The sequence below is a fragment of the Malania oleifera genome, chromosome 2, assembly GCF_029873635.1.
Source record: "Malania oleifera isolate guangnan ecotype guangnan chromosome 2, ASM2987363v1, whole genome shotgun sequence".
NCBI lineage: Eukaryota > Viridiplantae > Streptophyta > Magnoliopsida > Santalales > Ximeniaceae > Malania > Malania oleifera.
Window position 1 is genome coordinate 75,647,804 of NC_080418.1, and position 72,089 is coordinate 75,719,892.

Here is a 72,089-nt window from a genome sequence, read left to right on the forward strand (position 1 = left end):
CAAATTTACAGACAGCACGTTGCCGAAATTTCGTTAAAATTTTCCTAAAAAAAAAAACCATGTACAACGATAATTATGACAAAATGACTGTTAAAATATTTTTGAAAGGATGAGTGAAAGTTAGGAATTATAATAAATGGGGCAATGTAGGCTTAGTTCATTTAAAGAAGCATTCATGTAACACCCAAAATTTTTTTTTTTTAAAAATAATAATAATAATAAATTAATTAAAGAAACTTTTTTAAAAAAATTAATTAATTAATTATTTAATTAAGTATTAATAAACTAAATTAATTAAATTAATAATCTAATAAGACATATGTATATATATACATAGATATATATATATAAGGTTAAAAGAATATGTGTATATATATATATATATATATCATATAATAAAGTAAGTTATAAAATATATGTATGTAGACTGTTAGAATCTTCCTGAAGGAGATTGGATATCTCCTACGCCTTCAGACTTCCAGTTCTCTGCATTCACTTTCAGTGTCTGTCATGTCTCCGTCTCTCTGCGTCTTCTCTCTCCCACTCTCCTCCACCACGTCTCCGATATTTGGCTGATCAAAAATCCGAAAATACCGTTGGACTCTGCTCGCCACCACCGACATTTCTACTGGAGCGGATATGTTGTTGGAGCGGCGTAGGCATATCTACTGGGGTAGGGCCAAATTTCAAACGTATCTCAATTTCTCTTAAACTATAAGTCCCATTAACGAACGAAAATTACCAGGAGACTCACGGGAAGATTCTCTACAATCTAGCCAGAGCGAGTTTTCGAATTGGAGCTCTGGGGTACTAATCCTAAATCAGGGGTAAGTTTGGTAATTTAGGATTTTATTGGGCTATTTAGGGTATTTAGAACTTAGGGAAATTTTAGGGAAAGTTGTTATAGGAATTATGACGGATAATAAGGTGAAATTTAAATTTCAGGATTTCAGGGGTTTTTGAATGCCTAGGGCGTAGGTTGGGGTGTTAGCGGACTTTTTGCTGGAATCAGGTAAGGGGATTAAGTTAAGTCAGCAATTTTATGAAATTTGAATCAATTAAAATGTTATGCTTATATAAATATATCTGTTTATTTATTTATTTATTCTTTCGAGAATTTAAAGGCTATTTTGAAAACCAACCGTTCAAAATGGATTTTACAAACCTAGGATATACGGTATGATATTTTTTAATAAAATGAATGGTGGAAGGCTTGTTTATTTATATAGATATGTTAGAATGTTAAAAAATTGTGTGACATATGATTTAATTTGTATGGATTATTGTATATCTGGATTTGGGATTTTGAAATATTGGAATTGTTGTGAAAAATACTGGAAATTCTTGTGAAAATACTAGAACTGCTTATGAAAAGCAGGGGTTTGAACTAATGGCCAGTGGCCGGCTATTGTTTGATTGGCCAAGGTCCAGGATTATTATTTGATAGCCGAGAGCCAAGTTTTAATTGATGGTTATATGTCGGATTGTATTTTTGGCCAGGGCCGGGTTTTTGGAATAGCAGGAAATATATATGAATTAATGTTTTAAATGATATTTTCTATTATTTAAATTACATGATATGCTTTAGGAACCCTAGGGACCAGTGTAGTGTGAGCACGGTACCATTGCTAGAGATTTGTTATGTGACCATGTACGTCCACACCTGTGCTGAGAGATGTAGGGTGGTCTTGTCCGATTTACCTACGTGAGGAGAATACACCCTGGGGTGTGGGAAATAGGACCAGCAGTTGGAGTTGCGTGTGCCTGTGGAGTATGTTAGCAGAGAGTATAGATGACTATTGTCTGGGTGGATCCCCCAGGACATTAGTCCAGCCTTCGAGCTGCACAACCCGTGCCATGGGGATGTAAATGGCGTGTTTGTCACAGGGAGTGTCTTATATGCATATCTGTTAATTTATGTGAATATGGTTAATTAATAAGATAACTTCGAAGGCTTACTAAGAAAGGTGAGTACCCTGGTAGCAGTAATGCTATTAGAGCAGAGGGAAGCTACTTGTATGGGCGGGTAATCTTCCCTATCCTCGGCTAATCGTGTGTGTGAGTGTGAAATAAGAATATTTTCATAAATGTGTTTAGCCGCTTAGTGAACTGGTTATTTTCTATACACTAAATGCATGTTGGCCACACACTGACATTAACTTAGTTTTTCCCTTATTGAGCTATGCCTCACCCCTACTTTACAAACTGTCTTTTCAGGGAATCCTAGAGATCGGGTCTAGCGAGCTAGAGGAGCGGGGCTAGTGGTGTAAATTTATGTAGGTAGTGTGTAGATAGAGATTTTAATTTTGTTTAGTTTTATAGGATGTTGTTATATGAAAATGGATACTTTTATGTATAAAGATAGTTAGAACTCTAGTAATGTAATTTGAGGATTTTATATTTTATTTCCGCAACGTATGTGTGTTTTATATTTGATGAATAAGGTATCAGGTACACTGACGTCATTAAAGTAGCACTCCGGACCCACGTGGCTGGTCAGGGTCGTTACAGGTGGTATCAGAGCCTAGGTTTGTTAGGTTCTACAGACTTTGAGGATTGATAATTACCAGAGTATAGGTTGAGATAAGATATGGATAGGATTGAGTAGGTTAAGATGGGTTTTGGTCTAGAAGCTTGGAGGTAGAAATCTATTGACGCACTTCTGTGATTTTCTGAATCAATCGCGAGTTTCAGAAAACCATGGTAAATCAATCGATGGTTTTGTTTCTAGGTTGGGGGACTTGAACTCAGGAAATTTAGGTTGGAATGTTAGGATGAGTGGGTATGTGTGTGAAGTTAATGTTAGGATGGAGATTTTTACCTCAATGGTTGGTGATAGAATTGGAATATGAATATTATTAAGTTAGAACTGTATATTATATTAATTCCATTATTTCATAGTTGCATTAATTATGTTAAATACAAAATTTCTAAGTCGGGTTATATCCTATTTACAGGATGGATTCCAGGGGAAAACACGTTGTGATTGGAGGAGACACCTCTAGCGAGGATGATGTTGATGCTTCAGCAGTGCTGTGAAATATAGCGCGGCAGGCTAGAAAGGAAAACAAGAGGGACTCTAGAGAGCAGGATCAGCCAGTGGCTGATAGAGGTTGCACATTTCAGCAGTTCACCCAGGCAAACCCACTGGCGCTTGCAGGTGGACCGAACCCGATCGTAGCTGAAGATTGGATTCAGGAAATAGAGGAGCTGCTGGGGGTGTTGGAGTGTACTGAGGAGCAAAAGGTGAAGTATGCTGCTTACAAACTAGTGGGAGAAGCAAAGAGATGGTGGCGATCAGTGAAACTAGTGGAGGAGCAGCGCCTAGAGCCGGCGGCTATCACTTGGAGCCAGTTCAGGGAGGTCTTCTTCAATAAGTATTTCCCTACTGTCACCCGCACAGCTAAGGTAGAGGAATTCCTGTAGCTGACAATTCTTGTAGCTGACTCAGGGGCCCATAACTGTGCAGCGGTATGCGGCCAAGTTTGTGGAGTTGTCCCGTTTTGTTCCACACATGGTTCTGAATGAGTCACTGAAGGCATGGATGTTTGAGAGGGGACTGATATAGAGCATACGCGCACAAGTGGTGGCATTGTTGACTCAAAGCTTTTCTGAGTTGGTGGATTGGGCCATGGCAGTTGAGGTCAGCATTCAGAAGGGGGAGGGAGTGGTGAACTAGAAGAAGAGGCCCTTGCCTCAGGAGTTTCAGACCAGTACTAGCCAGGGCTCATGGAAGCAGCCTGGCAGTTTCTCGGACTAGCGATAGGATATGGGGTACCAAGGTCATCAGGGGGGTCCCCAGCATCCTATCTATTCCAGATGCCATCAAAGGCATTGGGGTGAGTGCAGGGGAGGATCAGTTGTCTACTACCAGTGTGGAGAGGTGGGACATCGGATGCGAGATTGTCGTGCGGTATTGAACTACGCGCCACCACAGCCACAGTATCGAGAAGGTAACTAGGCACCTCGAGGTGGTCACCAGTGGGGTGCAACTCAGGCGCGAGTATACTCTCTTACGCCGGGTGATGCGGAGAACGCAAGCGATGTGGTGACAAGTACTATTTCCATATTGTCAAATAGTTTCATTGTATTATTTGATTTAGGTCCAACCCACTCATTTGTGTCTCGGGGATTTGTTAAACTATGTGGGTTTAAGGTTCAATTGTTAGAGACAGAGTTAGTGGTGGGCACACCGACAGGGTCAATGCTAGTATGTAGCAAGGTGATCAGGGATTATCCAGTTGTGATTCAGGGTAGAGTGTTACCTGCTATTTTGATAGTCCTTGATATGCATGGTTTTGATATTATTCTGGGCATGGACTGGCTAGCATCTAGCTACGCGAGCATTGACTATCGCAGGAAGGAGGTGGTATTCAAACCTCCTGGGGAGCAGGAGTTTGTATTTGTTGGGTCATGTGTGCATTCGGCACCACGGATCCTTTCGGCTATCCAAGTGAAGAGGTTACTGTTGGGGGGATGCCAGGGTTACCTTGCAATGGTGAAGGAAGTGCCAAAGGAGGAACTCAAGTTGGAAGAGATCCCAATGATAAGGGAATTTTCTTATGTTTTTCCAGAGGATTTACCGGGATTGCCTCCTGATCAGGAGGTGGAATTTGCAATTGATCTAATCCCAGGTATAGTACCAATCTCCAAAGCCCCATACAGAATGGCTCCAGCTGAATTAAAGGAGTTAAAGGAGCAACTACAGGAGCTTCTAGACAGAGGGTTTATCAAACCGAGTGTATCACCCTCGGGTGCACCGGTGTTGTTTGTGAAGAAGAAGGATGGGTTGATGAGGATGTGCATCAACTACTGAGAGAATAATAAGGTAACAGTGAAGAACAAGTATTCATTACCCTGAATTGATGACCTGTTTGATTAGCTTCGGGGTACGCAGATTTTCTCTAAAATCGATCTGCAATCATCAGGTGAAGGTTAGATCAGATGATGTATCGAAGACTACTTTTCGGACTCGGTACGGCCATTATGAGTTTTTGAATATGCCGTTCGGGTTGACGAATGCTCCAGCGGTATTTATGGATTTGATGAACAGGGTATTCCATGAGTACTTAGATGGTTTGTTATTGTGTTTATAGATGATATTTTGGTTTACTCGAGAAGACTTGAGGAGCATGAAGCTCATTTGAGACTAGTTCTTCAAGTGCTCAGGGAAAAGAAGTTATTTGCTAAACTTAAGAAATGTGAATTCTGGCTAGAAGAGGTTGCATTTCTGGGTCACGTGGTATCCAAGGAAGGGGTTTCAGTGGATCCGAGCAAAGTGGAGGCTGTAGTTGACTGGACAAGGCCGAAGAACGTGTAGGAAGTAAGAAATTTTCTAGGTCTTGCCGGATACTACCACCAATTTGTCGAGGGGTTCTCCAGATTATCAGGGTCTTTGACACGACTCACAAGAAAGAATGTGAAGTTTGACTGGACCGACGAATGTGAGCAGAGCTTCCAGGAATTGAAGCAGCGTCTAGTCACTGCCCCAGTGTTGACCCTTCCATTAGGTGAGGGTGGGTTTGTAATTTACAGTGACGCAACACAAAAGGGACTTGGTTGTGTTCTAATGCAGTAGGAGAAAGTCATTGCATATGCGTCTCATCAGCTGAAAGAGTACGAAAAGAACTACCGTACGCACGACTTGGAGCTGACAGCAGTTGTGTTTGCATTGAAGATCCGGCAACACTATCTTTATAGTGTAAGGTGCGAGATTTTTACTAACCATAAGAGTCTCAAGTACTTCTTCACCCATAAGGAGTTGAATATGAAGCAGCGCAGATGGCTCGAGTTGATAAAGGATTACGACTACACTATTAGCTATCACCCAAGAAAGGCGAACGTGGTAGCCGATGCATTGAGCTGAAAATCTGGGGGTACGTTAGCCTCAGCAGTGATGGCTTCTCATCATTTGTGATGGACCTAGAGAGGTTGGGTGTAGAATTGGTAGAAGGGAATCAACAGACGCTCATTTCTAGTTTGGTGGTTCAACTAACTTTACGGGAAAGAATCAGAGCAGCTCAGTTGAAAGATACAGAGTTGATGGAGATTGTAGAGAAGATACAGGATGAGCAGCACACAGACTTTAATGTTGCTGAGGATGGAGTTCTTAGATTTCACACTCGATTATGTGTGCCAGATGACGCAGAGATAAAGAGAACAATTCAAAGGGAAGCTTACCGTTCACTCTATACTGTTCACCCAGGTAGCACGAAGATGTATAGAGACTTGCGTGAAACATTCTGGTGGAGTAACATGAAGAGGGAAATTGCTAAATTTCTAGGTTAGTGCTTGACATGTCAACAGGTGAAGGCAGAATACTAGAGGCCAGCAGGACCACTGGACATCGCTATGTGGAAGTGGGAGTATATCTCGATGGACTTTGTATCGGGATTCCCTTCAGCGTTGCATGGGCAAAATGCCATATGGGTAGTGGTTGACAGATTGACGAAGACTGCCCATTTCATTCTGATTAGAACCAATTTTTCTATGGATAAGCTGGAAGAACTTTATGTTCAGGAGATAGTCAGAATACATGGTGTGGCCGTGTCCATCATTTTAGATCGGGATCCGTGGTTCACTTCCCGTTTTTGGAAGAGTTTGTAGGGAGCGTTGGGTTCTCAACTCACTTTTAGTATTGCATTTCACCCTCAGACGGATGGGCAATCCAAACAAACCATTCAGATTCTTGAGGATATGCTATGGGCATGTGTATTAGATTTTGGGGGCAGTTGGATCCGATATCTGTCGTTGGTTGAGTTTGCATACAATAACAGTCACCAGGCCAACATTGGAATGGCACCATATGAGGCTTTGTATGGTTGCCGGTGCAGATCTCCGTTGTACTGGGATGAAGTAGGCGAGTGACATATTTTGGGACCAGAACTTATTCAGCAGGCCTCTACAAAGGTTGAGCTTATCAGGGAAAGGATCAGGGCAGCCTAGAGTCGACAAAAGAGTTATGCAGATACTCGCCAACGAGAGCTAGAATTCGAAGAAGGTGATATGATATTCTTGAGGATTGCGCCGATGAAGGGGGTGATGAGGTATGGAAAGAAGAGCAAGCTGAGTCCTAGACACATTGGGCCGTTCGAGATTCTGGAGAGGATTGGTTCGGTGGTGTACAGGATAGCACTACCCCCAATGCTGTCCAGGATACACGACGTGTTCCATGTGTCTATGTTGAGGAGATATGTTCCAGACCCCTCACATGTGATCAGTTATGAGTCGTTGGAGATCAGGGATACTCTAGCATATGAGGAGGTACCAGTTCAAATTTTGGATCAAAAAATACAGGAACTGCGTACTAAGGATATTCCGTTAGTGAAGGTGTTGTGGCGAAATCATGAAATGGAGGAAGCTTCTTGGGAGTTGGAAATGGAAATACGCCAGAAGTACCTGCAGCTATTCAACGAGGACTAGTGCCAGATGGGTAAGGGTATGGTTGTATAAAGAGGAATTAGAGTAGGTTGTGTGGTTAGTTTTATATAGTTTTAATTATTAATAGTCTTTGGCAAATTTTGTTATGGTTATTGTAATTTCTCAAAGGCAGCATTGTAACCACGGTATTCCTCTGCCTTAAGTGAGGGTAGTTAATAAACTTGGGATGAAGCCACTATGTTTGTGGCTATCGACTCTTCTATAGACAGGGATTATGAATTAAGGAGATAATTGATAATAGTTAACAAATTTCAAGGACGAAATTTTTATAAGGAGGGGAGAATGTAACACCAAAAAAAAATAATAATAATAACAATAATAAATTAATTAAAGAAAAAAAATTTTTTAAAAATTAATTAAGTATTAATTAACTAAATTAATTAAATGAATAATCTAATAAGGTATATGTATGTATATACATAGATATATATATAAGGTTAAAAGAATATGTGTGTATATATATATATATAATATAATAAAGTAAGTTATAAAATATATGTATGTAAATTGTTAGAATCTTCGTGAAGGAGATTGGATATCTCCTGCGCCTTCAGACTTCCAATTCTGTGCATTCACTTTCAGTGTCTGTCACGTCTCCGTCTCTCCGCGTCTTCTCTCTTCCACTCTCCTCCACCACATCTCCGATATTTGGCTGATCAAAAATCCAAAAATACCGTTGGACTCTGCTCGCTGCCACCGACATTTCTACTGGAGCGGATATGTTGTAGAAGCGGCGTAGGCATATCTCCTGGGGTAAGGCCAAATTTCAAACTTATCTCAATTTCTCTTAAACTATAAGCCTCATTAACGAATGAAAATTACCAGGAGACTCGCGGGAAGATTCTCTACAATCTAGCCAGAGCGAGTTTTCGAATTGGAGCTCTGGGGTACTAATCCTAAATCGGGGGTAAGTTTGGTAATTTAGGATTTTATTGGGCTATTTAGGGTATTCAGAACTTAGGGAAATTTTAGGGAAAGTTGTTCTAGGAATTATGATGGATAATATGGTGAAATTTAAATTTCGGGATTTCAGGGGTTTTTAAACGCCTAGGGCATAGGCTGGGGTATTAGCGGACTTTTTGCTGGAATCAGGTAAGGGGATTAAGTTAAGTCAGCAATTTACAGATGACATGCTGCTGAAATTTCGTTAAAATTTTCCTAAAAAAAAAAAAAAAGAACCATGTACAATGATAATTATGATAAAATGAATGTTAAAGTAATAACGATTGGATTGACATCTACATCAGTCCTACTAAAAATATTACGCAGATAAGGTCAAATTCTAAGTTAGATTCTTCTAACAAGTGGATAGGTAAATGTAATTTGCATATATTTCAATGATTTTATTTGTATTTGTTTAGTTTTACTTTTTAATTGAGAGGAAAAAGTCTAGTGTCAAGGCAAGAGAGTGGTTGAAGCTGGTGGGGTGCACTCTACTTCCTATATATATACTCTTCTCCTACCATGTGTGCCAATGATGGTTACAACCTGTGCATTATAACCTTACTCTTGTTTATATGCATGTTACAAAAATTGGAGTCATTCTTAGCATTTTCTTTGCAACAAAATTACTAGAAAACTTTATATGTATGTTATTTTGTATGTATAGATAAAAATATGTGTGTGTGAATTATCATTTTCTCCTAAATTATGAGTAACTTATTCTTTCATTTCCTTTCATTTTTCTCAATTTCCTTCAAAACTTTTCAAAATGCATCTATCTAAAAGGAGGAGCATGTAATGATACATGACTCATATTTTAAGTCATATGCATATTTTCCCTTCTATTCAACTTATCAAATTTCTCCAAAAACTGTTTTATTTTTTAGGATGAGATTAAGAAGAATACAAATTAAATAATTAATTAATGAAATTTTTAAAGACGTAATTAAAACTTGCTCGTAAACACCTAAGCTTATCAAAGAGGCAACATAGGACTCAAATATTATACATAAATTTATTTAATTGCAGATTATGGTAGAAGGACAGACTAACCTCATGTCCTAAAAAAGTAATCAACTATTTGAAAGGTCTTAAACACCATCATATAAAAAAACTATAAAAAAATTTTCATGACTAAACCTGATTAGCAAAGACTTTAAACACTATCACAAAAAAAAAATAAAAGGAAAGATAAAACAACCTCCATAACTAAAGGTGTCTCAATCTTAAGATAATAATTACACATATGGTTAATGAACTTTATCAAATTCTCGGTTGCTGATTTAGCTGCTTTGGCATTTTCTATTATTGGTGTTCTCTTTAGTTTTTCTGTTGATTTGTTGTCTGCTCACTGTTTTTATTGCCTTGTTGGTTTCCTTTTTTGGGTCTTCCTGCACTTTTGTATCCTCAGGCCTCTGACTTGAGCTTTGTTTATTAGTGAATTCACTCGGTTTTACCTTTCAAAAAATTAAAAGGTAATTACACATAATATATATATAAGTAGTTTCAAGTATAGTTGTGTGTATATCTTCTCATGGTTATTCAAAGACCCTTTATAGGCTACCTTTCAAGTGTGCAACTTAATAAAAATATGTGAACTCAGTGTTTAGCTTTAAATACTGACACTATTTTTTATCATTATTGATATTACTACCGTACAAATTGTGTAATATGCATGATTATGAAATCTTTGCGAATTTTTTATATCATAAAATTATTTTTCCTGATTATACTGAGCGCCATCTCTCCTCCATTTGTATACTAATATTTTTCTATTGACTCTTAATTTGTAGGATTCTCAGCTATCATAACATCAGCACGATGCCATGCATGCATGCACTACAAAGGGAGATAGCAAAAGATAACACATTAAAAACCTCCCAAAGAACAACACCAACATCCAGCCAAAAACCGGGTTACAAGTCCAAAAAATATCTTCTCATGGTTATTTAAAGACCCTTTCATCCTTTCGACTTTATAGGCTACCTTTCAAGTGTGCAACTCAATGGAAATATGTGAACTTAGTGTTTTGCTTTAAATATTGACATTATTTTTTTCATTATTGATATTACTACCGTACAAATTGTGTAATATGCATGATTATGAAATCTTTGCGAATTTGTTATATCATATAATTATTTTTCCTGATTATGCTGAGTACTAGCTCTCCTCCATTTGTATACTAATTTTTTTTAATGACTCTTAATTTGTAAGATTCTTGGCTGTCATAACATTAGCACGATGTCATGCATGCATGCACTACAGTCGTTAGATGCAACTTTTTTTATTTGAACAAATGGAATTTTTGTATTTTAATTTGAATTTGTACTGGTATTTGTATTTTAATTTTGAATATTTTGAAATAATTTTTATTATTTGAACATATGTTATTTCATTATTTTAATTAAATTTGTATTTAAATTCAAAATTTTGAATGATTTACGAATTTTGTAGTAATTATGGTTTCAGTTTATGTATCGAAAATGTAATTACATATTTTTATATAAGAATTGATGATTAAAAAAAATTAGTATTAACGATTTTTTAATTTTTTTAATTATTAGTGAATGATTCAAATTCGTCACTAATATCCAACTATTAGTGAAGAATTTATAATTTGTCACTAATACTCTACTATTAGTGATGAATTTGAATCCTTCACTAATGCCAGAGTATTAGTGACGAATTTGTAATTCATCACTAGTACCCAACTATTAGTGACGAATTTAAATCCTTCACAAATACCTTATTATTAGTTGACGAATTTAAATCCTTCACTAATACCCTAGTATTAGTTGACAAATTTGTAATTCGTCACTAATACCCTAGTATTAGTGACAGATTTGTAATTTGTCACTAATACCCTACTATTAGTGACAAATTTGAATTGAAGCGTTCTAGAATTTATAGTGACGGTATTAAGGTTTTAGTGATGGTTATGATCTGTCACTAATACTCTATTATTAGTGATGAAATATTTAATTCGTCACTAAAAGTTAGTAGTAACGGTACATATAGCAACTATTTTACTATTAGTGACGAATTTATGACTATTAGTGACAGATTTGATCTTTCATAAATACCCTAATTTTTTGTAGTGACCCCTGCTCTCATAGTTATAGATTTATGTTATGGGGGATTTATCATGAGGTGCTTGGGGACCAAGAGTCGATCTATGATCTAAGCTTTTAAATTGAGCCCGAAAATCTCGTGTCGGTCGACCGAAGGTGATCCCTAAGGTCAATTTATGGTTTTAAGCATATAATCCTGTCATGCATGATGTAGTTATTACAAACCATAATAAATTACAAACCACAATGATTTGAATGCAATTATAAGAAAAAGTTGTCTTCATTCCTTTTGCTTCTTCAAAAGCCATATAAAGCTTGAGCTTTATGGTCTGTATGACTTCCTTGTGTTTCTACCCTTAGTGCATGCAAAGGATGATCCTATTCAAACAACTTAGTGCATAGGTAAGATACTTTGTATTTTTCATAATCAAAACAAGATAGGACTCAAAAAGTCAACACTTGAATTGTCCATTATGTGGGCAATTTAGGAATTTGTATTTATATTGTTGGGATTGTTCACGCTTTGTTCATTCTCATTACATATTTTTGAGAACGTCTCTACTTATGTTTTCCATATACATAGTGGGGTGTTATGACAATTTGTTAGTGATGAAAAACTAGCAACATGTTCACTTCCTCCATCTCATGTACTTGGAGAACCATGGGGAGATACTACTGAAATTTATAATAAGTATGATCAAGGAATTTGAGTAATTGACTATAATGTAAATGCATCCTTGAATGGGATAGGATCCATACCCTTTAAATAAAAGGTGATTGACTTTAGGATTCACAATGCGTGCCTCATAAACATTATAAGAATAAAGTGAACATCATTAACTTGAACATGCAATATGCTAATTAATAAACATGGATAAGAGTTAGATGAAAGTTTGGGGTAGGTTTTTTCTAGAATACGTCAAAGGGGTACAAGATTTCATAGATTTCGCGTGTCCTTGTGCTGACAAATCTAGTAGAATAAGGTGTCCTTGCAAGAAATTCCAAAACATAACATTTTTGTAATGCCCCGAACCCTTAAGCTCGGGTCTGGCATCCCTGATAGATCATAATCTATAACATACGCAGCGGAAAACATAAATCCTAATCTCCATATAACATAATACCATAGTTTACTAATTCTAATTACCAACCATAATAAATTAATCATCCACCAGCATTCAAATATATACATGTCTCCAAAACATTATTCACTAATACCAGTAAGTTTCACAACCATCCATATCTCATAAAACTTAAAACATAAATCATAAAACATAAAATATACATATCAAAATTAACATAAAAATATATCCTTTTTCTCTTTCTATTTACCAAAAATGCTATAAAATCTCGAGCTCTCAAAGCTCGATCCTGAGAAATCCTGAAAAAGATGAATTCATATTCGGGTGAGACACATCTCAGTAAGGGAAGAAACAATATAGTAAACTCAGCGTGTGGCCATCATAAGATTATCCATATCATTTTATAATATTTGCAAATCATTAACATAATTTCCTGAAACCATTTTCTGATCTTAATCAAACACATGCAAATGTTTAACCCACGAGATTACCCAAGGATAGGGGTGATTACCCACCCATACTAGTAGCACCCCTTTGCTCTGATACTTAGGTAACCCTAAGGTCACAATTAAAACATACAAGAGCACTCACCTTACTCAGTAAGCCCTCAAGTGTAAGATTAATCTCGTACTCACACAGTTCAACAATAGTTTACCAGAAAAGGCCCTAAGGATAGGGAATTCTACCCGTCCAAACAAGTAGGTTCCCTCTACGCTAGTGCGTTATGTAGCTACTACCACATCTGAAGCTACTAGTGCACTCGCCTTACTCAACAAGCCCTTAGGCAAAGAGTATGCCTCGCCCAATCGTAACATGTTCTACATACATAGATACTTCTAACATCATAATACATCATTATTTACATCGTTATTCAATCATTCACATTCTTTCATGTTCATAACTTAAGATTTCCTTGAGTTTCACTTTAAATGACTCTTTCCCATTTATATCATTCACCTTTCACATTTCATTTCATTGCATTGTCATTCCTTGTCATTTCATTTCATTCCTTTGTCTTACATCTGCTCTTTAGCCGTCATTTGTTAGTCCACATAGAAATACTCTAGAATCTAACACAGCTCCTTTTAGCTGTCATCAGTTAGTCCACATAGAAATAAGCTAGATCTGCTAACCCGGCTTTCAGCTGTCGTACATTTACCCAGCATCTTTCAGTCATTTTACCCAGCATCTTTCAGTTGTTTACATGATTGCATTAACACACACAATGGACATACTCCATATCACATTTTATTCATAATGTCTTACTTACTTAGCCTGCATCTTATACATTTAACATGTAATTTGTACAAATTCTCATGCCACACAATTTAGTAGTAAAATTCATACATATTTCTTATAAAATAAGTCAACCCACATTTAACATTTATATGCTCAAAATACATTTCATTTCTTATTTAATTCATCAGAAAATTCTTTCCACTTTCATTCGTTCATTTTCATATATACATATCTAATAAACAGCCCTAAACTCGAAAAAAAATTCAATTTAAACAGTTGGCATTGTACCCATATCAAAACATATACACGTACATATAACACAATTTATTTTTTCATTAAATTCATAAAAATTTTGATTTAATATATATTTTCCCCCTTACCTGATTTCTTGAACCACGCCGACAGGGACTTCGAAAAAATACCTGCGACGCTCACCTGGACCCTGAATCAAAAATTCTAATTCCAATAAATAATTCCTGAATAAAATATTATTTAAATATTTCCTAGGCCCATAATTCCTAAATAAATAAATATACCCTTAAATTTAGCCAAATTGGCAAATTTTCCAAATCACACTTTTACTTTGGAGTAGGGCCTAAAAAACCCAATTGAAAAATTACCTACGCCAAAATGACGATATCGACGACTAGGACCCGGTGGTGGTGCCTGATCGTCGATTTAACAGCAAGTTTAAAGAAAAATTGAGAAAAAAGGAAAAAATTACCTTTCCCCAGGAGCGGTGCCTAAGCTATTCCCACGACAAATCTGCTCCAGTAGAAATGTCGGTGGCGGAGTTAGGAACCCAACGGCACCTTCCGTTTCCCGATCGATTGAGTATTCGTCGAGAAATAAGGGGAGAGAGAGAGAGAGGTGGAGACGGAGATTGAGAGAGTTGCAGAGAGAGATTGAGAGAGAGAGAGAGAGAGAGAGACATCAGAGAAGGCTTTCATCTTCTTTTTTTTTTTTTTCTTCTTTTACTTACTTTATCATAATACTATTATATCATATATATATATATATATATCTTTATTCCAATTTTTTTTTATTATTCTTTTATTTATTTAATTAATTTAATAATATTTAATTAATGAATTAATTAATTAATAATCTTTTTTTTTCATACTATTTTTTTTTATTTTTTTATTTAATACATTAATTTAATAGTGTTTAACCACTTAATTAATTAATAATTTTAATTAATTATTTATTTTTATTTTTTTTCCAGGTTATTACAATTTTGACACATTGATTTTGTTAAAAAAAGTTTATTAGACTATGGAATGGACAATAGCTACACAAGATGGGTGTTTCATTGTGAAAATTACAAAATTCTATGTGATTATGATGAAGATGAAGATTTGGGGGGGGGGGGGGGGGGGGCAACATAGGAGGTGGTGATGCACATTCGGATGGGTTAATCAAAATATTAGGTGACTTGCAAAGGGGAAATGCATTGGACATGGAGGATGGCAATGTGTCCCATACTAGTCTTGAATCTAGTTCACTAGGTAGCATACCTTGCAATCCTAGTCAGTTAAGTTGAATTGGTAAACAATTTGCTAATGTTGTGAGCGATGCACGGGTGCCACTTAATCAAAACTGTAAAAATTTCTACAAATTATAGTTCCTAATAAAGTTGCTTCATTCAAGGAAAATGCATCATCAAACTTAGAGTGCATTTAACGTGAATTTGAGGCTAATTAAGGCAACATTGCCTGATGGTGAAACCCTTCCAAAGTATTTTTATGAGGTGAAGACATATATGTGTGATTTGGGTATCAATTACACCCCAATACATGCATGTAGGTATGATTGCACACTTTTTTATCGTGAATTCAAAAAATCAAACTAATACGTCCCTTATTTAAAAAAAATAAAATTTTATTAAACACTATTAGTGACTAATTTAAAGATTCATCACTAATAGTTTTACACTGAAAATCCACACGCAGGTTCCCCAATCTAGCTTTCCCTCCAAGCCTCCTCATTTCCCTCCACTCACAATCTCTCAGCCTCTCCATCTCTCTTCGCCTCTCCGGCCTCTCTCTCTATCTCTCCATCTCTCAATCTCTCCATATGTCTTTGTCTCTTCGGTCTCTCTCAATCTCTCCATCTCTCTTCGTCTCTCTGGTGTCTCTCTCTCAGTCTATCCATCTCTCTTCCTCGCCATCGGTGCTGACGCTCCGATCTGTCCCCATCGCCTTCGCCGAGGAGATCAACCGCAGGAGGCCTTCAAGGTATATTCTTATTCTCTCCAGTCTCTCTCTCTCTCTCTCTCTCTCTCTCTCTCTCTCTCTCTCTCTCTCTCTCTCTCTCTCTCAGTCTCTCTAAATATCTCTCAACCTATTTGGTCTCTCTCTCTCAATCTCACCATCTCTTCGTCTCCGCCACTGAGGCTCCGAGCCTGTCCCCATCGCCTTCGCCGAGGAGATCAACCACCAGAATCCTTCTAGCCTTCAAGTAGGTATGTTTGATTTGAAGAATTTGATGTCATTTTTGTACATGGAAAAATATCAGTTGGGGGCTAAAGCACATTGGAAAAATTGTCAATTTTTGTAAGTAAATGTTATTTTGCTTCAATGCCTGCAAAGATGTTAATAGCATTGTTTTTTTGCTTCTTTTTTTCCATTTCTTCATTTATTTTGACTTTTAGAGGTTCTTTCTATGTTTGAATTTTAGGAGTTACAACTCTTTGCTAAGTTCCAGTGCTAAGTTTATTGAATTTTTGGCTTGCTTGTTGAAATGAGATTTAAAAATTGTGTTGGACAAAAAAGAAATTGAAATTGCAAAACTAATATAGAAATAAATTCTTTTTATAATGTAGGTTTTTGCTTAAAGATGTAAATAGTGTTTATTTTCCCTAAATTTGTTTTGTTCTTTTCTAGGTTTAATTTAATGATGTTTGAGCACTAATATTATTGTATCTAGATTAACAATAATTAATGTTGCTATGGTATTATATCGAGATTAGCAATAATATATGATGCCATGATTTTGCATCATGATTCATGACCAAGCAATAGCACCTTAAAGCTCTTCCATGGAACCATCTTGGGCTGGTTGCGCTACTTTTATGTTTTCCCTAGCATTCATTTTCTTTTAGTCTTTGAGATTGCAGTGCCTTTTTATTTGTTATTGGATTGTGTTTAACAGGTTATGTCACTTTACTCCTTTTTCCTTAGCCTATTTTTTTTCCCCCTTTTTCCTTTTATCTTGTGAGATTCCCTGACATCTTTTTACTTGTTATTGATTTGACTTTTGAAGTGGTGAATTTCATAGCCATCCTTTTATTCATAAGAGAAAGAACCAAAAATATAACACTGTTATATAATTAATAAACATTAGCAGGTAATTCATTTGCTACAAAATGCATAAGTTTAAATTGACCTTTTTAAAAAGAGATGATAAGAATAAGTTTATTGAAATCGTTTTAAAAATGTTTAGTCTCCTTATGAAAAAGGAGCTGCTAGAAAGAAAAAGTTAGATTTGAGTATTTGATGAAAACAGTTGTAAGGTGTTTAAAAGTATATAATAAGTAGAAAAAATATGGTCTTTTAGGAAATATAATTGATACATTGACCGTGTTATAGTATTAGAAAAAATTAAGGACAACAATAGAAAAAATAAATTGTTCGTGAAAAAATTAACTTTTAGCTTTTCAATTTTTAATTTTGTAACTTCTAAAAAACTAAAAGTTGATTTTTAGAAACTAAACAAACTATACCAAAATTAGACCTACCATTATCTTTTAGAAAGGACAAGACAAAAGAGGGGCATCAAACTCACCCTAAACAGCTTAAATGTTTACCTTATTATTTATGAATTAATATATTATAATCATATATATATATATATTAAAATGAAGCGCTCACATGAACAAGTAACTAATAATTTTACTTGGTTTAGTAAATGAGTTTTAAAATTAAATTTATGTTTAACTTTTTTAATAAGTAGTTGTGAATATTTTCTCGTAATTTTATTGTTAAGTATGCCCTTCTGAAAAAAATTTTGTTTTGAACTTAAATCGTAGGATTTCCTCTTTACTCACTAATGCCTCTGCGAAGGGAGCCTTGGGCAACCTCAAAGTGGTAGAGGGTTCAGGGCCCGCCAAAGGGAGAGTCTTCTTCTGAGGGGAGAGTCTTCTTCTAAGGGTCGAGCTGTACTGGTTGAGCACGAAAGGATTTCAGATAAGATGAGAGCACCAAGGGTGACTCTTGAGGATGTGTCATTGCCCCCGGCACGTTCTGCTATGCCACCTAGTAGAGAGCAATCTTCGAATGTTACCCTAGGGCTTACATAGGACATGCCCACTCATCTGGTGTTGTTTCGTATGATTAGGCCTACCATGCCATATGATTACGATAATCCACCTCCGGCAGATATTCCTGACCGTTTGCTGCCTCAGGCCCTCAAGCCACGCCCATGTAGGGAATCCCCACCCTCCCCTATTACCCCTAAAATGCGTCGTCTTCTGGAGGAAATGGCACGGGACTGAGATGACGCTAGAACAGTAAACTCATCTTGTTGCTCATGCAGTTTCGATTCTGATTCAAACTCTGATTAGGGTAGACTGGATGCTTGGGATATTTTTATGCGCTTTCTCTTTCGCTTATGTACTGTGCTCATGCACCCTTGTGCTTTTATTTTATTTCTTTTTCTGTTATTTGTTTTTTATTACATTCTATTTTACCATGCTTTTGAATGGTTGAACACATGCTTCGATGTGTCTATCTACATTGTATTATCTCTAAAATTGATGAAAATACATGGAGCATTTGATTTCTACTTGTGTTTTGGGAGATACTGGAATTGTATTACTTTTGCTGTTAGGACTTGATTTATCTTTTCTGCAATTTCATAAATGCATAGACATTGAGGTTAGCTGCTCAAATCTTGGTGTGAAAAATTAGCTTGTTCATAGAACCATGTGCTTTGAAAACATAGGCAATCATCTCTTCTAACAAAAAAAATCACATTTTTCTTCATCTTCACTTGTCACCCCATAACTTAGATTAATAATTATTGACGGTTAGTTATTGATTATTATATTACAAGTATCAGCATCTTAAATTGCTCATTTTTTCTTAAACTGGAGTTACTTTTAGTTATTTCTAGAATTTGGCTATTTTTATTTCTACCTTTTATTGCATTTCCATTCACCACTTGGTCATCCCACAACCACAAGTTGCATGCATGAAATTTGTCTATGTGCATGTACACATGTTTGCATACAATGAAGCTTCAGGCATCCATCTGCCCCATTTAGTGATATGGATTTTACGAGTTTGTTTACTAAGCATGGTCAGATAAATTCTATTGGACTTCTATGGACGCTTCTGAATTTCCTAACCTCTAATTTATAACATTAGAGATGTTATTTGGACTTTAGAGGTTTCTTTTTTGTAAGTGTGAACATTCTTGGATTTGTTTAAATTAGGAATGTGTTCATTTCGCCATTGCATATCTGTTTAGGCTTATAATTGAAAATCAAAAAGACTTGGCAAAGAACAACAATCTTAAGTGTACAGTGAAAGGTCAAGAGCTAAATGTCATATGAAGTAAAATTCCAAATTAATTACTATCATTTCATGTATTCATTGAAGCTTAGACCCATCCAAGAACGGTTACTATACATTCATACCTAATCATACATATGAGACAAATCAATTGTTATATTTCAATTGATTACTAGCCATACTATGTTGACTAATAATTACTTGAACATGTTAATTATTTGTTTCACTTACGATTAATAATGTTTGTATTTCAACCATTCCTGGATTGTCTAATTTGGACAGCTCAGGAAGTTATATTTACATTGTTGTCATAGTTCAAGCTTTGTCAATTGTTATTACATATTTCGAGTGCTTCTCTACTTGTGTTCTTATGGTGCATAGTGGGGTGTCATGACAATTTTTTGGTGATGGAAAACTAGCAACATGTTCACTTCCCCCATCTTGTGTACTTGGAGAGACATTAGGAGATGCTGCCAAAATTTATAACGACTACGACGAAGGAAGTTGATCGACTGATCGCAATGTAAATGCAACATTTCTGAATGGGATAGGATCCGTACCCTTTAGAGTGTGATGGTTGATTATAGGATTCACGATGCATGCGTAATAAACATTATGAGAATGTAATGAACATCATTTACTTGACAAGAGTTGGATGAGCGCTTGGGGTAGGCTTTTTCCAGAATACGTTAAAGAGGTACATGATTTCATAGAGTTTGCTCATCGTCGTGCAGACCATGTTAGTAGAATAAGGTGTCCTTGCAAGAAATGCCAGAACATAACATTCAAAAACATTGATTTGGTCCATTCATATTTATTAGACTTTGGAGTGGAGAAAAGGTACGCAACATGGGTGTTCCACGATAAAGATTATGAAGTTCAGAGCGATGATGATAGCGATGACAATGAGGGGGCAAATATAGTAGGTGACTTGCAAAGGGGGATTGCAATGGACACGTGCGATGTACCTGTGTCGCGTACTGGTGATGAATCTAGTTCAGCAGGTACTGTACATTACGATGCTAGTATGTTTAATCTCATGAGGGATGCACGAGTGCCCCTATATCCAAATTTTAAAAAGTTCTGAAATTTAGAGTTTCTGATAAAGTTGCTTCATGCAAGGACGATGCATCGGTTATCTCAGAGCGCATTCAATATGCATTTAAGCTTCATTAAGGCAACACTGCCTAATGGTGAAACACTTCCCAAGTTTTTCTATGAGGCGAAGAAATACATGCATGAATTGAGTCTCGGTTACACTCTAATACAAGCGTATAGGTATGATTATGCACTCTTTTATGGTGAACATGAAAATACGAATGAGTGCCCAGAATATGGTGAACCGAGGTATAAAACTAATTTGGTTCGGTAAGCCTGAAGCATTCATTGCCGAGCCTAAATCATTGAAAATATTAGAAACACTTGGTTAAGGATTTGAAAATTTGAAAAAGGCATAAGTTGAATATATACATAACTCAAAGGGAGCATCATCTTCATAATTTTTTTGAATTAAATGCTCTCATAATCTCAAAACGTTTATGTCCAAATGCCTAGATGAATAACAATACTACAATGAACTCAATACTATCCACTGTTCTCTGCTATTTATATTTTGAATTTAATGGATACATGTACTACTGTCGTGAATTGTTGATTGCTACATGATTGCATGCTAGTCTAGAATGCCTCCTTCATGGCAAATGCAATTGATGTGTATTGCATGCTGGTAGTGGATATAGGTTCTCGTGTGCCTTGAACTTCTTATAAATGAATTATTTAAACCTATCAGGTGCAGGTTTTATGGGAAAATGTCCAATTTAAAGACAACATGCTGCCAAAATTTCGTTAAAATTTTTTCCAAAAAAAAAAAAAAAAAACCATGTACAACGATAATTATGTGAAAATAAATGTTAAAATATTTTTGAAATGATGAGTGAAAGTTAGGAATCATAAGAAGCATTGTCGAGCCTAAATCATTGAAAATATTAGAAACACTTGGCTAAGGATTTGAAAATTTGAAAAAGGCATAAGTTGAATATATACATAACTTAGAGGGAGCATCATCTTCATAATTATTTAAATTAAATGCTCTCATCATCTCATAACATTCATGTCCAATTGCCTAGATGAATAACAATACTACACTGATTTCAATACTGTCCACTGTTCTCTACTATTTATATTTTGAATTTAATGGATACATGTACTACTGTCATGAATTGTTGATTGCTACATGATTGCATGCTAGTCAAGAATGCCTCCTCCATGGCTGATGCAGTTGATGTGTATTGCATGCTGGTAGTGGATATAGATTCTTATGTTCTTTGAACTTCTTATTAATGACTTATTTGAACCTATCAAGTGTAGGTTTTATGGGAAAATGTCCAATTTATAGACGGCATGCTACTGAAATTTCATTAAAATTTTTCAAAAAAAAAAACCATGTACAACGATAATTATGATAAAATGAATGTTCAATTTATAACGATTGGATTGACATCTCTATCAATCCTAATTAAAATATTGCGCAAATAAGGTCAAATTCTAAGTTAGATTCGTCTAACAAGTGGACAGATAAATGTAATCTGCATATATTATTGAGAGGAAAAAGTCTAGTGTCACGGCAAGAGAGTGGTTGAAGCAGGTGGGGTGCACTCTACTTCCTATATATATATATTCTTCTCCTACCATGTGTGCCAATGATGGTTACAACCTGTTCATTATAACCTTACTCTTGTTTATATGTATGTTACAAAAGATTGGAGTCATTCTAAGCATTTTCTTTGCAACAAAATTACTAGCAAACTTTATATGTATGTTATTTTGTATCTATATATATATATATAAATATGCGCGTGTGGATTATCATTTTATCCTAAATTATGAGTAACTTATTCTTTCATTTCCTTTCATTTTTCTCAATTTCCTTTAAAACTTTTCAAAATGCATCTATCTAAAAGGAGGAGCATGTAATGAAACATGACTCCTATTTTAAGTCATATGCACAGTTTCCCTTCTATTCAACATATCTGATTTCTCCAAAAACTGTTTTATTTTTTAGGATGACAAACTGATTAAGAAGAATACAAATTAAATAATTAATTAATGAAATTTTTAAAGACGTAATTAAAACTTGTTCGTAAGCACCTAAGCTTATAAAAAAGGCAACAGAGGACTCAAATATTAGACATAAATTTATTTAATTGGAAATTAGGGTAGAAGAACAAACTAACCTCATGTCCTAAAAAAGTAATCAACTATTTGTAAGGTCTTAAACACCATCATATAAAAAAATTATAAAATATTTTCATGACTAAACCTGATTAGCAAAGACTTTACCTGATTAGCAAAGACTTTAAACACTATCACAAAAAAAGAAAAGAAAAGATAAAACAACCTCCATAACTAAAGGTGTCTCAATCCTAAGATAATAATTACACATATGGTTAATGAACATTATCAAATTCTCGGTTGTTGATTCAGTTGCTTTGGCATTTTCTATTATTAGTGTTCTTTTTAGTTTTTCAGTTGATTTGTTGGCTACTCACTGTTTTATTACCTTGTTGGTTTGCTTTTTTGGGTCTTCCTGCACTTTTGTATCCTTAGGCCTTTGACTTGAGTTTTGTTTATTAGTGAATTCACTCGGTTTTACCTTTCAAAAAATTAAAAGGTAATTACACATATTATATATAAGTAGTTTCAATTATAGTTTTTTTTTTTTATTTAAAAGAAGGGCGGCACCTCCATTTATTTATTGATAACCCCTCACTTTTTGCGGAGGAATACCGTGGTTACAAGACAATCAAAGGGAGATAACAAAAGACAACACGTTAAAACCCTCCCAAAAAACAACACCAACATCCAGCCAAAAACCGGGTTACAAGTCCAAACAATATCTTCTCATGATTATTTAAATACCCTTTCATCCCTTTGACTTTATAGACTACCTTTCAAGTGTGCAACTCAATGGAAATATGTGAACTTAGTGTTTTGCTTTAAATACTGATATTATTTTTTTCATTATTGATATTACTACCGTACAAATTTTGTAATATGCATGATTATGAAATCTTTGCGAATTTGTTATTTCATATAATTATTTTTCCTGATTATACTGAGTGCTAGCTCTCCTCCATTTGTATACTAATTTTTTTTTTAATGACTCTTAATTTGTAGGATTCTCGGCTATCATAACATTAGCACGATGCCATGCATGCATGCACTACAGTCGTTAGATGCAACTTTTGACTCTTTCTTTGTAATTTTTATTGTTATTTGAACAAATGGAATTTTTGAATTTTAGTTTGGATTTGTACTAGTATTTCTATTTGAATTTTGAATATTTTGAAATAATTTTTGTTATCTAAACATATGTTATTTAAGTATTTTAATTGAATTTGTATTTAAATTCAAAATTTTGAATGATTTATGAATTTTGTAGTAATTATGGTTTCAGTTTATGTATTTGAAAATGTAATTAGAGATTTTTATATAAGAATTGATGATTAAAAAAAATTAGTATTAAAAGTTTTTTAATTTTTCTAATTATTAGTGAAGGATTCAAATTCATCCTAATAGCCAACTATTAGTGAAAAATTTATAGTTCATCACTAATACCATACAAATTAGTGACAAATTTGTATCCTTCACTAATGCTAGAGTATTAGTAACGAACTTCTAATTCATCACTAATACCCTACTATTAGTAACGAATTTGAATCATTCACTAATACCTAACTATTAGTGATGAATTTAAATCCTTCACTAATACCCTAGTATTAGTTGACGAATTTTTAATTCGTCACCAATACCCTACTATTAGTGACAAATTTGAATTGAGCCGTTCTAGAATTTATAGTGACAGTATTAAGGTTTTAGTGACGGTTATAATCCGTCACTAATACTCCATTATTAGTGATGAAATATTTAATTCGTCACTAAAAGTTAGTAGTAACGGTACATATAGCAACTATTTTAAAACCATCACTAATAGTCATAAATTTGTCACTTATAGTATTAGTGACGAATTTATGACTATTAGTGACATATTTGATCTGTCACTAATACCCTAATTTTTTGTAGTGACCCCTACTCTCATAGTTATAGCTTTTATGTTATGGGTGATTTGTCATGAGGTGCTTGGGGACCAAGAATCAATCTATGACCTAGGCTTTTAAATTGAGCCCAAAAATCTCGCATTGGTTGACCAAAGATGATCCCTAAGGTCAATTTATGGTTTTGAGCATATAATCCTATCGTGCATGATGTAGTTATTACAAACCATAATAAATTACAAACCACAATGATTTGAATGCAATTACATGAAAAAGTTGTCTTCATTCTTTTGCTTCTTCAAAAGCCATATAAAGCTTGAACTTTATGGTTTGTATGACTTCCTTGTATTTCTACCCTTAGTGCATGCAAAGGATGATCCTATTCAAACAACTTAGTGCACAGGTAAGATACTTTGTATTTATCACAATCAAAACAAGATAGGACTCAAAAAGTCAACACTTAAATTGTCCAATATGTGGGCAATTTAGGAATTTGTATTTACATTGTTGGGATCGTTCACGCTTTGTTCATTCTCATTACATATTTTGAGAGCATCTCTGCTTATGTTCTCCAGATACATAGTGGGGTGTTATGACAATTTGTTAGTGATGAAAAACTAGTAACATATTCACTTCCTCCATCTCATGTACTTGGAGAACCATGGGGAGGTATTGCTGAAATTTATAATGAGTATGATCAAGGAATTCGAGCAATTGACTATAATGTAAATGCAACCCTAAATGGGATAGGATCCATACCCTTTAAATAAAAGGTGATTGAATTTAGTACTCACGATGCATGCCTCATAAACATTACGAGAATAAAGTGAACATCATTTACTTGAACATGTTATAGGCTAATTAATAAACATGGATAAGAGTTAGATGAAAGTATGGGGTAGGTTTTTTCTAGAATACGTCAAAGGGGTACATGATTTCATAGATTTCGCGTGTCCTTGTGCTGACAAATCTAGTAGAATAAGGCGTCCTTGCAAGAAATTTTAAAACATAACATTTTGACACATTGATTTGGTTGAAAAAAATTTATTAGACTATGGAATGGACAATAGCTACACAAGATCAGTGTTTCATTGTGAAAATTAAAAAATTCTAAGTGATGATGATGAAGATGAAGATGAAGATGGGGGGGGGGGGTGGGGGCAATATAGGAGGTGGTGATACACGCTCGGATGGGTTAATCAAAATATTAGGTGACTTGCAAAGGGGAAATGCATTGGACATGGAGGATGGCAATGTGTCCCATACTGGTCTTGAATCTAGTTCACTAGGTAGAATACGTTGCAATCCTAGTAAGTTAAATCAAATTGGTATACAATTTGCTAATGTTGTGAGCAATGCACGGGTGCCAATTTATCAAAACTGTAAAAAATTCTAAATATTAGAGTTCCTGATAAAGTTGTTTCATTCAGGGACAATGCATCATCAAACTTAGAGTGCATTCAACGTGAATATAAGGCTAATTAAGGCAGCATTGCCTGATGGTGAAATCCTTCCAAAGTATTTTTATGAGGCAAAGACATACATGCATGATTTGGGTTTCAGTTACACTCCAATACATGCATGTAGGTATGATTGCACACTTTTTTATGATGATTTCAAAAAATCAAACGACTGTTCATAATGTGGTGGATATAGGTACAAAAATAATGACAAGAAGCTAGGGTAAAAAGAACCCCCAAAAAAGTTTACGATATTGTCCATTGATACAGAGGCTTCAAAGATTATACATGTACAGAATAACTATTGTAGATATGAGATGGCATAAAGAGAAACGTCATAGCGAAGACAATTTGTGAAAGAACCGTTCATTTACATGTCGTTACTTATTCTTGGACCGAGGGCACCTAGTAAGCACTCAGGTGTCAAAGTTAGGCATACCCTCTCCAAATTTAGTGGGGTCAGTCTTGTCACGTCTGTGATGTTGAGCTAGATGTGTCGGAGCTAACGGTGCCCAAAAACTCCTCCCTGGTTGAAAATTATGCATGTAAAAGTAAACTTAGTTTGATTTAAGCACTTAGGTGTCCAAGTAGGTACACGAGGTCTAAATCGAGTGGAGTGAGTTCTGATATGTTTGTGATGTTGAGCTAGATGTGCCGGAGCTGATGGTGCCCAAAAACTCCTTTTCGGCTACAAGTTATGCGCTTAGAAGAAAACTTAGAAAACTTAGTTGTTTTAAGCACTCAGGTGTCTAAGTCGGGCATAAGAGGTCAAAAATGAGTGAGGTCAGTTTGGACACGTCTGTGATATTGATTTGGACATGTTGGAGCTGACAATGCCCAAAAACCCTTTTCTGATTGAAAATTGTGCCCTTAGAAGCAAACTTAGTTGATTTAAGCACTTAGGTGTCCAAGTTGGGCATAAGAGGTCCAAACCGAGTGGGGTTAGTTCTGTAACGTTTGTGATATTGAGGTGGATGGGCCAGAGCTAATGGTGTCCAAATAATCCTCCCAGGTTGAAAATTATGCACTTAGATTCAAACTTAATTGATTTGAGCAGTCAGGTGTCTGACACATCTGTGGCATTGAGTTGGAGGTGTCAGAGCTGACAATGTCCAAAAACTTCTCCCCTATTAAAAATTATGTTCTTAGAAGCAAACTTAGTAAACTTAGTTGATTTAAGCACTCAAGTTTCCAAGTCAAGCCTATGAGGTCCAAACCAAGTGGAGCCAGTTTAGACACATCCGTGACATTGAGCTAGACATACCGAAGCTGATGGGGCCCAAAATCTTTCCCCCGGTTGAAAATTATGTGCTTCAAAATAAACTTAGTAAACTTAGTTGATTTAAGCACTCAGGTGTCCAAGTTGGGCATACTCTTTCCAAATAAAGTGGGGTCAGTTCCGACACATTAGTGACATTGAGTTGGACATGCAAGAGCTGACGATGCCCAAAAGTTTCTCCCTGGTTGAAAATTAAGTGCTTAGAATAAAATTTAGTTGATTTAAACACTCAGGTCTCCAAGTCAACCATACAAGGTCCAAACCAAGTGGGGCCAATTCAACGCGTCCATGATGTTGAGCTGGACGCACTACAAAAAAATAGGTATTTAGTGACGAAAGTATTAGTGACGGTTTTAAAACTGTCACTAATAGTGTTGTATTAATCATGGTTCTTCAAAACCGTCACTAATAGTGCACGCATTAGTGATGGTTTTAGCCGTCACTAATACAACACTATTAGTGACGGTTTTAAATTCATCACTAATACTTTCATCACTAAAAACTGCATGGTAAACAATTTTTGCGCAAAATTTTTTTGGGAAAATATTAGCGACGATTTTATGGTATTAGTGACAGATTAAATTCGTCACTAAGTCACTACTAGTATTTATGAATATATATAAAAAATTAGTTAAAGGTATTAGGTCAGAGTATTAGTGACGAATTACAAGATTCGTTACTATTGGTCCCTTATTAGTGACAAATTTGAAAACGTCACTAATAATGCCTTTTTTTAAAACAAATAAAAAAAATTTCAGTTCAGAGTATTAGTGACGATGTTTAAATTCATCACTAATAAGGGACCAATAGTGACGAATTTTTAAGTTCGTCACTAATATATATATATTTAAAATTTAAGTTTAGAATATTAGTGACGAATTTATATATTCGTCACCATTGGTTCTTAATTAGTGACGAATTATGGACCATCACGAATGCTATGTCATTTTTTAAAAAAAAGGACGGAGAATAATAGTGATGGTTTTGAAACCGTCACTAATGCCCAAAATCTCCTATCCCTATCCACGAGATATTTTCCCTCTTATTCTCTTGGCTCCTCTTCTTCCCTGCGGTGCGATCGTCTCTCCCAGTCTCCCGCTACTCTCTCTTGGCCTGGTGTGCTTGACTTCGCCGGACGTTGTAGGCTTCGTTGGAGCCCTAGCGGATTGATGACTTGGTACGCCCTCTCCCAGTTTCCCGCTGCGACCCCCGCCAAACTCGGCCCTTTCCCAATCTAGCTCCCATTGTTCCTAGCCGACTGACAACCTTAGTTTCTCGTCGGACACCTTAGGTTTGTTCCCTTGTCTTTCTTCTTTGTTTATTTTTATTTTTATTTTGGTTAGAACCTCAACAATATATTAAATTTCTAGGGTTATTTCTTGTTTTTATAGAAATCTACATTTAAACTCTAGAAATCTACATTTAAACTCAAAATTTTTGCTTTCAAAAATACATATTATCACTTTTTTTTTAAAATTTTAATAGTAATACTCAGTCTTAATTATGTATATTTAAATAAGCTGCCCCTATTTAATAATACATTATAATTTTTACTAAGTTGTTCATGAGTCGAAATGAATGAGCTCGTTTGTGTTCACACTCAGCTTGTTTACCGAGCCTGAAAATTGGGCTTGGGAATGCTCATTAAGATAATGAACGAGCCCAAATCAGCTCTTATTGAGCCGAGCTCCCTTGGTTCATTTGTAGCTCTAGCCATCCCAAAGCAAGTTTGAACTGTGGAACTTCTATGGTGGGAGTCCCAAGGTGAAACTATTGGTTGTTCCCTATGGGACCTTCTACTGTCATCTCTTGAATGATGATTGAAAATTTGATCTGTGCCTTCTATGATGTAACCAGCCGAAAGATGGTAATATGAGTTTATAAGATCATTGCTAAATTGCTAGTTGATAGGTTGACATGCCATTAGATGATGCTATTTCTATGGCTCAAAATGCATTTGTGGGGAGGTTGGCTGATTGTGGATGCAATTTTGGTTGCTAATGAGGTTGTGGAGGAGGTTTGTAGGAAGAGGAAAAAGAGCATTATTTTTAAACTGGATTTTGAAAAATCTAGGGTTAGTTGGAATTTTTTGGAAAAGGTGTCGACTAGAAAGTGTTGGGGAGAGATGGTGGAATTGGATGAGAGGTTTCTTGTCTAATGCTTTTTTCTCTGTTGTTATGAATGGAGAACCTAAATCATTGTTAAGAGGTGTTAGACAAGGGGATCATTTATCTCCTTGTCTGTTTGTTTTGGTTGATGTTTAGAATGCTGGAGAGGGAAGTTTTTAAGGGTTTAGTTAAAGGGCTGGAAGTGGGTAGGGAGGGGGTTTGTCTATCCATCTCTAGTTTGCTAATGATACTATGTTTTTTATTTGTGATCATAGATATTCTTTGTTGAACATTTTGAGACTCAAATATTTGAGAGGGTTTTTGGGCTTAAAAAATTAATTTGGGGAAGAGTGGTATAGCAGTCATCAATTTGGGGAAGAGTGGTATAGACCTACTAGACATCTAGTAGGTCGAAGGAGTTGGCTTCGTTAGTGTGTTTCTTGGAGGTCCTTGTCTTATCTAGGTGCTTTTTAGGATATGGTGGTGGAGAGTGTTTCTAAGTGTTTGGATGGGTGGAAAGGTGTGTTGTTTCCTTTTGGGGGTCTTATCACTCTTAGTTAGACTTGTCTTGCTTGTATCCCCAAAAAAAAATATGGAAAATTAATAAGCAATGACCTAGTAATTAATTAATCTCTGCCCGTCGCCGCCGCCCTCTAGTGCTCGACCATTTCCATGGTTAATAAGAATTGGTTCATTGCAGCTTGGTTAAAGGTGAGATTTAGACTTGCAACTAGGCCATTGATTTGCATTTTTGAAGTTGCTGCAAATTTTCTCAAAGTCTTAAGAAAGATGCTTTGTATTTTTGACAATTAAAGGGGTTAGTGTGTTCTGTTTTTGTTTTTAATATTTTTATTTGTTTTGTTTTCTATACCATTGGGGTTTGTCTTAAGGCAATTTTGAGATCATAATTTGAAATGAATGAATTTCAAATCTTGCATAAAAATATAAACATTTTTTAAGCATTTTTAAAATTTTTTCTATTCGATAATAATGGGTACATTGTATTTTAAATTTATATAATAATGTTTGAACAAGAAGTATAAATGAATTAGAAGATGAACTAGACGAAGGAAAGGAAAATGAAATAAGAAAATCAAGGAAATTGCATTAGTAATATATTTTTTTCTGTCAATTCTACTTTATTTTGTATGCAGGACCATTGTTTTTTTAGGCTCTATTATTTTAAGGATCATTAATGTTTTCGTTAGTAGCTAACTTTATGATTGAGCTCATGAAATTTTAGTTTTTGTTTACATCATTTCAACCTAGGTGATTGCCTTGTTTGATAGTATACAATACTTTAGGACCAAACAACATTATCAAATGTTTCCTAAAAGTGTAAAAAGGGTCAAGGAGACATAATTTAGCTATCCTTAGCTTAGATTTTGCCGTCATTGAGAAGGGTTTGTTATATAATTTTAGGTCTACTTTTAATAACTTTTATTTTTGATAGTGGGCATATCATTTGCAGTGTATATACAATGAATGGGGGGGCTTTATCTAGTTTATCCGAAGTTTCTTTTCAAAATTGATTTGAAATGCGATAAGTCTGCCCATGTTGACAAAATGAATTTTAGTCTTTCATCTGATAGGTTGTCTATTATAGTTAAGGTATGATTTAAATATTAATTTTATTTCTCTTGAATCTTGATGCCCTTCTTGCGGTCATTGCATCCACAAGAAGGGCATCAAGATTCAAGAGAAATAAAATTAATATTTAAATCATACCTTAACTATAAGAGGCAACCTATCAGATGAAAGACTAAAATTCATTTTGTCTACATGGACAGGCTTATCGCATTTCAAATCAATTGTGAAAAGAAACTCCGGGTAAACTAAATAAAGAATTGTTGATGCAGCCACCACCATCCACGGCGGCCTCGTCGTCCTTCTCTATCATCCATGACCTCATTGCAGCTAGAGATGGGTATATATCTAACTTCAATTTAATAAATGATTTAACTTCTGGACTGCATACTTAGATTGATATATCTTGTGAACTACATGCTGGTAGTGGACATTAGGACTGCATGCTTGATTGGAACGCCACCTGCATTGCTGATGCAGTGATGTGTATTGCCTGCTGGTAGATACTTTTAGGTTGTTGCATATCTTAATCTAAATGACATCTGTATGATGCAAAAATATTTTGAATTGCATGCTTTTGTGACTTGCAGGTTTGAGAAATGTTCTATTTATAGACGACATGTTGCCGAAAATTTGTTGACTTTTTCCTAAAATAATCATAGTTATATACCATATGCTCATATGGTTATAGTGTGCCGAATGTTAAAGCATTTTTGAAAGAATGAGTGAACTTCAAATGAACTTTGAACTTCATTTCTAAATTTACTTTTGCATATGTTAAGTGAAAATTCTATCAATCATGGACTCATTTGCATTATTTAATTATTATAATTATTTTAAAGTCCTATGGAAGCCATGTAAACCATAAACATCACATTCTATTTTTTCATAGAATTATATTTTGATATATATTGTTTATGAGATACATGAATACGTTACATTATTTAATGCTTATTATATGAAGCTCTTGTGCACTCGTAAAATTCATTACTGGTTGGATTATTGTGAATTGTTTATTGTAAACACCTAGGCTTAGAGCATATCTCTATGGAAAATGTCATATTTATAGGAGAAATGTTGTCAAAATTTTTCAAAAAACATATAGTAATTTTTTTTACTTTCTTAATTTGTAAGGTTTACAACTGTCACAATGTCAGCACGATGACATGCACTACAAATGCAGGTTTTGACTTTTTTTGTTATCTGAACAGATGAAAATTTTGTATTTGAATTTTAATTTGTATTATGTATTTGTGTTTAAATTTGAATTTGTATAATATATTTGTATTTGAATTTGAATTTATACAATATATTTGTATTTTTATTTAAATTTGAATTAGAATTTTGAATAATTTATGAATTTTAGAAATTATGGTTTAATGTTACGTATACGAAAATGTAATTACAGATTTTTACAGGAATTAATAATTGAAAAAAATTAATTTAAAATTATTAGTGACGGTTTTGTAGTATTAGTGATGGTTTGAAAACCATCACCAATAGTTGCCTGTGAGCAATAGTGACGATTTTCAAACCGTCACTAATAATAGAGCATTAGTGACGAATTTAAAACCATCACTAATACTATGACTTTAGTGACGATTTTTGATCGAGCTGGTGTAGAATTTATAGTGACGGGCTTAGATTTTTTAGTGACGGTTTTAATCCGTCACTAATATTCTATTATTAGTGAGGATTTGAGAAATTCGTCACTAATAAGTACTAGTAACGACAGATATAGCGACTAATTCAAAACCATCACTAATACTTACAAAACCATCACTAATAGTATTACCGACGGTTTTGTTAGTATTAGTGACGGTTTTGAACCGTCACTAATAACCTTATTTTTTGTAGTGACGTTTTGGAGCTAACGGTTCCCAAAAACTCCTCTCCGGCATATCAAAAATTAGATATTTAAAATTGTATCATTTGTTGTTTAGCTCTGCATAATTCTTCTTGCTATCAAATCTTTTGTACTTAAGTATGTACGTATTCAAAAAATTTATACTAGTTTTTTTTATAATAATTATTTTGTAGGGTCTATGTTCTATTAAATGATGATGAGGATGATCATGAGTACAATGATAATTAATGATGCAGACTTTTGTTTAAGTTTTTTTTTGTTATGTGAATAGATCATGTTGTATTATTATGATGTATACACATTCTAACAATTTTTATGTATATGTTTTCATTTTCTAAATAATATTCATTGATCATCAATTACGGTTCAATATTATGTGTGCAGAAAATTAATTACAGGGTTCTCACAGGAATTAATGCGTGATTTTCTAAAAAAGGATTTTAAATTAAAGGAAACTTTTAGTGACGATTTTACAATGGTCACTAAAAGTTGGGAAATAGTGACGGTTTGGAATCGTCGCTATAATGTGACTATTAGTAACAGTTTTGTAACAATTACTAAAATTATGTCTTTAGTGATAGTTTTGTAACCATAACTAAATGTATGTCTTTAGTAACGGTTTTAAAATCGTCACTAATAGTATATCTTTCTTTAGTTACGCTTTTCAATCCAAAAATTGTGTCACTTATAGTGACGATATTACTTTTTTAGTGACCGCTACTCGCCGTCACTAATACTCCATTAACCGTCACTAATAGTCAGTTAAGACCGCTGTTATAATCACTACTCCGTAAGCGTCACTAAGTCGTCACTAATAAATATTACTGACGGTTTTAAAATGTCACTAAAAGGCTTCTTTTTTTGTAGTGTAAACAAGGATTGTATTTTGTATAGAATTGAGCCCAAGACTTACTATTATTAGGAAACCTTGTAGCCACCCACGTCCACTTAAGTGAACCCCCGGGCATTAGTAGGAATTGTGTGGTTGCACTTGCATGCTCACTATACATCATGATGTGTGAAAATAAACATAAATGTATATATTTTATGATCCTTGTTTCAGTTTCTTACTTCATTTGAGTGATGAATGACTATTAAACTGATTCTCCATTCTAAGCAGCTTGTGATTTTACCTCAATGGCAAATCCATTCCTAAAATGGTTTTTGTTTTTGTTTGTTTTTTTTTTTTTTTTCTATTTCTTATTTCTTAAATTTCTCTTTTATTTCCTTTATGGTTGACTTGCTTTCAATATTTGCTTGCTTTCATCTCCATGGCTTGCTCAACTAAGGCCTTCTACGTAGGCCTAGGAGTTGAGTGATGCTCCAAATCAACGAGTGTACTATTGTGTGCGCGTATTGTGTGTATGTTTGATTTATTTAAGTTGAAAAAGTATGCTTCTTGATTTTGTAAAAGCATTTTACTTATTTATTTTTTTGTGGATAAGGATTACTTAATTGGATTAGATAAGGAAAATTGTATGCCTTCCGCTTATAAATATTGTGCATTAGGATAGATTAAGGTTCTTTTAATCACCAATTTGCTTATGGGAAGATAAAAAGGCAAGTTGACAGATTAATGGGCCTCTTGCAATATCCATAACTTTCCTAATTTGTAAAGTAATTCCTAAACCCCAAGCTTTCATAGAATGCCTTTCAATGTTTTAGAGTAAAAATTGATTTTGTTTATTTATTTTTTAAAAATAGTTTGGCGAGTCTTTCACTATTAGTTAGGATTCTTACTGCGAGGTACCAAGTCTATAACAGTTAAGATCATTTAAGTTAGAGTTGATATCTCAAATGCTCTTAGACTAAGGTTCCCATCACTTATACAATTTGTAACAAAGATTCTAACCCGCTTTTTGTCCAAACCCACATCTTATTTTTTAAAAATTTAAAAATCATTTCAAAACAGGAATATTTGTCATGTTTAAAAAGTGGGCACTGCATGTGGATAGGAATCCGCTACAGCAAAGTCTAGTTTTCTGGTGAAAGCTAATAAAGCAATGAGAAATAATCTGCCTCCAGGTTGTTAAATGCCACAGCCCACAAAGTTTTTTTCAAGTTTCATATTTGTATCAACATTTCTACATCTCATTTGTGACTTTGAACCAACAATTTTTTATTTTTTTTTGCTCTTCATCTATTATTCTAGTTTGGAGAGTAAATGCAATTTTTTTTTTTATCATGAAGCAAATTTAAAATGTGGACGTTGAGCATGATGTTTCCCCTCTATGACAAATTAAAAGTACAATATTGAAGCCTAGGTTTCCCACTTTCAAGCCTTTTCCTCCTCTATATAGGCATGAGGAAAACAATGAAACCCTATCTCCTTTTAGTTTCCTTTTTTTTGCCTCAAAGCATGCATGCACAATACTTTTCATATCATTGGAAGCCACGTTTTGGGCCTTAACAGACAAAAATTTTCAAGGACAAAGTCAATAAATGCTAGCTAGCTGCACCCATAGGCCTAAGTTTTCATGGAGTCCCCTAACTTAGAAGTGATCATTAATCTATAAGGTATGATCATGTATATGTGCAGCCAAGACATTAATGTTTTGGCATTCTCACCTCTTTACTACGTAAAATAAACACTATATTTTATGTAGTTTTTACCATATTGCAGATGTGGCCTATTTGAAAACTTCATATAAATTAATGACAGAAAGTGATGTGGGAATATATAATTGGATGTTGAAACTACTCATGTCCAAGGGATGCATAGTCAGACCACAGTGGTGTACCCATTGATGCTTGCCTATGTGACCATTTGTACCATATATTTTCCTGCCTAGACAGCCATGTTTCAAACTATGCCACAGTGGCCATTAAGATGGAGGGAAAATCACATGTTCTAGAGCTGTCAAAGCCCATGGGCTTTGGTCCCCCTGCTGCATTTGCCTCCATCCCTTCTCAAAGAAGAATCTCTCTCTCTCTCTCTCTCTCTCTTAAAATGATGAAACCAAAGTTTGTGGTTTGTAAGCTGTCGTACTATATATAAGTATTCATGTGTGTATGTGCATATATGTGTGTATACATGTATATTTATGATTGTGTTTGTGTGTGTGTGTTTTGTGAGATGAGAAACAAATTAACTAGAAAGTAAGAAGAAATACAAGGAATAAATGGTCATCTCTTTTTTTCAGAGAGCGAGAGTACAAACGAGCCCCAGCCCCCAACTAGTAACAGCTAGCACTAGTACTACAATTATTTGAACTATTTTCTGATACTGCAGCAATATTCACTATATATCCCAACTAATGGAAGCAGATGGGAATCACAAGGGCATGGGCAACAGCAATGGAGATTACTGTGATATCATTGGTTGGTTCGAGAGCATATCGGAGAATGCCGGGATGGTTCAGACAGAGACGCTTCGCCGGATTCTTGAGCAAAATTCCGGTGTGGAATATCTCCGGAAATGGCTGGGGGACGTCAAAATCCAAGAATTAGAAGCAAGTGCATTAGAGTCCCTTTACGCCTCTTTGGTGCCTCTTGCCTCCCATGCAGACTTGGAGCCTTATATCCACAGAATTGCAGATGGGGAGACCTCCCCTTTACTCACTCAACAGCCAATAACTACTCTCTCGTTAAGGTGGGCACTTTTTCTCTTTTTCTGGTAAATAAATCATTTTGTTTACCAGAGAATAAAAGAACACATGGATATATTTGCTCTGTGACTGAATCCATACATTTGTTTGTTTTACAAGACAACCAAGACACAACAACATCTATGTGTGTTAACAGAAAGCATATCTAGCAACCCTTTTTATGGAATGAGGAAAAGCACCAGCTCTGTTTTAATTTACTGATCTATGTGAAAGATTCGCTACTTCAGTTTCTCAGTTATTTAATTCATTTTAATGCCATTTTTTGTAATTATTTGTAGCTCTGGAACCACAGAAGGAAGACAGAAATACGTGCCCTTCACTCGCCATAGCTCCCAGACTACCCTGCAGATTTTTAGCTTAGCAGCAGCTTACAGATCAAAGTAAAGCCTAATTTCTCTCCCATATTCGATAAATATATTCACTTGGAAACATTTTTATTGGTTTGTGTTACTAAGAACTGCAGATTCTGCGTACAGGCTTTATCCAGTACGGGCAGGAGGAAAGGTGCTTGAGCTCATATATAGCAGTAAACTGTTCAAGACAAAGGGAGGCCTGACAGTAGGGACAGCCACGTCCCACTATTTTGCCAGTGAAGAGTTCAAGATCAAGCAAGAAAAGACTAAGTCATTCACTTGCAGCCCAGAGGAAGTGATTTCTAGTGGAGACTATAAGCAATCCACATACTGTCATCTCCTCCTTGGCCTCTTCTTATCTGACCATGTGGAGTTCATAACGTCCACCTTTGCTTATAGCATAGTGCAGGCTTTTAGAGCATTTGAAGAGCTATGGAGAGAAATATGCAAAGACATCAGAGAAGGCGCTCTTAGCTCAAGAATCACCTTACCAAATATGAGAAAGGCGGTCTTGGAAATCATCTCACCAAACCCATGTTTGGCTTCGCGGATTGAAACAAGTTGCAAGGAGTTGGAAGATGCAGACTGGTTTGGCCTAATTCCTAAGCTTTGGCCGAATGCGAAGTATTTGTATTCTATAATGACAGGATCAATGCAACCTTACCTAAAAAAACTAAGGCATTACGCCAGGGACTTGCCTTTAGTGAGCGCTGACTATGGTTCGACAGAGAGTTGGATCGGAGTGAATGTGGACCCTTCTTCTCCTCCAGAGGATGTTACTTTTGCAGTCATACCAACATTTTCTTACTTCGAATTTATACCACTTCATAGGCAAAACAAAGATTGCTATTCAGCCAATATCGATGATTTCATAGAAGATGAACCAGTACCACTCTCTCAAGTCAAAGTTGGGCAGGAATATGAGATTGTCCTCACTACATTTACGGGTAAAATTCTGAAACAGTTCAAAATTAGTTCGAGTATTCAGCATTTGCATAACCATAAATGTTTTTGCTTTTTTATTTTTTGCAATTTTTTTTTTTTTTTTTTTTTTTGCGTTTGATTCAAGTGCCCATTTCACCAAATCCTTGTTGGATACGCTCAGGAATTATGCAATTTTAACTGCTAATAACGATCAAATAGTTTTAGCCATCAGATCTTTAGTTTTTCTCATACAATAATGACTCCACGTGGGGACAATTTGCAGGTCAATAGATCTTTTACATATCTAACCTTTTTCATGACTTATGATCCTTTTGTACAATTGAGGTGAGGTAGAATCTGATAGAGAACACGTGAATGAAGTTGAAACCCACTGAATTGATCACTTGCATAACTTTCCATTGCTTCACAAAATTTCATGAGTCCCTGTTCAGTTCTTTCATTTTGTGGGTTTTGGTTTTTGTTTGCTTGTCTGTCTGTTGTTTTTTTTCTTTAGGTTCTTGGTCTTGTATTTACCTTTCCCTTGTATGCTAAATTCTTTAACTGTTTCATTCAGGGCTTTACAGGTGCAGGTTAGGAGATGTGGTTGAAGTGGCTGGTTTTCACAAAGGAACACCCAAACTGAACTTTATATGCAGGAGAAAGCTAATATTAACAGTCAACATTGACAAAAACACTGAAAAAGATCTTCAGATAGTGGTGGAGAGGGGTTCACAGCTACTGACCAAAGCAAGAGCAGAGCTAGTTGACTTCACGAGCCACGCGGATGTGGCAAAACAGCCTGGCCACTACGTGATCTACTGGGAGATTAAGGGAGATGTGGAGGAGAGGGTTCTCGGGGAGTGCTGCCGGGAAATGGATGCATCTTTCGTGGACCACGGTTATATCGTATCGAGGCGAACCAATTCAATTGGACCTTTAGAGCTTTGCATTGTGGAGAGAGGAACTTTTAGGAAGATCTTGGATTATTTTGTGGGGAATGGGGCTGCAATGAGCCAATTCAAGACCCCTAGATGCACTAGCAACCAAGTCCTCCTGAAAATCCTCGATGTCTGCACAATTAAAAGAATCCACAGCACAGCATATGGGTGACAGAAACACAGGTACTGTCTGCAGTAACTCCTAAATGGCATGTTAAAAACCAAGAGTAGTTTAACCACTTTCTGATGTAATACAAGCAGGAGAAGTGTTCCAAAATTTTGTTATTAATTTTAACACTTTCTATCAGCAAGAAATGGATAATTTTTAATTTGTATGGTGAATATGCAAAGGGCCTCTGTTAACGCCCCATTCCCCCATTCCCCCATTTGCTGCGAAGTAAATGTGACAATTCAATGCGGTGAAGGGGGCCCTGTGCCTTGACTTTGAAAAAAGCAGTTTATGGTGTGTATAAAATCGATGAAACCAGCAGATCCTCCATTTCCCCAATTTGATTCTTGGGACCCGTATCCACCACAAGGTCAGAATCCATTACCACGGCTCAAAAATCAGTACCCACTACGCCACTACCCATCGGGGAACTAAATTCACTGCAGAAAAATTAACAAAATCAAATATATCTGTTCCTGTATTAGTGCATCTAACTGGGAACAGGGCAAAAAGTTGAGGACTAAGGGCTGTGTTCTGAGTCCTGTCCCACCAAATCAATGCTGCACCTGCTAGGCACCCTGGCCTCACTTCAAATTATGGCGTGAGGGAGCCTTGTACCGTCGGATGACTGCTGCCACCACTGGGACCGTCGGCTTAGTCTGGTGTAAGGGTGACAAAACAAGCCGACGGACGTTTAATATAAGCTGATACATTTATAAACGGATTAATTTGAATATGATCCGTTTATTAAACGGGTTAAGCGGGTTAAGGGAGGATGATCCGTTTATATATATACAGTGAAACATTGAAACATTTGAAAGTTGAAACCTAAAGAAAATGGTGACAAAGATGTTGGCGGGAGTAATGCCGAAGGGGGTGGTTGGAACAAAGGGACTGCCGTGAATAATGAAGCGCAAGGATACTGAAAATAAATGGAAACCATCAAATACAGGTGGTGGAGGGTCTAGCTGGAGCCATTCAGCTGTTGGTGAGTGGTGAAGAAGCTGCATAAAACACTAGTTGGACATCGGGAACTAGTGCATCTAAAGGAAGCAGTGGGGGGAACAACAGCTGGAGGTTGGAATTTAGGATCAGGGTGCATGGAAGCAGTCGAAGGCAGCAGCGGAGCAGCCAATCCAGAGGGGGGGGGGGGGTGTGGGGGTGGAGGAGCAGCTGGAGGTTGGAATTTAGGATCAGGGTGCATGGAAGCAGTCGAAGGCAGCAGCGGAGCAGCCAATCGAGAGGGGGGGGGGGGGTGTGTGTGGGGTGTGGGGGTGGAGGAGCAGAGGAGCCAAGAGAGTCTTTCGGGGGGAGGGGATGGAGCAGCCGAGAGAGGAGGTTTCGGTAGGGGCGCCGAGAGGGAAAGGGAGATTTCTAGTTGAGGGAGACTGGGAGAGTGGAGAAGGGACGAGTCGAGAGAGTGAGTTTGTGAGTGAGAAAAATTTTTTTATTTATTTATTTAGATATTAGTAAATAAAATACTTTTTGTTTGTAAAAAAAATATTATTTTATATGAAATGCTTAAAATTTTTTAAAATAAATAAATTATATTTTTAACGGATGGCTCATTTATGACTTGTTTATTAAATAGGCGGATTTGAATTTACACAGTAGTCGCCCATTAATCAACGGATCAATTCAAATCTGAACCCGTTTAATTTCAACTTGTTTATGACTCGTCCGAACCTGGCCCATTAACCCGTTTTGCCACCCTTAGTCTTGTGGTGGGTTTGGTAAGGATCAATCTTGAAAGAAGGAGACCACACCAAGTATGGGAATGAAGTCCGCTCAAATTGTATTGTATAAAAACTAGATTTTGAAAAGTTTTAAATCAGATCTAGTGGCATTGCCCTTTTTTTACAAAAATATTAATTATTAATTAAAAATGCAACTTTACAATTGTGAATAAACTATTCCACATAATTGTGTCAAAGTAAAACAAATATATAGCGGGCAAAGAAGTTCTTTCATCGATAAAAAGAGGCGATCTGGTACGTTCCTACAAAGGAGGGAGACGGTGGAATTTGGAAATGGCGGAGATAGATCAGATCTACCCCAAATCAGAAATCGCATAGTGACATAGGTGGACTTGGGCTTTGGATATTGAATTTTCATCAACTGAAACTGATAAAAAGACAAATAACAAAAAGAAAAATCAACAATTGCGGCTGAATCTATCTTGGCCGAGAAATTCATGACCCAAGGTAGAGCCTTTCTTCTCTATGAGACGCAGATTAATTTCGGAGCAATCAAGGAGACAGCGTAGGTTGGGGAAGAACTCGGGGAAGCCCTAAAGGCCGTTGTTGCTACCGCAACCAAGCCCTCCGCCGCACTAGCAGTGTCCAGCCGCCTCAACTCTACCGTTTCTACAACGACGACGAGAGCAAAGTGGTTTCTTTCGGGGGGTTTCGCAGTAGGGCAGAAGGGCCGAGAGTAGCAACGTTTCTTTCTTTCGTCCGTGTCTCGTCTCTAGCGTTTCTAGCAGCGGCATTCATCTCCGACGTTGCAGCGGCTTTGGTTGTTCTTTCAAGGGGTTCACAACAGGGCAGAAGGGCCGAGAGAAACAATGGCATTTCGACGGCAACAATGACGAAGCTGTGACGGCAAACCTGTGACAGCGACATACGACCGACATTTAGTGAATTGTCAGGAAGGGACACCGCACGCTAAGGAACATCTCTATCCACAAAAGGTTGGTTTTTTATTTTTTATTTTATTTTTTGGTGTTCAATATGGAAAACAGGTAGCCACTAGCCATGGTTGCGTCGTCTACGGTAGCTATTACCGAAGGGTTGAGGGGAGGTGCCGACACTAGTTTACAGGTTGTAGGAAGTGGTTCGAGGGATGATAAGGTTAAAAAGGGGGAATGTTTCGCTAGGGGAAAATCGTATGCGGAAGCTTTGAAGAGGCCAATTCCATCTTCAAAATTCAAAATCCCTTTGAGGAAACTGGAACTGATTAATAGGGAATCAGCTTTTGTTTGCTCGGATGTGGAGATGGAAAAGGCTGCTGAGGATCTGAAGTTTGTGTTGGTGCTTAAATTTCTTTCTGCAAAGTTGCCTATCGATGTCCTTTGGAGGCATATTATCCAATCCTAGGGTCTCTCAGAAGTTCCAATGATAAATTTTATGGACAACTATCATGTTTTGTTGCATTTGGTAAATGAAAAGGACTATAGTCATGCATAGGCACGAGAAGGAAGATGGGTGGCAAGGTGCCAATTTCATCTATTTAACTGGTTCGTGAATTTTGATGTCAACAAGAAGTCATCGATCGCACCTTAGTGGATTTTCTTACCAGGTTTGCCTTTACAATTATATAGAATGGATTGTTTACAAAGTTTGGCCACTAGATTTGGTAGATTTTTGGGGATGGATAATGCTACATTATATAGAACACAAGCCACTGGTGCAAGATTATGTGTTGAAGTGGATATGCAGAAGGATCCTGTGGAGGGTTTTCTGTTGGTGATAGGACAAAGGCAGAGTTGGCAAAGAGTAATATATGAGAAGAGAGGTTTCTATTGTAATAAATGTTGTAGGCAAGGTCACACTCATGTGGTAAGTCAGTTTGGAGTTAAGCCTAAGGATAAAAGGAATGTAGATATGAGGAAGGAGGGAGATGCGATGGTGTGGAAAGAAGTGGGTAGAAAAGAAAATATGATAGTTGAAGAGGAAGGTCTTAGTTTGCAGATTCAGGATTAGAGGGTGGAGGACAAGAAGGATGGAGATATGAGTGGTCCTTCGAATGTGAATAAGGAAAATAAAGAAGTTGTGAATGACGCTAGTAATGCAAGTACTCAAAAAGTGAATGATGTTAATTTGGTAGAGAAGAACAGTGAAGAGATAGCCGAATGTTTTCAAGATCATAAGTCAAGGGTGTTAGGGGTGCAAGTAGAACTAGAAGGTTGTTCTAGGACTGCCCAGGAAATCAAAGTTTCTTATGAAGGAGGGGGGACGGGTGAGAAGTTGAAAAGGATAAGGATGGGGAGGTGTTTTTTGTGGAGGAGGTGGCTGAGAGAGAGGGGGATGAGGAGGGTGTGGTGTGTAGGGATAATTATGATGTGTTATCTGAGGGAGATATGGAGGTTTGCATTGATACTCAAAAGGAATATTACTCTGATCTAGGTTGTAACCACCTGCTATTTAACTTAGGTTTTTATTTTTATTTTTATTTTTATTTTTTATAACACTATAACATTTCTAATACTCTGATACCAAACTGAATTAAACCCAACCATCAACCTAAGCAGCGAGAAGTAGAATTCAAATAAACATAACCATATATAATTATATACAATACCAGAGTGCTAACATATTTCCCAAAATATACATATATGACTGTTTCCAAAAATACCCTCAACTGGCTAAGGTTCTACAAAAATACTCCAAAAAATACTTACTCTACTGTTAGGGCAACATTGAGGTCCTTCTATCTGCGAGCCTGATCTGCTCGCCTACCTGGATCACTTGAAAAATGTTAAAGTAATGGGATGAGCCAACGCTTACTAAGACAAAATATGCTATTGTTAGTGTGTGGTAATTGAGTTATAATACTGTGAAAATCTATTACTATAAAATCATGTATCACTGAATTTGTAAATACAATACTAGTAATATAAACCATCACCTTTTCCCTGTTGCATAACATATCTATACTTTAGGTTTCTACTCAAATTATTGTGAATATATATATGGCCCGTAGGCGGGATCTACCCTGGCTGGCCGACCAGGATAAAACACTATACTCCATAGGTCTGATCAGCCCTCCTCAACCCATATACAATGGGGAGCCTGTCTACTCGTGGGCTCTATACGATCGACCTTTATACCATGTCTTATCTGAATAGGTGGTTGCACTCTATATACTGTATGTAGCAATGGTACCATGCTCTGTAATCTGTAATGGTCCAACAGGGCCTGATACTATATAATACATCTCTATATACAACTATCTGTTTTACCTTGATTCCGTAATAACTGTGTAAACCATGACACTGTGATAAACTGTATCTGTATCAACTGTATTTCTGAAATAAACTGTAAAACTGTATGTCATGGTATTGTAAACTGTATTTATATCAACTATATTTTTGTAATAAACTGTAAATCTGTATAATCATGGTATTTTGAAAATGCTGTAAAACATATTCACTGCCTGCATATTCTGTATAACATACTCTGAAAATACTGTAAAACATAGTTTTGTACTATATCTATATTCTTAAGCCACACAATAATTTAAAACATATTTAATATACTTGATAAACTGTATAATTTTTGCTGTGAATAATAATCTGGTATAAATATATATACTATACTGAAAATCATACTAAATTTGTCTAGAATAACATATTTCCCTTACCTGATTTCTGCTAAAATCCCCCTACTGTAACGAGTCCTACACCTGCAGGGTTCTTCACTCAACACCCTAAAAATCATAAATCCCAGAACAAAATATTACTATTTCTATGTCTACATCATTTCCTACAACTGTCGAAAAGCCCAATTTTCGAATAAAAAACCTTACCCTAAATCTGGTATGAATTCCAACTTCGTCCCACTAACGATCTGCTCCAGCAGACTTAGAGAGAACTTGTCTATGAGCGTCGGGGTGGCCTTAAATCGTTGATTCGGTGGCTAATGGGGTCGAAATTGAAGAAAAATGGGACAGGGACCGTAGAGAGAGAAGAGGGAGAGTCTTCGCCAAAATTTTTGCGTAAAACTAAGTTTAAGCACTATTTATACTGCGGGATTCATCGACGAGCCACGTCACCTCGTCGACGAGTCTTGTAGAAATTTCGTTGACGAATTTGCACCCTCGTCGATGAATTTTAGAAATCCCAAAAATCTTCTCTCGATATCTTCTCATCGACGAGACGACACCTCATTGACGAGGCCTAGGAAATTTCTTAGAATTATCACCTTCAAATGCGTTCGTCGACGAAGTCGACTACCTCCTTTTGTTACTATTTCTATTTTCCTCCCTCTTTATTATTTAAATACCCTTATTATTCTGGTCGTTACACAGGTAATGTGACAGTGGGCGGATAGGAATGAGGAAATAAAAGTGATGGGCAAGTGAGAAAGTCTGAGATGGCTAAGGCAGTGCATCAAAAAATGAACTTATGTTTGACAAATTTATGTTTTGGAATATAAAAGGGTTGGGCACGTCGAAGAGAATATTGAAACAAATTGAGAAAGATCCGAAAGTTTTGATTTTGGCTGTTTCTGAACCTTTTCAAGGTGTAGAGAAGATAGGAAGGTGGGTGGTATATTTGCAATTTACTAACTTTTGTTCTAATGCAGAGGAAGGTGGGGAAAATTTTGCTGTTATGGAAAGATGATGTTAAATTTGATTAGGTAGGTGCTTTCAATCAATGCTTGATAGTTTTGTTAACATAGGATAGAGGTTCTCTACTTTTTACTTTTGTATATGCTAAATGTTATCATATTGAGAGAAGAATTATGGAAACAACTTTAGAGGATGTCGAGTTTTGATGTAACTTGGGTTGTTATGGGAGATTTTAATGTAATTCAGTCAGATGAGGAAAGGGTGGGAGGTCGACCTCGCTTGGGTTCGTCTATGGCTGAATTCAATGGTTGTATTTATAGATGTGGATTATTGGACCTCAAATTCAAAGGAAGTCAGTTTTCATGGTGCAATGACTATCAAGGTTTGATGAGAAGTTGGGCAAAACTTGATAGGGTGCTGATTAATAATGTTTTTTCTGTAAAATACGGTGAAACTAAAACATCATTGTTAAAAAGAAATACTTAAGATCATTCGCCTATCATATTACAGTTAGGAGCGAGTATGGAGAGGTATGGGCCAGCGCCTTTTAGATTTCAGAACATGTGGACGTCACATGAGGATTTTTTGAAAATAGTTGAATCATCTTGGAGAGAACACATTGTGGCTGATTCAGGATTTTGTAATTTGGCGAGTAAATTGAAAAGGATAAAACAAAGGCTTAGGGTGTGGAATGAACAGACTTTCGGTCATGTTGGTGGTATTATTCAAGAGTTGGAGGAAAGGGTGGAAAATTATGAGAATTTACTGTAGACAGAATACTCAAAATCAGTTGAAGAAGAGTTCCTTGTTACTAAGGCTGAATTGGAGGTATGGTATAGAAGAGAAGAGGTTAGGTTGGCGCAGCAAGAAAAGATGAAATGGTTGACTGATGGTGATCAGAATTCTATTTTTTTTCCATGTGGTGATTACGCAAAGAAGGCGTAACTCTTGTGTAAACTCAATGGTGCTTCCTGTTGGTTCGGTGTTGGAAAATATGCAGATTGTCTATAATGAGGCTGTGAATTATTTTGAACAATTCTTGAGGCAGAATAGTTCAGTGCAAAGGTCAAATTTAGATGGTATTAACCAATCGGTGGCTCATGAGGATTCTATAGGACAAATGAAGGAAGAACCAATTGAGGAGGAGGTTTATGCAACTATTTCTTCTATTTCTGTGAACAGGCCCGGGACCGGATGTGTTTGGGTTTTCTTTCTATATTACCTGTTGGAAGATTATTAAAAATGATGTGCTGGATGTGGTAAGGAAGTTCTTCAAAGGTAACATGTTGCCTTGGTATTTTTGTTCCTCTTACATAGTTCTTGTTCCAAAAGTAAAGGATCTTCAATCTTTTCATAAATTTCGACCAATAAGTCTTTGTAATGTAATCTATAAAATTTTCTCTAAAGTCTTTATTGGCAAGCTTTCGTTGGTGATGAGTGATTTAATATCTCTTGATCAAGGTGCTTCAATGAAAGGGAGGAGTATTTTTGAAAATATAATGCTTGCTCAAGAGATGACAAAATTATTACATAGGTGGGTAAGAGGAGGCAATATGATGCTAAAGCTTGACATGAGCAAAGCGTATGATCGAGTGAAGCGGCAATGTTGACCTTATTGGTCATGCCCCATTTCGATTATGACAAATACTCAATATAACTAATGGGTGTTTGAGGTTTTGTATAGGAACTAAGATTGATAAGATCAAGATGTGCACAAAGCAAGCAAAGCTTGGAGACAAATTCATGCTCTTGATAATATTTTTGTAGTGCAATTTTTCTGTAATAGTAAGTAGGACTCTGGTTTGTATTAAGCTCACACACATCACATGTATGATTTATTTGTAAGCTCAAACTAGATACGAACTAAAAGTGACCTTAGAAAGTTTGGTCGACCGACACCGGACTTTCTCGGTGTCTTCAAATTGGACCCCAAGTGACCCTAGGACATATGCATTTTCACACATACTTGTTAGACACTTGAATAGGGCTTGTATGATTCAAGATTGGACCGAAATGCACACATGGTGCACTTTCGGTCGACCAGCACAGTCAGTTCATTTTGGCCTGGTCGACTGAAACCTCATTGGGTCAACTGAGGTCCTAGTCAACTGAACCTATACAGTTCAAAATCCCCCGGTCGACTGAAACCCTCTATAGTCAACATTTTGACCACTTGGTTGACCAAACCAGGTAGTTCATATAGCCCTGGTCAACCGAAATCTTCCTGGGTCAAAAGTTTGACCATTTAGTCAACCGACCCTTTTTGTACTACAACTACCTGGTCGACCGAAGGGTCGTCGGGAAAATTTCCAGTTGTCTGGTCGACCGAACCTCGGAATATTGGAAAATCGCCCTCTCCTAGTCAACCGAGCCCTCAGTTCAAAAGTCCCCTGGTCGACCGAAACATTTCTGGTTGACCGGAGCTCTCAGGTTGCCCTAATTTTTATCGCAGCTAAATCTTTTTTAAATAGGGTTAAAATGGTTTAAATGTCATTAAACTTTTCAAATAATCCTTAATAGGTCCCCAACGGTCATATTTTCTCTCATGCCTATATATATGAGATCATTTGAGAAAATTAGTATGGATTAGCCACTTTGATTAGGAGAAATTCTCTGAAATTTCCAAATCTTATAATACTCATATTTGAGCCTCCTACACTCATACTTACCTTCTCATACTGATTAAACCCTTTGTAAGTTGATTGAGTGTTAGTCTAAATAGGTTTGCTCTCCCTCTCTTGATTGATTGATTCGATTTTTATGAGAGCTAAACCTAAGTGTTCTTAGGGGTCTTTTGCTAATAAGCCAATCCTAAGAAGACTTGCTTAAGCTTCTGAGTATTGCATTTGTGTTGCAATATCTTAGGAAGCTTGTATTTGGCTTTGGGTTGCAAAATCATTTTCAAAACATACTCAAATATCTTGTGTGATTTATATTGATATATTTGTGAAAAGATATTTGTGTTTGTGATAGTGATCTTTGTTGCAATATTCACTCACTCATACATTATCTGCTGAATACAAAGATTACACATCTTTTGCAAACCAAGCATATACATCATTTGATACTTACATATGCTTGAGATATCCTACTGATTGAAATACTTAAGACTCGACATCTTTGTGTGAACTTATTTGCTAAATATCTTGTGATGCAAAGATTGCTTGTTTGTCACTCTCACGTACGCATTACACATATAGAAAATACTTTTGAGAGTTGAACCATCTAGACCACATTGAGCTTACATATTAAATCATATTGTGGTGTATGTTATTGCGCGTATTTGGGTACATATCTGCTTTACACGAAAGCACAATCACTGTATCATTTGATTGTAATACACATATGTTGTATTTCCAGGCATGGGTCTGAAGAAGGAAACTAGCCCTGGAATAGTCCCGGATTGACATAGACCCGGTTAGGAAAGCTAGGTGCGTTTTCCTGTTAAGGCGTGTAGGTTGAGGTCAGCCCCGTTAATTGACCTGGTTAAGGTTGAGGTCAGCCCTGTGTTAATTTGACCTGGTTGTAAATGGTGCTGCTCCACCCTTAAGTGAGCTATTTGTGGAATCTTCTGGCTTGCGAGCTAGAGGCGGGGACGTAGGCACAGTTGGCTGAACCCCGATAACATATCGTGTGTCTATTTACATTTCAGCACTTTATATTTACTGCACGTATATGTTATTGTATGAATGATGTGCATGATTTAAATTCCACGTATTTAATTATCAGCACATTTGGAACTGTGTAGAAAGGCCCTAGGTTACCAAAACATATTGACTTCTAACTTAACCTAGGAGAAAAGTTAAAATTTCCAATTCACCCCCCCTCTTGGGAATACACCTTTTATAACAGGCAGGTGGTAGATCAGATTTTCTATGCTTTTGGTTTTCTAGATTGGTTTTGTAAGTTGATTCAGAATTGTATTTCTACTCCATGGTTTTCTGTTATGATGCATGGCATTTACAGGGGTTTTTTCAAGTCAAAAAGGGGTTTGAGGCAAAGGGACCCATTGTTGTCATATATTTTCATCATCATAGAAGAAGTTCTTTCTAAATTAATCCAAAAAATATTGACCGAGAAGCGGATTTTACTGTTTGCGCATCCGAGTGGTGCACTTATTATATCACATTTAATGTATGTGGATGATGCTGTTATATTTGCTAATGCTGGTAAAAAATATGTTAAACAGTTAATGGAAGTGATTAAGGAGTATGAAAACTGGACTGTCCAGAGGGTGAATAAAGATAAATTAGCTATTTTTTTTCTCAAAGAAGTTGGGTGCTTAGAGGAAGGGAGAAATTCTTCAAGAGATTGGTTTTATTGAAGGTAAATTTCCTTTTACGTATTTGGGTGTGCCGATAGTGGATAGTAAATTGAAGGACTGTCATTTTGACCCTTTAATTCAAAAAATCAATAAGAGAGTTGAGAGCTGAAAAAGTAGACTATTGTCTCAAGGAGGTCATCTTGTTTTGTTGAGACATGTGCTTTCGAGGATGTCATTGCATCTGTTAGCTGTCCTAAATATCCCGAAACTGGTGATAAAAAAGATACAAGATATATTTGCTTCTTTTTTCTAGGGATTTAAGGATGGAAAAGAAAAAATGAAATAGAGGGCTTGGAAGAAATTGTGTGTTCCTGTGGAGGAGGGGGGCATAAGAGTAAGGGACATTTTGGAAGTGAAACAATCTTTATTCATGAAGTTTGGTTGGCAATTATTAACACAAAATTCTCTATAGGCTAGATTTTTTAAAGCTAAATATGTTAAAAGTGGACATATGACTCTTTGCAAGCCACATAGATCGAATTCTTCTGTCTAAAGGAAAGTTCTGTAATGTATTCCTGAGTTGTTAAGTAAAACTAAGTGGAAGGTTAGAGAAGGAGATGTAAAATTGTGGTATGATAAGTTTCTGGATTCGAGGCCTTTGTTTTCAGAATGTCCAGATGATGCACATTCACATATCAGATTAAAATATTTGGCTATCAATAATGCGTGGGATGTGGAAAATTTGCAAAGGATCCTTGGAATTAATAAAGCAGAAGAAGTGATGGAAAACTCTTCGGACATACTACTATGGCTCCCGAAAAAGGATGGTTGCTTTAATACAAAGTCGGCTTGGGATGTTATCTGAGTTAGAGCTCCAAAATTTGATTGGCCAAAGTGGGTTTGGAACAAATGGTTACCGAAGAAAATGGCTATCTGTATGTGCAAGGTTGCCTTTGAGTGTTTAAGCATTAATAAAAAAGTGAGAAAGGTGGGGGTATCATTTGCTTCGACATGTAATTGTTGTGAGATAAGGCAATTAGAAGATATGAAGCACATTTTAAATAAGGGAGATCTGGCTACTGATGTATGGAGGAAGGTTTCGATGGAGGTAGGTGTACCTTTCCTTAGGCAACAAAGTTGGAAAGAAAGAGTCCAAATGTTGTTTAATAGGGCTTCCCAATACTCTCAATTGGGAACATTGATGGGATTGATTCCTTCTTTAGTAGTTTGGAGGTTGTGGAGAAGGAGATGTGTGACTAGAATGGAGGGGAAATTGGAGAGTAGTACATATGTGTAGTTGTCCATTAAGTATTGGGTGGGGGTTTTGAGTAAGAACATGACAAGATTGGCTCAGTTAAAGGATGCTGATGTTCGGATATTGTAGAATTTGGAAGTGCAAATTGTGAATAAAAGAAATAAAACTATGCAAGGTGTGAGATGGCTAAAACCAAGGCAAGGGAGGTTGAAACTAAATTGGATGGGACCAGTTTTGGAAACCCAAGACTGGCGAGTGGTGGTGGCATCCTTAAAGATTGTACAAGTTCTTTTATTTTTAGTTTTTCAAAATATTTTGGTTTTTGTTCAAATAATGAAGCTGAATTGAGAGCTGTGGTGGAAGGAATAAATATTAGCAAACATTTGGGACATACCAGTATTGATATCGAATGTGATTCAAATATTGTAGTAAATTGGATAAGATCTAGTAAGTGCTCCTTGTGGTATTTGTGGGATTTTTGGGAGCAGCTTATTGGTTTATTGGAGGGAGTAGACTTTTCTATAAATCATTTGTATAGAGAAGGGAATAAAGTGGCAGATGCATTGGCTCGACAAGGTGCTATGGGGAGGAATAGTTTGTTTACAAATAGTAGCCAACTTCCTAGAGTTATCAATGGTTTGTATAAACTGGATAAGATGGGTACAACTTATATGAGGTATGTTTAGCTAGTTTCCTTTTTTTGTTTTGGTATATGTTTGTTTGTTTTTTTTTCTTTTGTTTGGTTTGATGCGTGGGATGTTTTATTGTTTAGTAGGTCCTTGTTTTGATTTGTTTGATTTGTAGTCCTATTTTGGTTGCATGTTGGTGTTGTTTTGGGAGCTTTTTAAATTTTTTTCTTTATGTTATCTTGTCATTACTTGTCCTGTAACCATGATATTTCTCCGCCAAAAGTGAGAGTATATTAATAAATAAATGGAGGCGCCGCCCTTCTTAAAAAAAAAAAAAGTAAAACAAATATATAATGACTAACTTAATGACTTTCCATTAGTCAATTTCCATAGAATACAAGGTTTCTGGGATTTGGATCATTACCTAATTTTGGGCAATCTGTTTATGAAGATAAAATAGACTATCCAAAAGTTGACTTTTGTGTAGGATGCATGTTTCATGCTAAGTTACGTAAACTTAATGACTATTGGAAAACTAGTTCATAAAAAAAAAATCGACTACTCAAAAGTCAATTTCTTTAGAATGCATGCCTTTTCGTAGCCCATAAAAATATTATGAAAAATATCTAAACGCTGGCGGACTTTTTGCAAAGTCAGTTCATAAAGACAAAACTGAGTATCCAAAATTCAATTTCTATAGAATGCATGACTTTATTCGGCTCCCATACAAAATATGCCTAGGCTTATTGATTTTTGGAAACTTAGTTTATGAAGACTAAACCCACTATTCAAAATTTTCTATAACTAAAGACCTAATTAATGCAAAATTTACGTAAACCTTACGAACATTAAAAAAATCGATTTATATTCAAATAACCAACTTTACAAAAGTCAGTTATTGTTTTGCAAGGCCTCACATGCAACCTTATATAGCCAAAAATTGGATTTCCCTTCACACTAACTTTCCAAAGTTGGTTTAAATATTTGTATGGATAATTGTGAGAACCTTTGCATTGAAATTTTATGTAACTCTTCATTGACTTTTAAAAAGTTGGTGTATTGAAAAATTTCACTCCTTTGTTAGAAATAACTTTAATCCTAAGATCATCATGTTATTCAATTAAAAAAAAAAACTAAATGTGGAATAAATACTTGGATCCATAGATATGTCTGATTTGATTGTCCAACAGCCTTTAACAGAAAATTTTGATATTTCACAGTTAAATCCTTAAGTACTTCACTTGTGTTCTTCTCTTTAGATGGAGAAAAGAAAGGATGTGAAACTATTTCTTATTTGACTAGGGGTCCATAACCCTATTAGGTTTTCCTTATATACTAGGTTATTTTAGAAGTCCATCAGTCCAAAATTAACTTAGTATTGGGTTTCTGCACATTACAAAGCCCATAGCGAATAGATGTTAAAATAGTCAAGTAACATAATTGCTTTTAAATATGTGAGCCTAAAATAGGAAATTAAAATTACCTAACGATCTCCCACTTGGGTGATATATAAATATAGGAAACAATTATATTACCCAAACCTTAAGTGTATACAATATGACTATTATTCTTATAATATTTCTCTTTATATAGCCAAAAATTGGATTTCCCTTCACATCGACTTTACAAAGTTGGTTTAAATATTCGTATGGATAATTGTGAGAACCTTTGCATGCAAATTTTATGTAACTCTTCATTGACATTTTAAAAGTTGGTGTATTGAAAAATTTCACCCCCTCCCCTCAATTTCTTAAAATACTATGACTTATATTCAAAGTATTTCACAATTATATATTAAAAAATATAATTAATAAAAAAGGTTATTGTCTACTTTTTGAGTCTGATCCCTGTTTTGATGCTGACAAAGCACGTGTATCTTATGTGTGCGTTTTGTGTGTGAACAAGGTTTTATTTCAGCACGAACATAAGATACCAGAAAATGGAAGCCAGCAAGGATATAAAGCTCACGCACTCCTGGTGAATTCCATGAAAAACGAAGAGCGAAAGAAAAAAAATATATTTTGATTTTAATTGTATTTCATTTAATTTTTTTTTATATCTTTGGTCTGTAATAATGTATGCATCTGCATGATATGTTTAAATGCTCAGATAAGCCTTAGACTGACCTTAGTTCCCTAAGCACTTCATGAAAAATCTCCTATAAACTCAAATCAAATACCTATATGAACAGGGGAAAACTTTCAATCATAATATGGACCTAAATCTATCTTTGAAAGGGCATCAGCCGACTGAACATAGAAATGCCTCGGTCGACTGAATTGGTAGAAAGTCAACAGTTTGACTTGGCTCAGGCAACCAATCCAAATTTGATCTAAAATTTCACGGTCAACCGAACCTTGAATGCTGACTTTTTTTTACCAGCCCCGACAACTTGAACCTCTAGTTCAAAATGATCCCAAGCGACCGAATAACTAGAACTAGCAATCCAAACAAAGCTCCAGGCACCCGAACCAATGAAAGTTAGGAAATCGTCTTGACTTCAGTCGACCGGTCGTTGCCCATGGTCAACCGAACCTAAAAAATCACTTTTACTCTTTGTGAGTGTTCGAGCGACCGACCCTAGGCGCCAAGCAACCGAACCTCTCGGGTTGGATTTATTTCTAGCGCCTAAACACATTTAATTTTTAATTAAATATTTTTTAAAATACCAAGCATGTCCCTAACGGTCATATTTTATTGAAAATCTATATATACCCCCTCATTACTCCAGATTAGCAACTTTGATTAGTCAATTTTTTCTTTCTAATCTTTTGGGCCAATTTTTATCAAAGTTCCCCTAAACTAATTTTTCATTGCAAAAATCTTTCATTAAGGAAAATTTTTCATACTCTCTCAAAATCTATTTCATTCATCCATTCACTTGAAAAATCATTTTTGAAAGAGAGTTTTTATTTAGGGTATTTACTTCATCAGAAGTATTTTACTCTCATTATCTCTTTCATTGTTTTAAAATCATTCTTGAGAGTAAACCTTGGTTCTCTCCATATGATTTCTTGAAAAACATTTAAGAGAGAATATTTTTGTTAGGGTCAAAACCTTTGAGTTTTCATCATACAAATTATTTTTAAAGGTTAAAATATTATTTTGAAAAACACCCTTACTCTATTGAGCATATATTTCATATCATATTAGAGCGTATGTATTTGAGTTTAATGTGTACATTTATGCTTATATTTTCAGAAGCATATTTTATGTGTACGAAAAATAATTTAATTGTATCAGTTGGGTTTAGCTCGTTAATAGAACTGGGGAGTTTTATCTTCGTAAGTGAAACTAGTTTGGTTCAACCCGGAAATTGAACTGGGGAGTCTCTGTCCTGCAAGGGAGACAATTTGGGCTCAACCTTGTAAATGAGTTGGGGTTTACCTCACCCCATAAGGAGAGGTTGTAATAGCTTCTGCTCCACCCGTTTAACTGAGCAGAGTTAGTGTAATCCTTAGGGGGTATGCTTAAGGTGGGGACATAGGTTAGTTTGGTCGACCCTCGATAACAAATATCGTGTGTGTCTCTTTCTATCTCGTTTAATTATTGCACTTTAAATTTCCATATGTGTATGCTTGCTTATTTATAGTTCTAATTATTATGCTTGCTTATTTATAGTTCTAATTATTTGCATGCACACATTTATTTAAATGAGATATGTTGCACGTGTATATTCACATTCATAGCTTAATCATTTTATATACACGTAATATCAAATGGGATATGATTTTTGGTGAATCAGCAAATGTTTAAATTAGTTAAAAAGTTTTTAAAACCCAATTCACCCCCCTTTTGGGATCACACCATTTCCAATAACTGGCATTACAGTCTGGTTGCAATATGCTTAACTTCTATTTGCATAAAGATTGCAACAACTTGTTTTTGGGTGTGTCCCTGTTTTGAGGATTAACCCTTTCCAAATCCTCCACTTTGTTTATTGAAAAGATTTTACCATTGGAAATTTGAAAATGCTTTTGTAAAACCAAATGATTGGAGGATTTGGAAAGTGTTTGTCAAAGCTTATCATATCCCATAGAAGAATGATTTTTAAAATGCAAAGTTTCCCAAGCCTAAAAATGACTTGAATATGCATGACATGTTTTTTAATGCACATCATTGTGTGTGCCAAGCATACTTTTTCTTTACCTTAGTCACTAATGCCTTTACAAGCTAATATTTTTTAAGTGCTAAGGATTTTGGGAACCATAAGAGGTTTGGAAAAATCGAGAGAGAAAAAGACACCACTCCGAGCCTAAACAATTAAGGAGATAAAATGAAAAGGTATATCTTTCCTCCTTTTACTTTATTTGATGTTTGATTCACATGTTGTATGCTTGTGTTTATTTTTATCATGTGGATTTTGTGATAATTGCATACCTTCTTCTAAGGTGTATTTTAAAAGAAAATTTTTTAATACTCATAAGACTTTGTAATTATTTCAAATGGGGTTATAAAACTTTAAATGCTTTAATAGTGTTCTGTGCTTAAAATTTAAAATTTTAATATACACTATTATCATACTAAGAACCCTAAAAAAATCTAGCCAATACGTGAGTTTTAGTGATAATTTCCAATCTAAGCTTAATATATATATATATACACACACACATACATATGATTATGGTTGGTTAACTTATGAAAATATTGGCTATAACATGCTTATATAGAACTATCAATTCTTAAATTAAATCTCATAAGCATGTTTAAATAAATCTCATTCAAATGGAAAATATTGTTTTGTGAAATGATGCTACATATATGCTTAAGTATAAATATTTCAAATATAGCATATCTTTGTCCATCACACAGTAATGAGCTTTAAGGAATTTATCATAATACTTTATATCATATAACCCTAAACTCATAATGCTTTTAAATGTTTTAATCATATTTAAATGCATTTAGAAGATAAAAAATTAGAAAAATATGTTCATATTCTTAGAAAGAAATTTTTGATCAATTCAGTTAAGTACTAAAAAGCCAGAATCATGTTTATTGAACATTTAAAACACTTGGCTAAAATCTTAATGATTTGGCTACATAATTGAAGGGGAGCAGCTTTGCTTAAATTTCATCCAATAAAAATTTCAAATTTGTGCTCATGCTTTTTGGATGATCTGTTGTTGAGCTGAATGCAAATATCCATTTGTGTTAAATGATTATATCTTTTGATGAATGGATAATTTTCCCTTTTAAACTGCTTTGAGCTGAATGCCACTTTCCATTACTCACAAAATGAACACATCATTTGATGGATAGTTTACATTTGATTTGAACTGTTGCACAAACTACTGGAATGCATGCCTGCGCAAAATGATCACATCATTTGATGGATAGTTCACATGTAGTGATGTGAATTGCATGCTAGTAGTGGATATAGGTTCTCACATGCTTGAACTGAATGATTTCTATATGATGCAGATTATTATGAATTGCTTGTTTGAATCTATCAGGTTTTGGTGCATGAATTTTTGGGAAATGTCCTATTTATAGACGACATGCGGCCGAAATTTCATTAGAACTTTCCCAAAACAAAATTGTGTGCCAAAATGACTTGATATGATGCATGCCAAAATATTTTTGAAAGGATGAGTGAATCATAAAAGAACATTATTTTTCATCCTTAGTTATATGTGCATGCTGAACCGTCCGCCAGTGCATGTTGAATTTTAAATGTTATATGCTAAACTGAAAAACATGCACAGTCTTTATGTTTATTTCCTAGGATGCTAGTTAATTAAATAGGTTAGTTCATGTAAAATCCAAAAAAACTATAAATTAAAACATGCATATATTATGTTGTCTTAAGAGGGACTAGTTCATGGACACCATTTGGTCCAAATCTTTGGGTTATGTACTCTCACTTGGGACCTAAATAGTAAAGCATCATCCTTGAAATTAAACGTCACATGTTATGATGATGGTCCATAAACTAGGTGAATTGCATGGCTTAGGGGGAGCTTTTCATATCGCACACACTCATTGTAGATTTTGAGTTGTGTCATTATTTTGAACCCCTATTACATAATCTTGAGTATAGCCTTGAATGGCTATCATGTTTTTTTAAATCAAAATGCAATATGTCATGCTTATATGCTAAACGATTAATATTTGCTGCATGCTGAAATCTTTTGAAAGGATGAATATATGAGGAATGCTTTTAAATGACTATCATTCTTGAACTTCATGCAAGTATATATGCATGCAAATATACAGGGAGAGTTGAAGCCCCACTCTAAGGAAAAATGAACATGAGCTTAATGTATATAATCTCTTGCATGTTAAGTATATTATGAAGGATGAACATGCGTTGACTGTGCTTAAATGAAATCCATCCTTGACTATAAATGCACTTATGTGTGCTTGAGAGTATATTGGGGAGTTTAAGCCCCATCATTGTGAAAAGGATTAAGTGCTTCATGGACTCATATTATTATTGTTTCTACTTTTTGAGTCCGAAGTTTCTCTAGGAATCTTGAACATCATATCCTGCATTTATTGAATCAATATTTGATATGGATTGTTCTTGGGGCATATGAACACCTCACTTGACTAAATGATAAATTTCTAGTGCATGTGTGTTTTAGAAACAATTTTACTAGCAAAATACAAAGTACTTAAAATATATTCAGTAAAATCTGTTTAGGAATGAAAAATAATACTTATACTAGTTAAACCCTTAATGAAATTTTCACAATCAGTACTAGTATAAGAAGCTAAATGAATTTAAGCATGTATTCAAATTGATAGGGGGAACATCTAAAAGTACATTTCTTATCGTGTTATGCTCTCATATATCTATGGCTTAGATTTATTACTTACCGTGGACTGTATAAATATCAGAGTGAATTTCCTTCTACCCATTGTAATTCTCTAACTCATAGCATCTAGGCTTATATTCAAATTGATAGGGGGAGCATCTGAAAATGATTTTCTATCTTATTATGCTCACCAACAATTTTGGCTTAGATCTGCTTTGAAATTTTTTGTGGCTTATGCACTTTAAAGTATGATGATTTTATTGAAAATCTAAGATTGAGTCATGTTGTTTAGCCACAGGTGTCTTAGGTTTTGCCATTTGATCTAGGATTAAACTATCTGAATTATTTTAGGATATGTATGGTTGGTTTTTATGGTTATTTGTTGAAATATTTTATGCTTAAATCCATACCAGAAAAACATAGTTTGCTTGAACTTTTATGATTAAAGTTTCTTTTTCAGCAAGCACAACCCCCAGCATTTATTGAAAATCATAAGGGATATATATATATATATATATATATATATTTATATATTTATATTATATATTATATATTATATATTATATATTATATATTATACATATATATATTTATTTATATATACATTTTTAAAATCAAGGTTTGAACTTATGTAGAATATTTTTATTTCTTGCTTGTGTGCTTAAATGTTTTCATGACTATGCTTGTATTGTTTTGAAATTTTATGTCATGAAATTATATTGTTTATAAATTTTAAAAGGGTGTTGCTCAACTAGTTCATTCATCTTATTTGAAATGAATGTGAACTAGTTAGACAGTTTTTATGCTCAAACCTACTTTTTCATATGCCTTATGTTCTTAAATTCCAATCGTTGTGAGGACTTATGTTGTGATTAAATTGAAATGGTTTGTGTATAATTCTGGTCTGGCCATGTTTTTCATTTCATTTTAAACTTAAATGACCAATTATACTATTTGTGTTATGCCCAAAATTTTACATCAAGTAAGGGGAAAGTTTTTTTTTTTTGCAAAAGGGGGGAGTTCTCCTTGCTAAGTCTATTTGAAATGATCAAAAAGTTTTCTACTTAGCTTAGCCATTTTTGCTGATGCCAAAAAGGGGAGAATTTTTATGTGCAAAATGTTTATAACAAAAAGGGAAGTTTTTTTTTTTTTTTGGGGCAAAAATATTAGGGCAAATATCTAAACTTGTGCTTTAACGCAAAAAATTTAAATGCATAATTTCTTGTAATGTCTTTTTTAGTGATATGCTTGAGCTTCAATGCTTATGTTTTAACTTATGCATATTCTTAGAGGGAGCCTTTTTCAACTAAACCTTATTTTGCCCTGGTGCATTTGTCATCATAAAAAAAGGGAGATTGTTAACTTTTTGAGTTTGATCCCTATTTTGATGCTGACAAAGCATGTGTATTTTATGTATGCGTTTAGTGTGTGAACAAGTTTTCATTTCAGCACAAACATAAGAGACCGAAAAATGGAAGCTAGGAGGGACATAAAGCTCACACACTCCTGGCAAATTCCATGGAAAATGAAGAGCAAAAAAAGAAAACATTTTGATTTTAATTGCATTGCATTTAATTTTTTATATCTTTGGTATGTAATAATGCTTGCATCTACATGATATGTTTAAATGCTCAGATAAGACTTAGACTGACCTTAGGTCCCCAAGCACTTCATGAAAAATCCCTTATAAACTCAAAAATAATACCTATATGAATAGGGGAAAACTTTCAATCCTAATTTGGACCTAAATCTATCTTTGAAAAAGCTTCGGTTGACTGAACATAGGGTGTTATAAATGCCTTGATCGACTAAACTAGTAGAAATTCAACACTTTGACTTGGCTCGGGCTACTGGTCCAAATTTGAACTAAAATTCCATGGTCGATCGAATCTTGAATGCTGACACTTTTTACCAGCCCTGGCTGCCCGAACCTCTAGTTCAAAATGATCTAGGGTGACCAAATAACTAGAAACTGCAACTCGAATTTGGCTTCAGCCAACCGATCGTTGCCCACAGTCAACCGAACCTGAAAAATCACTTTTAATCTTTGTGAGTGTTCAGGCAACCGACCTTAGGCGCTAGGCGACTGATTCTCTTGGGTTGGGTTTATTTCTAGTGCCTAAACATGCTTAATTTTTAATTAAATATTTTTAAAAATACCGACTGTGTCCCTAACAGTCATTTTATTGAAAATCTATATATACCCCCTCATTACTCCAAAATAGCAACTTTGATTAGCCAAATTTTTATTTGTAATCTTTTGGGCTAATTTTTGTCAAAGTTCCCTCAAACTAATTTTTCATTGCAAAAATCTTTCATTGGGGCGAATTTTTCATACTCTCTCAAAATCTCTTTCTTTCTTTCAATCATTTGAACATTCATTTTTGAAAGAGAGTTTTCATTTAGGATATTTACTTCATTAAAAGTATTTTACTCTTATTATTTCTTTCATTGTTTTAAAATCATTCTTGAGAGTAAATCTTGGTTCTCTCCATATGATTTCTTGAAAAACATTTAAGGGAGCATATTTTTGTTAGGGTCAAAAACTTTGAGTGTTCATCATACAAATTATTTTCAAAGGTTGAAACATTATTTTGAAAAACACCCTTACTCTACCGAGCATATATTTCATATCATATTATAGTGTATGTATTTGAGCTTAATGTGTACATCATCGCTTATAGTTTCATAAGAATGTTTTATGTACGAAAAATATTTTTTATTGTTTCGGTTGGGTTCATCTTGTTAATTGAACTGGGGAGTCTCAGCCCCATAAGTGAGACCAGTTATGTTTAGCTCGGAAATTGAACTAGGGGGTCTCCACCCCTGTCGAAGATATTCAATCGTTCGTGGACAAATTTGAAGTGTACCTACCACCAAAAGTCTACGAAGACGTCGACCGCATAAGTAAGGGAGAATGTCACGAGCTAAGCTTGTTCGGGGCATTATGCTTGCCTGTGACCGCTTATCTCGTGTGTTTGGGATGGGTTTCCATCATGTAAATACTAGTGTAGGGTTATTTTCTGCTAGTAGAGTCTTTGTAAGCCAAATAAGGCAGTATTACTCCTCGGTCACTTTGATGTTTCCTAGTGCCAGGATGATAATTACATAAAAACCTCTTTAAGGGAGGGTGAGTGTTCACCAGTCATTGTAAAACTCACTAGAAATTGTCAACGTGCTTAGCCTACTTGCCTTCCTTGCTAAGTACACCATGTCAACGGAGGATTTGTTAATAAATTACATTTGCTTCAATGTTTACTGCTTGCTTGCCACTACTTTCATGAATTGATTACTATTTTCGCTGCTATCTGAATGAATGTTAATGAAAGTGTTTTGTGGATGAATGTTGGTAAATGATAGGCTGGCTAGTTAAACAAGAGTGCTTTAGCTAGGGCCGCACGACCCTTCACAAGGGTGTGAAAATAGTCGGACCGTGACATCGTAAAGGAGACAAGTTGGGCTCAGCCTTGTAGATGAGTTGGGGTTTACCTTGCCCTGTAAGAAGAGGTTGTAACGTCTTCTACTCCACCCATTTAAGTGAGTAGGGTTAGTATAATCGTTGGGGGGTATGCCCAAGGCAAGGATGTAGGCTGGTTTGGCCGAACCTTGATACCAAATATCGTGTGTGTCTCTTTCTATCTCATTTAATTACAGAACTTTAAATTTCCATATGTGTATGCTTGCTTATTCATAGTTCTAATTATTTGCATGCACACTTTTATTTAAATGAGATATGCTGCATGTGTATGTTCACACTCATAGCTTAATCATTTTACATACACGTTATAATATCAAATGAGATATGATTTGTGGTGAATCAGAAAATGTTTAAATTAGATAAAAGGTTTTAAAAACCCAATTCATCCCCTCTCTTGGGATCACATCATTTCCAACAATTATTTCTTGCATGCAAAGGTCCACATCTACTAATTGATTTTCAAATGTTGGTTTGTATTTTGCATTACATTTTATATGTATGTTTATGCAACCTTATTGCAAGATCTATGTATGCAGAAGTTTGTTTTCAATTTGCATGAATATGTGAACCTTTCTATGCGAATTTTATGTTAGCTTTGTCTCGATTTGATATTTGGATGATAAATAATCAAACATCTCATTTGTACATAGCATAGTAGGTGTAGGTATAAATCTAGAGGTTTTGTTGTAGTAATTGAGAGTGTACTCAATTTTAATGTGAATTTCATTTTTATTTTTCCACATTTATTGGCTAAACTACTATTGGACATCATTGAGGAGAGTCATGTTGATGACAATGGAGGTGGCGGTAGTCGGTCATCAATTTTGATGCTCATGAAGATATTCTGGTGGAGGCTAGTAGGTACAATATTACGTCATCGATGAATGCATTTGCAGATACTAATTTGGTGAAGGGCTTGAACGATAATATTAGGTGGTGCAAGTACCTGAAGCATACTATGATTCAATGCCATGCATATACCCATTCCAATAGCAGAGCCATTCTAATCACAAGGCAAGACTTGATGGCATATGCGTAGGAGTCAAATTCTTTAAAACATGCCCATAATAACCATCATGGGAAGAAGTTCAACTTGGTTGCATGCCCTTTATGAAACGAGTTGTTTTTGAAGTCTAAAGATTCTTCATCTCCAAAGATCATATTTCTCGATGATAACTCAGTTAATTACCTATCTTTTTGCTGCTATGTGCTTGAAGATCTGCTTATTTGCATAAAGATATGGCAAGTAACTATTTTTGGGAAATGGCAATAGCAAATGAGAAGTTAAACTCTTCCAAATATCTTGGGAAGAAGTGTAATTCGATTGCTGTTGCAATATAAAGTAAGCTAACAATAGTTGAATGCTCCACCCAAACCACATCGTGCAAAAGATATGGCTAGTAACTATTCCTTGGGAATTCGGAAAAGCAAATTAGAAGTCAAATTATTCAAAGCATGCTTGTAATAACTATCATGAGAAGAAGTTGATACGAAATGATTGTTGTTACAAGCTAAAGTAAGCTAACTTTAGTTGTTGTTTCAAGCTTTCTTGCTTAGAAGATTTAAGCCCTTGCTTAATTATGGAAAGTTGAGCTCTTGCTTGGAACATAGGTAGTTCTAAAATTGAACCTAAATGGGGTTGACTCGGTTTTTCTGTAAGAATTTGTTTTTCAAGTCTAAAGATTCTTCATTTTTGAAGCATGGTATTCTTGATGATAACTCGATTAAATGCCTATTTTGTGGCTAGCATGTGTTTGGGGATGTGTTTGAAGATTTTCTTATTTTCCCAAACACATGGTTAGTAACTAATCATTGGGAATTAACAACAGTGAATGAGATGCCAAATTCTTCAAAGTATGCCTATAGCAACTATCTTGGGAAGAAGTTCAACCTGGTTGTTATTGCAACCTAAAGTAAGCTAACTTTTTTTGCATTTGTTTTATTATATATTGCTATTGTTTTTGGTGTTGGAGTTTTTGTGTCTATATTAAATGTCATCTCACCTCCTCATCTATTCTTAATTATGTTTCCTTCAATTATATGCTTCCTAGCTAGTTGGAAGCACCAAGAAACTTTATCAATTAATCAAAACAAGTACACATGTATATACAAACAAACCAAACTAAATTGCTTTGATATGCATTACTAAGAGAGGGAAAGAGAGGGAAAGAGAACGAGATGTGGATGAATCACCATGACTAAATTAAATAAAAACTTAATATTTCACTCATCATCATCCTCATTAATGAACTTATTAGACATATCTGAGTTTGATAGGTAAGTTCAATGAATGACTATCCTCTGCATCTTTAGATATATGTTATATCCTATTTGTTGTCAAGCACGTACTCTGTAGAAAGCTTATAGAAAAAGCGTCATGTTTGACATAATAAAATTTTATTATTCTTGTGATACAAAATCCTAACTACGTTGTTGAGCTCATCAATATCTCTAAAGAAGTCCCTTTGCCGCATGTAATTAGTGCGGAGTTAGGTACTGGTGCCATCAATGTTCGTAATTGTTGCATTAGTGAAGCTTGCAAAGCAATTCCTTCATCCCATTGCAATTGAAGAATCAACCACCAATTGCCATACCCACATTCGTGATTCTTATACAAGTTATCATTGTTATCAAGAACCCAATGTCGTGTAGCCATTTCTCCAAACGTATAATTTTTCTTTAGACTTCCTCATGTTATAAGAAAGGAACTTCATTTACTAGGATATTGGTATGAAATCTAAAATAGTTGTCATGTTTGTTCAAGGTGTAAAGTTCAATAATTTAGTTTGTTATTGCATCAATATAACATATGCCTTCTACGTATAAGAAAAAGTGAAATGAAGTTTCCTTGCAAAGTTACCTTGTCAAGTGACTGAATTGTCATGTGAAATATTTGTTCGCTCTAGTATGTGGTTAGACATTGTGTACTAGCTGTACTGGTTAAGATTTTTTTTTTTACATTCTACTTGTAGTGGGACTTCTTCTCAAATCATTTATATTATAAGTTATTTATGTCACACCATGTCGAGCCGTTATCATTGTTCAATTGTTTTATATACTTCTAATGACCTACTTTTTGCGATAGGGAGATACTACAATCTAGGGGGCCTTTTTTTTAAAAAAAAAAATTATTAATTTAACCCTCATGAAGCTTAGTTTGTATGTACAATGTTAACCATGGGTGTAGAGTGGAATATCGACTACAAAAGCCAAAAAAATTGGTAGAGCAATTACAACGTTTGAATGTAGCGATCCTTAAACCCAAAGCATGTTGTATTCAATGGGATAACTATATATTTATCAAAGAAATGAGCATTGAACATGATACGAGAGGAGAACAATCATATGTGTGTTGGTATCAATCATTTCGAGAGGATATACTCCATTGTGACTTCTATGACTTGTGATACCTACGAGGAACTTGTTGCTTCCATTTTTATGACCCATCATGCGAATCAAATGTGCTAACTTTAATGAGGATTAGTGTTATAACTCAGCCCATGATTTTTTTTTTAATATTATTTCTGTATTGTTTTGTTATTGTATGTATGCACCCCATAAATAATGGTACATTTTTTTATCCGTTCTATTTTGCTCCATTAAATTAATGAATAAATTTATGTTAATAATGCTAATTGTAGGTTTAATATTTAGAACTAAATGTAATGAAGTTAAAATGAAGGAACAAAAGGAATGATTATCTTTTATTAATTTCAAATAAAAGTTCAAAATTACAAAAATTAAGAATAAGAAAACACATCATGTCCCACAAAGTGGGCTTCTCCTCTATCTATGTGCGTGGGCATGTAGTAGTTGTTGCTCAATGCCATGGGGATCTGCTACATCTTTGGCGATATCATGCGTACATTGTCACCTCCCACCTTTGTGGGCATGCTTTTCATATGGGATGTCTCTGGGATGTCCTCTTGCAAGAATGCATTATCCACCAACATCTAGTTGAAGGAATCCAATAATATCGTTGATGATAATGAGAAATGATGGTATCGCTAATATGTTAGGTACATCAGAGGTGGGTACAAGGGAATGGACTGTGGTGTCTTTAGTATGTAAGGCATATTGATGGAAGTCCTATATGGATCGTATGATATATGCATTGGTGTATGTGGCCACTGGGTGTGTGAAGTAGAAACCTCATCGTGTTAGGGGGATGTATGTGGAGGTATATCTATCTCTGCCACTTGTACTAGATCATCCTCTTATACGAACTTTGGTGGCTCGATCATACTTCATTGTGTCCTTTAGTGCAACCCCTTGCCTTCATTGAGACCCAAGACAACTTCTTTTGCGCGATTGCTACTGAACACCTGCGAGGTCAGTGTCATTTATAACATCATCTCCCTCATTGTTGTGCAGTAGTGACTATTGTTCAAAGGCAACCCAATGAACGAAGTGGTAGGCCTCATCCACTATAATATGCATGGTGGACGATGTGATACGTCTAGCTGGACACTCTTGACAACAATCAAAGAAATAGAAGTTCCTCATCACCTGCTCTTGTAAAATGAAATTATAATACAATTTCTTAGTTATGAAAAAGAGTTGTATGTGAACAAAGCATAACTTATTCACTCACCACTGTTATATGTAGACCAACAGTCCTATTGATGAATCAAAAGGTATAGGGTCGAGGTTCTTTGTAAAGACCTGGAGAATTTATAGTAATTAAATAATAAAAAAAGAAGGAAAGGAAAATTTCAAATCGGATTCATAAGGGTCTCGTCAACGAATACAAGGATTTCGTCGAAGAGAATTCTTCAAGGGATCGTCGACGTGGACATGTGTCTCGTCAACGAGAATTTACTGAGAGAGGGTTTTGCAGAGCCTAAAGTTCGTCGAAGAGGGATTTTTGTTCGGCAATGAACTCCCTTCATGGACTCATTAACGAGGTGATGTGTCTCTTCGACGATTCTAGGTCTATAAGTAGGCTTAAATCGGATTTTTCAGCAAGAAGTCACATAGGAAACTCTCTCTCTCTAAAAACCGACCCTCTCCCCTTCTCTCTATGATTTCGGCTTTGTTTTTCACCGGTTCGACGATTGAAAGCCGCCACGCGACTCTTGGGAAGATTCTCTTCAAGTCTGCTAGAGTAGATGGTTGGTTAGGCCAACTTGGGCACCATCTCAAAATTTGGGTAAGTTGAGTAATTGGATATTTTTAGTTGTATTAGACTTATTTGAGTTTAGATTTTAAGTTATATAGTAATATACTAGAGTTTTGTGAAGTAAAATTTGAGTATTATATTTTTAGGAATAGGGTGTTTCAGGACCCTACGGATATGGGTTGGCGACGCCAGTGAGTATTTTTCAGGAGCCCAGGTAAATTATAGTTCAAGAAATTATGAAAAAGCAATTTCAAGAAATATGGGTGTATTGATTTTCTGGAAAATGTGTATATGTAAATGCAGGTTTTTGGGGTTGGTACACCGAGGGTGCGAGAGTTGAGTGGAGGCTAGTCTCTCAGTCTGATAAGTAAGGGAAATATGCTATGCTAAGAATTATAGAAAGTTTACTAGAAGATTAAATATATATCAGTTTATTATTCAGTTGTTTAGAATATTATTATTATATTAGGAAATGTAGATTTGTGAGCATGGGAATCTAAATACTTAATAATGTGGCATGAGTTCGTAATAGTTTAGTACAGTATTTATACAATTTTATAAATATCATGTTTTACAGTATATTAGCAGAAATATCAATATGCAGTTTCTTGAAAATATGATTCATAGTATTTTTGAAAATGCCATGACATCAGAACCATAACACTCAGTTATTCAGTTATACAGTCAGAAATTCAGATTATGCAGATCAGTTTAAAAATGTTATGGTTATTTTCATGGTAAAAACAGTAATGTAATTATAAGTATCAGAACTAAATAGTATCACACCCTGTGGAAATATTTAGTCAGATTCAGACAACAGAGCATGGTAGCGTTGTTATTTTCATATCAAAGTACAACCACATATCTCAGATAGTATATGGATTTTGTCAACCATATCTATGAAGAGATTGCAGTCTCCCTAATATTCTGGGTTGAGGAGACCAATTTGATGAGGTAGAGACTAGTATCGTGCCCGAAGATATTGTAGTGGGTCGGATTGATGATTGGTAAAGTTTCCGATTGACTTACTTGGTGGGCCAACTAGAGTTAAGTCCTGCCTATAGGCCGCACAACTCAATCATGAGGGGTTAAATCATTACATTCAGTTCCCAAGGTATTATCACAGTTTTTCATATGTATACAAATTTACAATACAGCAGCAGATTTACTATGATACTATAATTATGTGTAACTAGAAAACTCGGATATACAGTTGTATTTTAAACTATAATAAATGTGATCTGTATGGTATACCAGACTAACAGTTTTACAATTTTAGTGTTATATCAGTATATTAAATGTATAACTCAGTTGTCACACACTAGTGATAGCATATCTTCTCTTACTAAGTGTTGTCTCATCCCAGTGACTTAATATTTTTCTGGTGATTCAGCTGGGCGAGTAGATTAGACTCGCAGGTAGAGAGGTTCTTGCGCTGCCTTTTTCGGAGGGTGAGTGTTTCTTGGGTGTTAGTTATTTGGATAGATCCCAGGGTTTTTGATAGATGTCACCGGGAGCATTGTAATGTATATTTTGGGACTTTCTAGATTTCTGGTATTGTAAATATAGTTTACAATTTTATGTTTACCGCTACTTAGGAATGTAATGTGAACAAATTTTAATTAAAGCTTCCTTGAGGGCCTAAGACATTTTAGCAGATAAAACAGAGAGATTTGCTATATATGTTTAAAAAAAAATGGCATGAAAAATCAGATTGTTACAATTTGGTATCAGAGCCTAGGTTGCTAGGTTCTATAGACTCTAGAGTGCAGCAAAACAATACCAGAATATAGGAAAAGGATTTGAGGTTTTGTTCTATGGTCTAGGTACATGCTTTTTGTGGTGGTTTCTGTGTCTTTCCTGGGGTGACGATTTCAGGAAAGCCATAGTAAACTATTGACGAGTCGTGTGTCTAGGTTATAGGATTGGATTTTGAGTTAGGATCAGAGAGGGTAGTTAATAGTGAATATGAGATTTCAATTAGATGAAATAAATTATATCTGCATGGGGGATAGGGTCCTTATATTATATTCTTCATTTTTTTAGGATCGATCTAGGGAGTAGTGGTACAAATGTTGGGGGTGATAGAGCAAGACCTTCTGATATGGGAGGTAGAGATTCCAATGCGGTACTGCGCAGTGTCACTCAGCAGGTGATGGCTGAGATGGCTAGGAGCTCGGGGGAGCATGGTTGCTCAATCAAGCAGTTTACATGGATGAAACCCCCATCCTTTGTTGGAGGAGCTAATTCGATTGTAGCTGAAAATTGGGTTCAGGACATTGAGAAGATATTGGCGGTGCTTTCATGTGCAGACAAACAAAAGGTGTCATTTTCATTGTTTAAATTGACAAGGGAGGAAAACACTGGTGGAGATTGGTAAAGCCGATTGAGGCACAAAAGCTTGATTCTGTGCTAGTGACGTGGAGTCAGTTCAAGGAGCTGTTCTTTAAGCGATATTCCCTTGCTATCATTTGGAGTGCGAAGGCAGCATAATTCCTGCATTTAGTTCAGGGGCAGATGATAGAATCACAGTATGCAGCATGATTTATTGAGTTATCTAGATTAGCCCCACACTTGGCACTAGACGAGGAGAAGAAAGCAAAGAAATTTGAGGAAGGTCTGAGGCAGAATTTGTTTGAGCAGGTTATTGGTTTTTGGGATCAGATATTCACAAAGGTGGTGGACAGAGCTACTATTATCGAGAGTGGCATGCAGAGGGGGTGCTATAGCTCAGAGTTAGAGGAAAAGGCCCACGCCTCAGGATTTCCAGGCGGGTTCTATCCAGCGGCCATGGAGGGGAGACAGATGTGGTTGAAGTTAGGGATGGATAATGGGGCGTAGTGGTCCTCAGTGTGGATAGACTATTCCTGTTTGTCTCAAATATGGCCGGAGGCATCCAGGTGAACGTAGGAGAGGAGAGAACGTATGCTATCGTTGTGGGAGACCTGGGCACAGGTCTTGGTTATGTCCGGGATTGCCGACCTAGGCACTAGCTCCCAAACCATTTCGAGGTGGTTATTAGACGCCTCATGGAGGCCAGCAAAGGAACACTGCAACAGCAAGGGTCTATGCATTGATGCTGGGTGATGGCTTGGCAGCTGGAGACATAGTTACAGGTACCTTTACCGCTTTTTCGTATAAAGTTGTTGTTTTGTTTGATACAGGTGCTACCCTTTCTTTTATTTCATCAGGATATGCTAAATTGATTGGGTATGAGGCACAATTGTTAGATATCGAGTTAGCTATAGCTACGCCGACTAGATCAGTGGTGAGGTGTAGGAAGGTACTTATGGATTTTCTAGTGGCCATTCAGGGAAAAGTATTGCTAGCTGATCTTGTGATATTAGACATACAGGGGTTTGATGTAATATTGGGTATAGATTGGTTAGCAACTAATCATGCTAGTATTGATTGTCATTTGAAAGAAGTGATTTTCAGATCTCCCGGCGAGCAAGAACACAGATTTATTGGTTCACATGTGCGCGCTTCACCACAACTTGTGTCAGTTATTTAGGTGAGAAAACTGATTCAAGATGGTTGCTTACATTAAACAATTACCAAAAAGAAGAACTAAAACAAACCGATGTTCATGTGGTCAAAGAATTTTCAAATGTTTTTCTAGAAGAATTACTTGGTTTACCACTAGACCGTAAGGTTGAATTCACTATGGATCTTATACCAGGGACGTCACTGGTATCTAAAGCACCTTACTGAATGGCTCCAACTGAGATAAAGGAATTGAAAAATCAATTGTAAGAATTGCTGGATAAAGGATTTATCAAACCCAGTGTGTCACCCAGGGGAGCACCAATTCTGTTCGCGAAGAAGAAAGATGGGACCATGAGGATGTGCGTAGATTATAGGGAAATAAAAAAACTAATAGTCAAGAATAAATATCCTCTTCCAAGGATCAACGATTTGTTTGATCAGCTTTAGGGGACCTAGGTCTATTCTAAAATTGACCTTTGGTCGGATTACCATCAGGTGAAAGTTAGGGCAGAAGACATTTCAAAACGACATTCCAAACTAGATGTGGGCATTACGAGTTTCTGGTGATGCCATTTAGGTTGACTAACGCACCGGCAGTATTTATGGATTTAATGAATCGAGTGTTTCATCAGTTTTTGGATTAGTTCGTTGTAGTTTTTATAGATGATATACTGATCTACTAGACGAATTTTGAGGAGCACGAGCATCATTTGATGCTGGTGTTGCAGACATTGAGAGAAAGAAAGTTATACGTAAAATTCAAGAAATGTGAATTCTGGCTGAAGTAGGTTTCTTTTCTTGGCCATGTGATCTCCGGGGCTGACATATCTATTGACCCGAGTAAGATAGAGGCAGTGGTGAGTTAGGTGAAACAAGGGAATGTCCAAGAGGTTAGAAGTTTTCTAGGTTTGGCAGGCTACTACTAACGCTTTGTTGATGGTTTCTCCAGATTATCGAGTCCGCTAATGTGACTCATGAGGAAAAATGTGAAGTTTGAATGGACCGATGACTGTGAACAGAGCTTTCAGGAATTGAAGTAGAGGTTGGTCAACGCCCCAGTGTTAGCCATTCCATTAGGAGAGGACGGGTTCATTATATACAGTGATGCATCCTTGAAGGGACTTGGGTGCGTATTAATGCAGCACGATAGGATTATCACATATGCTTCTAGGCAGCTTAAAGAATATGAGAAAAACTATCCTGTGCATGATTTGGAACTAACTGCAGTGGTGTACACTCTCAAGATTTGGAGGCATTATTTGTATGGAGGGAAATGTCAAATCTTTACGAACCACAAAAGTTTAAAATATTTCTTCACTCAGAAAGAGCTAAATATGAGGCAAAGAAGATGACTAGAACTTATTAAAGATTATAACTGTACTATTAGCTACCATTTAGGGAAAGCAAACATGGTGGCTGATGCATTGAGCCGGAAGTTAGTGGGAGATGTATTATCAGCAGTGAAGATTCAACACTCTATTCTGGTGGATTTGGAGAGATTAGACATGGATCTGATAAAGGATGATCACCAGTCATTCGTTGTTAACCTAGTGATTCAGTGTACGTTGCAAGAAGGATTAAAGCTGGCCAGAATTTTGACCCAAAGTTAGCGGAATTGATAAAGAAAGTGCAAGACGGACAGAAGGAGAATTTCAGTATATCGAATAATGGAGTCCTGTGGTTCCGTACCAGACTATGTGTTCCTGTAGATGCTGAGATTAGGAGAACTATATTGGAAAAGGCTCACAAATCCCTACACACTGTACATCCAAGTAGTACTAAAATGTATTAGGATTTATGGGAATCCTTTTGGTGGAGCAGCATGAAGATGGATATCGCTGAATTTGTTAAGCAGTGCTTGACGTGCCAGCAGATAAAGGCTGAGCAATAGAGGCCCGTGGGGCAGTTGCAACCACTCTTCATTCTAGAGTGGAAATGGGATCATGTCTCTATGGATTTTGTTACTAGGCTACCACCAGTGCGATAGGGATTGAATGCTATTTGGGCGACCATTGATCATTTGATGAAGACCGCTCACTTCATCCGTATTCAAGTCAGCTATTCCATGGATAGTCTGGTAGAAATATATGTTCAGGAAATAGTTCGTGTCCATGGTGTACTGGTATCCATAGTCTTTGACTGAGATCCCCAATTTAC

At 35.7% G+C, this 72,089-nt stretch overlaps 1 protein-coding gene across 1 annotated transcript; it reads left to right on the top strand.

Annotated features, from left to right (window-relative positions):
- The first annotated feature begins 35,717 nt into the window (after positions 1-35,717).
- Positions 35,718-48,661, top strand: LOC131149703 (indole-3-acetic acid-amido synthetase GH3.10). Its single transcript, XM_058100396.1, has 5 exons — positions 35,718-36,237; positions 36,532-36,633; positions 36,730-37,553; positions 38,105-38,651; positions 48,292-48,661. The coding sequence occupies exons 1-4, from the start codon at positions 35,903-35,905 to the stop codon at positions 38,638-38,640; spliced, it is 1,797 nt and encodes a 598-aa protein (XP_057956379.1). The 5' UTR covers positions 35,718-35,902; the 3' UTR covers positions 38,641-38,651; positions 48,292-48,661.
- The last annotated feature ends 23,428 nt before the right edge of the window (positions 48,662-72,089 follow it).

What these genes read in the sequence shown, in the direction of transcription:
- LOC131149703 (XM_058100396.1), top strand. Translation starts at nt 35,903, where the DNA reads ATGGAAGCAGATGGGAATCACAAGGGCATGGGCAACAGCAATGGAGAT. An exon ending in ATAACTACTCTCTCGTTAAG is followed by an intron (nt 36,238 to 36,531) that starts GTGGGCACTTTT and finishes AATTATTTGTAG; the next exon opens with CTCTGGAACCACAGAAGGAA. An exon ending in GCAGCAGCTTACAGATCAAA is followed by an intron (nt 36,634 to 36,729) that starts GTAAAGCCTAAT and finishes TTCTGCGTACAG; the next exon opens with GCTTTATCCAGTACGGGCAG.